This window comes from Castanea sativa, chromosome 1 (assembly GCF_040712315.1).
Source record: "Castanea sativa cultivar Marrone di Chiusa Pesio chromosome 1, ASM4071231v1".
In the NCBI taxonomy this organism is placed as follows: Eukaryota; Viridiplantae; Streptophyta; class Magnoliopsida; order Fagales; family Fagaceae; genus Castanea; species Castanea sativa.
This window is the reverse complement of record NC_134013.1, coordinates 30,920,016-30,992,104: the sequence shown is the minus strand read 5'-3', so window position 1 is coordinate 30,992,104 and position 72,089 is coordinate 30,920,016. Positions and strand designations below refer to the sequence as shown.

Genomic DNA, 72,089 nt, shown 5'->3' with positions numbered 1-72,089 from the left:
TCAGATGTACAATCGAGATGATTCAAGTTGGGCTGGAAATTTACCTTAAAGGGCTACAACTTTGTAGTTTACCAAAAGTCCAAATTCTGACGTTAAATGGGCCAAAATTGTCGGTTAAGTGAAGCCTAGAAATTTGGAATTTTCTCCAAACGGGAATTCAACTTGTAATAGGATTCCTTGACCTATTTAAAGGCTCTTTAGGGCAAAATTCAAGGGAGGCCAGTGCTAGGGCTAGGGGCTGAACATAGAGAGTGCGGCTACTTCTTTGGTTTTCTTCCATGACAGTTAGTTTTATTTTATTTATCTAGTTTAATGTTTAGTATTTTATTCTTGTGTTTTATTTTAATTACTTTGAGTAGCTAAATTTATAATTAGGGTTGAGGATGAAACCTTGTTAAGGATTATTAGTAATATTTATGTGATTTGATTTCTCCCACAATAGTTGTTCTTTAACGATTTAAATTGTTCTTGCTTCATATCAATTTACTAAGATGAGATTCTAGATATGAGTTCAATCATGTTTTTCTCATGATTTAGGATTTGTCTTAATTAATTGAATGTTTGGTTTGTTAATTCTTGATTATAAAATTGGATATCGCTTGTGATTTATCTGTCAATGGATACAATTTATGATTTGATTTTTAGAATTGGATATATCTTGTGATTTGTTTGGCTATAGATACAATTGATGATTTGATTTTATACTTAAGAAGCGAAGAAGAACATGCTTTTGAATTTTTAAAATAAGGATTTTAATGAGAATATTTTCCATGATAGCAAGATTGATTTCTAGATTATCATGTAGTAGTTGGGAAAAATTAATGATCATAAATATATGTTAATATGACTTACAACACGGATTCCAAAACCTTAATTCCTTTCCCTTGATTGTTTACATCTTTTTATTGTTTTATATCTTTTGCTTAGTTTAACTATTTGCTTAATTTTATTATTTGCTTAGTTTATTTACTTTCAAAACAACCAATTTTTATTAAACTAGATTAGAATTAATTTGGTTAAGATTTAATTAATTTTCCTACATTCATTCAAGTTTCTGTGGGTTCGACCTCGTTCTTGTCAAACTATACTTCGGTACGGTTCGTACACTTGCGAGTATTTTAAAATTTCACAACAAGTTTTTGGCGCCGTTGCCGAGAACTTGGTTAGGAAAATAAATTAGGTTAATTGAATTTTTTCTTCTACTAGTTGTAGTTATATTTTATTTAAAAAAAAAAAAAAAATTCTTTGTACATGGTGTATGAGAACTTGGATATGTGATAAAGAAAATCGTCTTGTTAGTTTTGATTATTCATCTACAATGGGAGAAACAGGAGATGATTCAAAAACTCTTAGGGAGTTGTTCTCACCCATAACCACCAACCCTCCATCTTGCATAGTATTGCCTGCAACCATTGCTGCACATTTTGAGTTAAAGCCACAAATAATCCATCTTCTTCCTACTTTTCATGGATTGGATAGAGAAGATCCTTATATGCATGTGAAGGATTTTCTTGAGATTTGTGCTACTTGTAAGTTCCAGAATTTCACTGATGAGTCTGTTCGCTTGCGTTTATTCCCTTTTTCCTTGAAGGATAAGGCAAAAGCATGGCTTAATTCTTTGTCACCTAGATCTATCACTTCATGGGAACTATTGGTCACAAAATTCCTCTCTAAATTTTTTCCAATGGCCAAGACCAATGCTTTGAGGAGAGAAATTGTAGATTTTTATCAAGATGAACAAGAGAAATTTTATGAGAGTTGGGAGAGATTTAAGGACTTGATCTTAAAGTGTCCCTATCATGGTTTTGAAACATGGAGACTAGTACAATATTTTTATAATGGTTTGACTCAGACTAATCGTAACATGATTGAGTCCATGAATGGTGGTGGATTTTTGAGTCTTGTAGATGATGAGGCATACAAATTTCTTGAGAAATTTTTTGAAAGTTCACAGCAATGGGATTTTTCCAACCATAAAGAGAGATCTGCCCCTGCAATTAAGAAAGGAGGATTGTATGAAGTCAGTGAAGATTTTTTGGACAATCTCACTCGTAAGGTTGAGGCTTTAGCTTTAGGTAGAGGGATGAATTCTGTCAATCAAGTTCAAAGTGAAACATGTTCTATTTGTGCAAGTCCTATGCATACAACACAAATGTGTCCTTCCACAGCTGGGTACCCTAATTTTTATACTGAGCAAGCAAATGCACTGAATAATTATGGAAAACCATTTGCTAGTCCATTTTCAGAGACATACAATCCAAATTGAAGGAACCATCCTAATTTCTCATGGAGGCAAAATCAGCCTCCCACAAATGTAGGTGGACAACAAGTGCATCAACAAAGTCAATTTCGTCCACCTACTCAAGCATATCCTCCCATTCCTCAATCAACACCTCAGTTTGTAGCACCACCAAGACAACAATCATCTTTGGAGGAGTCTCTCAAAACTTTCATGCAATCAACTAGTCAAGCCATTCAAGAGATGAAAAGTTCCACCCATTTGAATACTCAAACTATTTCAAAGTTGGAAAATCAAGTTGGCCAGTTAGCAACCCAAGTTGGAGAGAGGGAAAAAGGAAAGTTTCCTAGTCAACCTATACCTAACCTAAAAGGACAGTATGCCATCAATGGTTCTTCTAGTTCTTTTCATGGACAAGAACATGTTCAGTCTATTACTACCCTTAGGTCTGGTAAGCAAGTTGATAATCAAGTAAAAATGCCAGAAGTGGAGGATGATGAAAATATTGTGTTAAAGGAAAAAGGTACTCATAGTTCACATGATGATCATGGAGAAAAGAAGGACAACCCACCCTCCATTCCAATTCAGGATCTTAGTTCCCCCCTTGATAAAAGGTTTGTTCCTAAAGCTCCATTTCCTCAAAGGTTAATCAGTCCTCAGAAAAGTGCACAATTTGGAGACATTTTAGAGGTTTTTAAGCAAGTGCAAATAAACATTCCATTTCTTGATGCAATTCAGCAAGTTCCTGCTTATGCCAAGTTTCTAAAAGATCTTGTGACAATGAAGAGAAAGAAAAATGTCCCTAAAAAGGCATTTTTGACAGAGCAAGTCAGTTCAATTATTCAGAATAAATATCCAGTGAAATGTAAGGACCCAGGATCCCCTACAATTTCATGCAAGATTGGGGATAGCCTCATTGAGCGAGCTTTGCTAGATTTGGGGGCAAGTGTGAACTTAATGCCGTATTCAGTTTATCTACAGCTAGGTTTGGGGGAGTTAAAACCAACAACCATGACACTTCAATTAGTTGATAGGTCTGTGAAAATCCCTAGAGGTATTGTTGAGGATGTGCTGATTAAGGTGGATGCATTCTATTTTCCTGTTGATTTTGTTGTGTTAGAAACTGAGCCTGCTCTAAATGCCAATACACAAATCCATGTCAGTTTGGGTCGCCCTTTCTTAGCCACATCCAATGCTTTGATCAATTGTCGAAGTGGTGTGATGAAGATTTCTTTTGGAAATATGACTGTTGAGCTTAATATCTTTGACATAAGTAAGCAAGTACCAGATAATGAGAATATATGTGAGGTTAACATGATTGGGAACCTAGTCCATGATACTTTCATACAATCAAGTTGTGAGGATCCCCTAAAGGATTGCTTAACCCTTTTTTATTGCAATTTGGATATTGAAAAATCAATTGAGGAAGTCAATGCATTGTTGGATTCTGTTCCTCTCTTAAGTACTGATAGCTGGCAGCCAAAAGTGGTCCCTCTTCCACTTTCTTCATCTCCACTCCCATCTACTGTAGAACCACCAAAGTTGGATGACTTATGGGAACACCAATTGATAAGTATAATTCAAGAGCACAAGGAAGCTATAGGTTGGAAAATTGCTGATATTAAGGGTATTAGTTCCTATGTGGTTATGCAAAGAATTCACTTGGAAGACACTACAAAAGCTTCCCAACATGTTTTTGATCCAGGCAAGTTACGATCTCGATGGACTGGTCCATTCATAGTTCGCACTGTTTATCCCCATGGTGCTATTGAGATTGAGAATCCTAAAAATGGTGATATGTTTAAAGTTAATGGCCAACGTTTGAAACCATTTTTAGAACTTGAGCCTCCAGAAGTTGAAGAAGTCCTCTTGGATGATCCTGTTTATCAGGATTAATCCCAGTTGTGTTTATCAGGTTTGCAATTTTTTTTTCTTTCTTTCTTTTTCTTGTTCATTTTCTATTTTTAGATTAATATTTGTGTTTATTTTCTTTTTTAGTTTTATTCTCTTTTGTTCTAGCTGATATTTGACAGAAATTAAAATTTATAACAATCAGCTTGATCAAGGTACGTCTCCTCCTTCTCCTTACCTTACTTGTTTCTACTTGGTTCTCATGTTGCATATTAATTTTTTTTTTGTTCTCTTTTCATTCAAGACATAGATTTGAGAGTATTATTTTTAACATTGAGGACAATGTTTGGTTTAGGTTTGGGGGGATGTATATAGAAGGGCCATGGTGTGACCATGCTATGCAAGTTCTGTGGGTGAGTGTGAATTAAGTTGACTTGTACTTTACAACTGTGACACTTCTTCACAAATTTTGATGTGTCTCTTTTCATGGTGGGCCAGTAATAACCCATCTGCAGCAGACCTCTGTACAACTTTTTCTTTCCTTGGTGCTCCCTGCATTCTCTTGCATGTACCTCCTTTATCATTTCCTTTGCTTCTTCAGAACCCAAACATCGTAATTGGTCTCCATCATACCCTTTCTTGAAAGGGACCCCGTCATGCAAAAAGTAGTGCGTTGCCAACCTTTTAAGCTTATACCTTTCACCATGTTTGTGCAGTAGGACGCGCTCTGCCAGGTGTTACACAAACGGGTTCCTCCAATCCTTGCTGATGAAAATAGCATAGCTTTCCTCCTTGTCTGCTGCAAGCTGACAGGTCTCGCATTGGGTTTGGACTTGGTTAGCGTCACTACCCATACTTGGCCAATAGAAACCCGCCCTTTAGAGTGTGCGGTAAATGCTAACTTCTTCACAGACCCCGCAGGTTCTATCATGGACTTCCCTCAACTTTTTTTGGGCTTCCTCTTGCCCCACACATCTTGACGGGATTCCTCCCAGCATCCGGCGGTACAATTCTCCTTTCACCAGGGCGTAGTCTTTCAATGCCTTAAATTCTGCCATACATTCTTCTTTCATCAAGGCTTCCTTTATGGGAATCCTCCAATCCTTTTCACATGTTTCTTCTTGGAATCTCTCCTTCAGCATTTCAATAATGGACTCCTTCTGTTTGCTGACTTCTATCTTGGTGTTGCTTCCTTCAAATGCTATTTGTGACCTCAGTGCTACCAACGCGTTTGCGTACTAATTTTTAGTCCTTAGAGTGTGCTCTATTTTGAATGTTGAGAACTTTTCCTCCATCTTCTAGGCCATTGTCTTGTACGGGGCTAAGCTGGGCTCCTTCAAAGAGAAGCTTCCTTTGGTCTGGCAGACTACTAGGTTGGAGTCACCTATCACCTTTAAATGTTTAACCCCCATTTCAAGGGTTGTGGCTAGCCTAGTAAGATAAGCCTCATATTTTGTAGTATTTTTTGAGCAAGGAAATTCCAATTTGAATGGGAGCACTACAGCCTTGTCTTCTTCATGATATAGGACTATACCCGTGCCTCTTGAGTGGGCAGTCGAGGATCCATCAAAGTTCATTACCCATTACTCCTTGATTATTTCTGCTGTGGCTACCTCCCTTGGAACTTCATCATCCTGCGGGAATTCCTCTTCTCTTGGGAATTGTGCCAATAAGTCTGCTATGGCTTGACTTTTCACTGCTTTGGGCATTCCCGCCTTAAAATCATACTGTGACAACTATAACAACCACTGGGATATCCTTCCAAAGAGGATCGGCTGCTGCAGCAGAGTGTTGATTGCGTGAGACTTTGCCATCAGCCATACCTCGTAGCCTAGGAAGTAATGGCGTAGCCCCTACGAAGCATATACTATTGCCAAGCATGCTTTTTTTGCTCTAGGATAGTGAGTCTCCGCGTCTTTTAGAGCATGGCTAATATAGTAGACTGGTTGCTCAACACCGCTTCCATCCACTTGGGCGATCAACGCGCCTATGGCATACGAGCTAATGGCTAAGTAGAACAGTAGTGGCCTTTTGCGGATCGGGGCATGCACTGTAGAAAGGTTCATCATAATCTACTATAACCTTCTAAAGGTCGTCTGCTGCGCCTCTCCCCACTCGAAGCCTTGTCCCTTCTTGAGTAACTTGGCGAAGGCCACAATGATTGACGCCAAACCAGGGATACAGCTTCGAATGTATGAAACTTTCCCCAAGAAACTCTTCAGTTCTTTTACCATGGTAGGTGGCTTCATGGTTGCTATGGTTGTGGCTTTGGCTAGGTCCGCGTCTATTCCCTTGTTATGGACCAGGAAACCCAAAAATTTCCCAGAAGATACTCCAAAGGCACATTTGAGGGGATTCATTCTTAACTTGAAGGTTCGACACCTTTCAAACACCTTTCTCAAGATTCGGACATGATCTTCTCATCTTTTTAACTTCACAACTATGTCATTCACATAGTCTTCTAGCTCTCGGTGTATCATGTCGTGGAATATGGCCGTCATGGTGCGCTGGTAGGTTCTGCCCGCATTTTTCAACTTGAAAGGCATCACAGTATAGTAGAAATTGCGTATGGGTGTCCTAAAAATAGTTTTCTCCGCGTCCTTCAGCACCATTCGGATCTGATTATATTCGCTGAATCCATCCATGAATGAAAACATGGCTTTTCTTACTGCAAAGTCCATCAACAGGTCCATGTTTGGCAGCGAGAATTCATCTTTTGGGCAAGCTCTATTGAGATTTCTAAAATCTACACAACACCTTATTTGCCCATTCTTCTTCTTTATTGGCATAATGTTGGACAACCAGCATGGATGCTGGATGGGCCTAATGAAACCCGTCGTCAGCAACTTCTTCACCTCCTTTACTATTTGCTCCTCAATGTCAGTGTGGAACATTCTGGCAGGCTAAGCCATTAAATGAGATATACTTGCATTAATAGTAATATCTTTTCAAATTACTTACATTCCAAGGTCATAGTACAGTGTTTCCATCTAAATCCTCTAGTCTAAATGCACTTATGCCTACTATTGAGGTGACGCGATAAAGGCCTTCCCAATTTGGCCCCAATTTGCCCCAGGATGGGTTTTTCATATTTCCGACCACTTTCCTAAGGACAAGGTCCCCTGGCACGAGTGACCGTGACTTCACCTTTTTATTGTAACTTTGCCTCAGCTTGTGTTGGTAGTGGGCCAGTTTTATAGTTGCCATCTCTCTTTTCTCCTCGGCCCATCCAGACTTGCGCAAAGCTGACCATCATTGTTATGCTCTTTAAACTGATCAGTTCTCATTGTCAGGAATTCCATTTCCATGAGTATAACTGCCTCCACTCCATATGTCATGGAGAAGGGGGTTTCCCCAGTTGATCTTCTCGGGGTAGTGCGGTATGACCATAGTGATAGGCCAAGAATGTATTGACCCCTTGTGATAAATTAACCAATTAATTTAGAAAAGTTAATTAATTAATTCAATTAACATGCAAAACTCGTGATAGCACAAATAAATAACCAACTAAGTTAAATGCAGCGGAAAATAAAGTTGACACAGTGATTTGTTTACGAATGGAGAAAACCTCCAAGGCAAAAACCCCACAGGGTGAATTTAAGGTCACACTTCCGAGAATCCACTATTATCAAAACAAGCGGTTACAAGTAAAAGAATTCTTATACCAACCTATAGTTGACCCTTACCTCAATACACAATTGAACTTGTTCTGTAATGACAATCTCTCATTTTCAATGCACGACTTCCAGTACGTGACTAACCAATCGATGCGCGGATCCTAGTACGCGGCTTACTGACCAACTTGAGAAGGATGTTGGCTGCAAAGTTCTTCAGTTCATCAACACGATGAAGATCATGAATCTTCTTGATTACAAAACCTAACAGCGTACAAACGCAACAACTTTCTCAAGAGGAAGATGAACTAAGACAAATTCTATCTCTAGTCACAATTTGCATGAGCAAAACTTTGCCTCACACTTGCGCAACCTTTAACGGCCCTTAAAATATTCCTTATATATGTTTAGGGTTGTGAAAAAAGAAAGGCCAAACAAGTACACACGAATATGTTAATAGATAGGTTTCTATCGAGCAGCTATCGAGCATCGGGCTGAAGATCCATTTTAAAACTCGATAGATGCTATCTGTCGAGCTAGCTCTCAAGCTTTAAAATCCAGCACTTCTTCACTTGTTCCTTGGACAGATTTGCATGGCTTCAATACTAGAACTTGAATCTTGTTCTTTGAACTATTAAACACATCCTAGATCTACCCAATTACAAGTAAAGTGTGTTTTGTCAAAGGATTAGCCAATTCTAAATGACATATGTTCCTAATATGATTCAAATATGTCCTAACAATCTCCTCCTTTGGCAATCCGTGACAAAACCACAACAAACAAATGAACATATGAGAGAAATCATAAATCACTCAACTCATACTCATTTGTTGAATATAATAAAATCTATCCTAACACAAACTCTTGAAAAACTTTGCAAGAAGAGAGTTCATGGCAAGAAAGACTTTGACAACTTGTATTTTCGAAACACCTTAAACAAAACTCATCACGGCATCTTAATATGAAACAGAAATAAAAGATTGCATACAATTAATAAGAAGCTGTGCATAAAGAGAGAAAAGAAACAACACATGAAGAGATAGGTGAAAGAATGTAATAACAACCTTAATATATACATATACATATATATATATACATATACATATACATATATATATATACATATACATATACATATATATATATATATATATATATATATATATATAAGAATACAAGGTTTGCTATCATAAAGTAAGAATAATGTATATAAAAGAAAGAAAAGAAAAAGATACAAAAAAAAAAAATCATCACTACATCCCTCAAAAACAAAAACACTCCCCTTAACAAAAATATCTCCTATACTAACTCCCCTCTAAGTACATGACTACTCTCATACCCAAAACTACTTTCCCTTTTTGTCACAAATGACAAAGGGTAAGTCACTGAGAAGCAGTCATCTCCTTGTCACCGGAAGAGTTAGAAGCCTCATCCTCATCCGTATCACCACCATCAGAGTCATTAGCATCGTCCTCATCCTCAAAATCCTCTAGAGAAGGAGAGGGAGACTTTACGAAGCCACCAAGACGAGCCTGTTGTCATGCAATATGACTGACACGGGTGTTCACCTGACATAACTCATCAATAAGAGTTTCAAATAGAGCATCCTTGCCCTAAAGCTGCGCCATGATTGCCTCGACGATCACACCACCCACGAAAGAAGGAGCGGATGTGGATGGAACTGAAGAAGCCAAAGGAGTCATCGTCTCGTTCTGTGGCCGCTTCGGTCGAAGCTAGGCATCGCTCCGTCTAACGGTCGCTGCATCAATGGCACACATGATGAAGAAGTGGTCCGACTCGGGATAGGAGATAGAGAAGTGGCGAATGATCTGCGTGATAGCAGAAGGAAAGATAAGCTTATCATGGGTCATCGTATCCTTATAGACATCTATCAGGGAGAGTATGAAGTGAAAGGGAAAATCAATGGTAAGTCTCTCAAAGACGGACAACAAAAATCGAGCACAAGGCTCAGTTATCGAATTATAGTGAGACAAGGGATATATAAAAAAAATGTCATCACCATATTCAGGAACCTCGCACCTTTTGCAAAGGTCGAGCAAGGAGTGTTTTGACGACCACCCCAAGATGAAGGTGTCTCACAAAATAGAGACATGAGCTCGTCTTTAGACACAGTCTTAAGACGATCACAGCCGGGGTAATCAAGATGTGCTACCCTCGAAACATGTAGCATCTCGGATATAAGATCTGGAGCAACTACAATGCGTGTACCTCGAACGCAAGTGATGAAATGAGGTACAGAATAATCAAATTCATGTATATTGGAGTAGAACTCCTGTATGATCACGGAGGGACAAGTGGCTAGGATGTCACAATAGGACTCCCAACCCCTACTATAGATGACAGTGGGAAGGTCAATATCGAAAAAGTCCGAAAGGATGACTTGGTGTTCTGAATGAATGCCTCGTTGAGAAAAGTTTTCCAAACAGCCCTTATAAGCTTTATCATCATGAAACTGAACATGAGAGGGGGTAGAATCTAAAGAAGATGCCCCGGAATGAAGAGGGTTCCGGGACAGGGTGGACTTATGCTTGGGTGCCATGATGTAGTCTAACCGAAAGAACGAGAGAGAGAGAGAGAGAGAGAGAGAGAGAGAGAGAGAGAGACATAAAAGTACCAACACAGATCAATATAAAAAAGATAGAGAAAAGAAGGTACGTATGCATGAAAAATACATGAACATGTGACATGCAACAATAAAAACATCATGGGTTTAGCCCAATCCAAACCTACCAGCACACATCAGCTCAACATAGTAAACACACATCTAAAATGCATGAATCATTGTTAAAATTCAAGTGTGATGCAATGCATGAACATTTAAGATCATTTAAACAAAACTCATCCCAAAAATTTCACAAAAACTTCATCAATTTTGAAAAACCCCAAAAGTTTTCAAAACCCCGAAAAGTTAGGCCAGAATGCATGAAATGTATGATAAAAAGATAGAAAAGAGATCATACCAGAGTAAAAATGCAAGGATCAGATCGAAGAATGAGTGGGGAAGATGAAGAGTGTGATAGAGAAGTGTTTGGGAAGAGATGTGATTTTTTGTCAAGAGAGATCGGAGAGAAATGAGAGAAAATCGCACTGTAACTTATATATAGAAAACATAAAGCTCGATGGATCGAAAGGTGTAGAGCTTTAAATCCCGATGGATGGAGCTATCAAGAGGTATCTACAGCAAAGTGACCTAAATGGATCGAGAAACTATCGAGCATATAGAAACTTCCTCGATGGATCGAGAAGCTATTGAGAAGTTATCGAGACAAATTCTCAAAAACCTTGATGGATCGAAAATGCGATAACAACTATTAAGAAAGGAAGATCAAGAGGTTCGATAGATAGCCTAGCTATCGAGAGGTATCGAGAAGCTGTCGAGATTACTCAAAAACAGTTTTTCAAATAAGAGAAAATCACAGACATGAATGCAATCAAGCATGCTACTCAACCAAAGATCCAAACAACATTTTAAGCTCTTAAAAAAAATCTCAACAAAAAAAATGACAAGCATTTGGATCCAAAACACACACACACACACACACACACTAAACAAGTCTAATTAATTTTATATTTCAAAAGCAAGTCAATACAGTTTAGTGAGCATACATTAACACGTGTATTTCTTGTGATGGCCAAATCATATTGTACCTGCACATGTATCAAAAGTAGCAAAGAATATTGTGTGTTGTGTGTGAAAAACATCGCAAGATTGCATAAGTGTCTACATGTTATGACGATTTGAGATATGAGAAAATCACTTTAACTCACACACAATCATAACTACTTGATGGGGACTATCACCTTCGAGGTACATCCTATAACTCCCACATCTCCTAGAAGACACGCTTGCAATCATATATAAAGCATTTTTTATTCTTTTCACTTTTATTTTTCTTTGCATATTTTTCCTTTTAAGCATATCATGCATGGGCATATAAGAGAAAGAAGAAATACCCAATTATGTTAAGTTTTTGACATTGCACTTTTTCTATGTCAAAGCATACAAATGTCATATCATGACTAGCGGGCAACAGTGGTGAGATGGTTATTTATGCCTTTGTCTTAGGATTTTCTAGTCATTCCAGTAAAAAAGAGTGGTACGAGTGTTAAGTATAAGAGATTACTTAATCTTACTTATCACAAACACAAGCCACAAAGCTCACTTGCTTAGTTGTGCATAGAGATGCTTATCTAAGTTACAAAAGATACAAAGTTTAGAAAACTTTGTTTCATTGGCCATCTAAGGTACCCAAGTACCAATATATACAAACACACACTGTTTTTGTATTTTTCTGATTTTTATGAAAAATAAAATAAAGCAAAACTAAAAACAAACAAACAAAAACATGTTAAACAAAGCAAAGCATAAAACTAGATGCAAATACATGAGGAAGGAGGAGAAGAAAGGAGATCAATCCATAGAGATAACACCAATGTTTTGGCGAAGGAATTCAAACCGTTTGCTATCAAGAGGTTTGGTGAACAAATCAACCTTCTGATTATTAGTGTGAATGAACTCAAGAGTGAGAGTACCATTTTCGACAAGCTCCCGAATGAAGTGATGTCGAATCTTTATGTGTTTAGTTCGAGAATATTGAATAGGATTCTTAGAGATGTTGATGGCACTGATATTGTCACAATAGATAGTGAGATGTTCTTGACGAATACCATAATCAAGGAGGAGTTCTTGCATCCATAGAAGTTGGGTGCAATAGCTACCGGCAGTAATGTATTCAGCCTCTGTAGTGGATAATGAGATGGAATTCTGCTTTTTGCTCATCCAAGAGACAAGATTATTACCCACATAGAAATAGCCCCCTGAAGTACTCTTTCTATCATCAGCATTTCCAGCCCAGTCTACGTAAGAATACCCAGCTAAGACATCATTTGTGTCCTTGCTATACCACACACCAAAGTCGGTAGTGGTTTTGACATACTTTACGATTCTTTTTAAAGCAATCATATGAGACTCCTTAGGATTAACCTGATATTTAGCACACACTCTCATACTCTCACACTGTAACTAATGTGAGGTCTGCTAGCCATTAGGTAAAGAAGACTACCTATCATGCTTCTATAAAGAGAAGAATCGACATTTTTACCCAACAAATCAACAATGAGTTTAACATTCGAGCTCATAGGGGTTCTAATAGAACTAGCAGATTCCAGATCAAACTTTTTCATAAGATTTTTAGCATATTTAGATTAAGATATGAATATACCTAACTCTTGCTGACGAATCTGCAATCCAAGGAAGTGATTCAACTCTCCAATCATGCTCATCTCAAACTCGGCTTGCATGAGTTTGGAGAAACCATGAGCAAGTTCATCCTTTGTCGACCCGAAGATGATATCATCAAAATAGACTTGAGAAACTATCAACTCGTCGTCTTCCCCTTTGATGAATAGAGTTTGATCAGCTTTTCCTCCTGTGAACTCATGTGACACCAAGTATTGTGTGAGCCAATCATACCAAGCTCTAGAGGCTTGCTTTAAACCATAGAGTTCCTTCTTGAGATGCAACACATGGTCCAGAAAGTGTGGATCAATGAATCCTTTTGGTTGAGCCACATAGACATCTTCTTTAAGAAATCCATTCAAGAAAGCAGTCTTTACATTCTTTTGGTAAAGCTTGAACTTCAAGTAACATGTCAGGGCTAGGAGAATCCTGATGGACTCCATACGGGCTACTGGAGCAAATGTCTCATCATAGTCTACTCCTTCCATTTGAAAGTATCCTTGAGCCACAAGAAGAGCCTTGTTGCGGATCACATTACCCTCCTCATCAGTCTTATTGCGGAATATCCACTTTGTGTCAATGATGTGCTCACCTTCCGGTCTAGGTACTAGAGTCCCAACATCATTCCTTTGAAACTGAATAGTTAATCATGCATAGCCTCAACCGAGCTTTCATCTTAAAGAGCTTCCTTAACCTTGGTAGGTTCAACTTACGACAAATAATAAGAATATGACACAAAGTTAGCAACATATTTATCAACTGTACGCTTCCTTAGTGTAAGCTCATTCATGTTTCCCACATTAACTTCAAGAGGATGATTCAATTTAATCCTAGAGGAAGGTCTTTTCTCTTCATGGGATTCAGAATCAGATGAGGTAGGTATGTCTGTTGAACTTTTAACAACACTTGGAGTGTTGGGAGTACTTGGAGATGCAGGCTCTTGATCAACAAGTTCTTGAAAATCCTTAAGCTCTAGAGAGAGAATTTCTTTGGGGATTTCCTCACTAACTTTCTCAAAACCGGACTTTAAAGCTTCATTGATAACAACATTTACAGTTTCCAGCACCTTCTTGGTTCTCTTATTGTATACCCGATAAGCCTTGCTTGTAAATGAGTATCCCAAAAATATTTCTTCATCGTTTCGGAAGTCAAATTCTCCCACATTCTCTTTATCCTTGAGAATGAAACAAGTACTTCCAAAGATTTTGAAATACTTAACATTGGGCTTCCTCCCCTTCCATAACTCATAGGGAGTCTTTTTGGTACCGGGTCTGAAGTACACCTTGTTAATCGTATGACACACAGTGTTGACGGCTTCTCCCCACAAGTTTCTAGCAACATCCTTGTTGTGCAACATAGCTCTAGCCATCTCCTGAATAACCCTATTCTTTCTTTCTATTACACCGTTTTGCTGAGGAGTAATAGGAGTAGAGAATTCTTGAGATATACCTGATCTGGTGCAAAAGGACTCCATGTACGAGTTTTCGAATTCTGTACCATGATCACTTCGAATTCTATCAATCTTTAAGCTTTTCTCATTTTGTAATCTTGTGCACAAGGCTTCAATGTGCTTAGGAGCATCAGACTTGGATCTTTGAAGAATGACCCCAGTGTACCTAGTGAAGTCGTCTACCACAACCATGATGTATCTCTTTTCACCAAGAGACTCGGTTCTAGTTGGACCCATGAGATCCAAATGCGGTAGCTCCAATGGTCTAGATGTATCGGATGTCTAAGTACTCCAATGGTTAGCTCTTGTTTGTTTCCCAAGTTGACATGGTCCACACATAACATTGTTCACTCTACTGAGCTTTGGTATCTCCAAAACTGATTCATGCTTAGATACAATTGAGAGATGTTTGTAGCTAGCATGTCCCATCCTTTGGTGCTATAGATCTTCATTTGGCAAATGAATGTTATTGCACACAATATCAGCATTAGGGACCAACCCATAACAATTGTCTAGAGTGTAAACCTTGCTTATGAGTTTCCTTCTAGACTTATTCAAAACAAGGCATTTCCCTTTTGAAAACAACACCATGAAGTCTTGATCACATATTTGACTTATGCTCAACAGGTTCACTCTCAGACCTTTCATATATAGCACATTTGCAATGTTTAGCAATCCAGGTAGAGAGATGGTTCCCTTTCGTTTAATTTGTGATTTGCTCCCATCATCGAAAGTGACATTACCACATTTCTTAGACTCGAAAACCTTAAAAGAGATCAATCCCCAGTCATGTGTCTTGAGCAGCCGCTATCAAGATACCACAAACACGTTTCCATAACCTTAAATGCAGACTTCATCATGAAGCACACTTCATGCTTAGATGACAAATTAGTAGGAATGGTGTTTCCTCTCATCTGCCATTTATGAACAAAGCTTTTAACTTTCACTCTTCTCAAACGAACTCCTCTACACATTTTCATTCTGAGATAGTCTAGTTTCTTCTTTGTCATGCTAAGATCTTTTCCAATAGTCATCACGATAGATTTCAAATAACTTTTAGACTTGCATTTTCTAATACACTCAATCAAGCAAGGATTAGAAAAACAAGATGTATTTGAAACCAAAGATCTTTTCATAACAGTTACAGCCATGACAACAGCGGTCAATGGATCACACAGTAAAGATTAACCCTAATTAGAGTGTGCCTACTCTAATACCACTTGATAGGCCAAGAATGTATTGATCCATTGTGATAAATTAACCAATTAATTTATCCAAGTTAATTAATTAGTTCAATTAACATGCAAAACGCGGGGTAGCACAAACAAATCACCAACTAAGTTAAATGCAGCAGAAAATAAAGTTTACATGGTGATTTGTTTACGAATGGGGAAAACCTCCAAAGCAAAAACCCCACTGGGTGAATTTAAGGTCAACACTCCCGAAAATCCACTATTATCAAAACAAGCGGTTACAAGTAAAGGAATCCCAATACCTTATACCAACCTACAGTTAAACCCTTACTCCAATACACAATTGGACTTGTTCTGTAGTAATAATCTCTTATTTTCAATGCATGGCTCCTAGTACATGACTAACCAATCGATGCATGGATCCTAGTATGTAGCTTACTCACCAACTTGAGAAGGATGTTGGCTGTAAAGTTCTTCAGTTCATCAACACAATGAAGATCACGAAACTCCTTGGTTACAAAACTCATCGGAGTACAAACGCAGCAACTTCTTCACAAGAAAGATGAACTACGATAAATTCTATCTCCGATCACAATTTGCATGAGCAAAACTTTGCCTCACACTTGCGCAACCTTTGACGGCCCTTAAAATAATCCATATATATATGTTTAAGGTTGTGAGAAAAGAAAGCCTAAACAAGTATACACAAATATGTGTGAAATCAGATCTGAAAAACTGATTTTCGTAAATCTCGATAGATAGGTTATCTATAGAGCAACTATCGAGCATTGAGCTGAAGATCCCTTTGAAACCTCAATAGATGCTATCTGTCGAGCTAACTATTTAGCTTTAAAATTCAACACTTCTTCACTTGTTTCTTGGAAAGATTTGCATGGCTTCAATGCTTGAACTTGAATCTTGTTCTTTGAAGTATTAAATACATCTTAGATCTACCCAATTACAAGTAAAGTGTGTTTTGTCAAAAGATTAGTCAATTCTAGATGACATATGTTCCTAACATGATTCACATATGTCCTAACATAGCACATGGGGCAACTCATCTACCCATCTCCTTTTTGCCTCATCCAATCTTCTCTTCAACACATCAAGGATCACTTTATTGGTGGCCTCGCCCTGCCCGTTTCCTTGTAGATATGCAGGGGTAGAGTAGTTGTTCCTAATTCCAAGTTCACTACAATATCTCTTGAAAGCCTTGCTGTCAAACTATGTTTTGTTGTCAGATACGAGGGCGTAAGGTATGCCGAATCGCGTGAAAATGTTCCTCCACATGAATTTATTCACATCTTGGTCTGGGATATTAGCCAACGGCTCAGCTTCTACCCATTTCATGAAATAATTTTTCCCAATGAGCAACCATCTCTGGTTTGCAGTTGCCTGAGGGAATGGGCCCACGATTTCTAAACCCCACTGAGCGAAAGGCCACGGGCTAGAGAGTGGGTTCAGAACCCTTCCGGGTTGGTGGATATTTAGGGCGTACCTCTGGCATTGATCACATTTCCTCGCGTAATCCTAGACGGACTTCTGCATACTAGGCCACCAATACCCCTAGGTATGGGCTTTGTGAGCCAAGGATCTTCCCCCCTGTGTGGCTCCCACAAATCCCTTCATGTAGCTTTTCTAACGACGGCTCCACTGCTTCTGGGTGTACACATAACAGGATTGGCCTAGAAAAAGACCATCAATACAATATTTGCTTTTGAGATAGCCAGTACTGTGGGGCGTGCCTCTGGGTCTTCATGGCCTCTACCTTATCCTCTAGCAGGTTTCCACTCCTTAGAAATGCAACTATGGGGTCCATCCAGCTGGGTCTAGCTTAGATAGACTGCACCATGGTCGGGCTCTGGTCCTTCCACCTCGACCTGTCTAAATCTTCCGCTATGATTAACCGCGGTAGAGTTCCATCAGACATTGTTACCAGTGTAGCTAGTGAATCAGCGTGGGAATTTTTGCACTATGGTACTTGCTTCAAGGTGAACTCTTGAAAGTGTGCCTAGAGTCGCTTTATCTTGCCGAAATAGGCTTGCATCCTTAGCCTCATATTCTCCCTATACTTGCCCCACTATTAATTGGGAGTCACTGAAGACCTCTACGTTGTTTCCTCCCAAGCATTTTACTACCTCCAACCCTAACCATTATGTCTCATACTCAGCCTCGTTATTAGTGGCCAAGAATGACAGCCTCAGGGATTTTTCCAGAACTATCCCGTTCGGGGAGATGATGACAACTCCAACTCCCAAGCCCTTCTGGTTGGCAGCCTTATTAGCATACATAGTCCACGGAAGGGAAATTTCAGCGGTAAAAACTCCTATAGCTACCTGGCTTTGTATCCCCTCCTTGGTTTGATCCTTTGAGAACTCAACGATGAGGTCAGCCAGGACTTGGCCTTTAATCGATGTCCTCGGTTGGTACTTGATGTGAAAAGCCCCTAGCATAGTTCTCCACTACACCACCCTTCTAGAATAGTCTAATTTCCATAATACCGCTTGCAAGGGAAGCTAGGTTAGGACCACCACCGTATGTGCCTGAAAGTAGTGTGGCAACTTCCTGGTAGCATGGACAAGGGCTAAGATGGCTTTTTCCATGTGAGAGTACCTCGTCTCGGCATCTTGCAGAGATTTGCTAACGTAGTATACTGGTTTTTGAACCCTAGAACCAACCTGAATTAGGACAAGGTTGATCGTATGGTTTATGATAGCTAGGTAGGCATAAAGGACCTCCTCTTGCCCGGGACAAGACAACACCAGCATATTTGACAGATACTCCTTCAGTTCTTGGAAGGCCTGATCACACTCCTCGATCCAGGAGAAATCCTTCCACTTGTGTAGAAATTGGAAGAACAGTCTGCACCGGTCAGCCAACCGTGATATGAACCTATTCAAGGTAGCTGTCATGCCCGTCAACCGCTGCACCTCTTTGGGGTTCCAGGGTGGACGTAGGTCGTTTATGGCCTTGATTTGATCTAGGTTGACCTCAATGTCACGGTGTGTTATAATAAAGCCCAGGAATTTCCCCGAGCCTACTCCGAATGAACACTTTGAAGCGTTCAACCGCAGTTGGTGTTTCCTGAGCACAGAAAAAGCTTCCTCCAAGTCTTGTATGTGCTCGAACGCAACTTTACTTTTTATTACCATGTTGTCTATATAGGCTTCAATATTCCTACCAGCTGGGCCTCGAACATCATAGTCACCATTCTCTGGTAGGTGGATCCTCCGTTTTTCAACCCAAAAGGCATCACTCGGTAGTGGTAAAGGGATCTGGTGGTATCCTTGGAAAGCATCAAGAAAACTCATCTGAGAATGTATGAAGGTGGCGTTTACTAGTTGGTCTATCCTCAGAACAGGGAAGAGGTCTTTGGGACAAGCCTTATTGAGATCAGTGAAGTCCACGTAAACTCTCCACTTCCCATTCTTCTTTTTCACTACCACAGTGTTAGCCAGCCACTCTGGATAAAAAATTTCCTTTATTGCCCCAACTTGTTTCAACTTGTTGACTTCTTCTTTTACTGCATTAGAATGCTCATCAGAGGATCTCCGAAGTGGCTGTTTCTTTAGCCAAGCTTCGGGATTCACGTTCAGCTAATGGCATATGAAATTCGGATCAATCTCTAGTGCTTCGTATGGGTCCCAAGCAAATACATCGATATGCTATTCAAGGAAGCCACCAACTTCCTTTCGGCTAGTGATAGATATGCTCCTACCTGGAAGTATTTGTTAGGACTGCTCCCAATAGCCACCTTGGTAAGGCTCTCATAGGCCTCTGTCGCTCCAACCCTATTGTCTAAAGCCTCAGCTGCAACAAGCGTTAATTGCTATAACTTTGATGGCACCTCATTCATTCCCTCCGGAGGGGTTCGGTGGTTAATTGTTGCGATAAGGCATTGTCTCGCTGAGGCTTGGCACCCTTGCATCTCTCTAATCCGACCTTCAGTCAAGAATTTTACCTTTGGTGCAAAGTGGATGATATAGCTTCGAAAGCATGTAGCCATAGCCAAGCTAGAATGGCTGTGTATGGTGAATACGTGTCCACCACAATAAATTCCACCAGTACCTTCTCCTCCTCTACTTGGACCGGTTGATTCTTCCCTTCGGGATAACCATTTTCCTGTCGAATCCCATGAGTAGGGCTTTGTAACTCTCCAGGTCTTTCTCCTTTAGTCCCAATCCTCTAAACAAATCGGGGTACATGATCTTAGCCCCACTTCCACCGTCGACCATTACCCTATGCAAGTCAAAACCCCCAATATGCACCGTGACAACCAGAGTGTCAACATGGGGTTGGGCAGTGCCGACTAGGTCTTCGTTTGAAAAACCTATAACCAAACTAGGTTCCTTCCTGGCCCTTTTGTAGAGGTTTTCTCAGCTGAAGTTGGTATCGGGGGGAGACACTAACATCACCCTTGTTGACGGGGCCGACGCTTGTTCAAGTTCGGCGAGGATAACATGAATAGTTCCTAAGGGGGCCCACAGTTGGCCCTCCTTGATATCCCTGATATGGGGCTCCTCTTTGTTCCGAGGTCTCATTCGTGAACTCTCCCAACTTTCCTTTCTTAAGCAAACGGTTCAAGTACGACCATAGGGTTTTGCACTCCACAGTGGTGTGCCCTTTATCTTGATGATATTGGCAGTACACTGATTGATTTCTTCGAGTCGGGCCTCCACCCATCTTGTGCGGCCAAGTGAAGTAAGGCTTATTTCGAATCTTCTACAGTATTTGGTCGACTAGGACCCTAAACACTGAGTTGACCAGTTGGACCTCGCTCGGCTATCCCTGACTGCGAAAGTTTACCTGGGGCCAGTTTCCCCCTGTCTTATTGAAGTGGTTATCCTTCTAGTCGTGGAAACCCTTTGCCTTTCCCTTAATTTGTGCTCGGTCATCTTCCACCCTCTTGTGCTCATCTATCCGGTCCATCAACTGTCTCATGTTCCGAGCAGGTTTCATGGTAAGGAACTCCCATAGGTCGGACTCGATAGGTAGCCCGCTCTTGAAGGTGTGTACCGCCACGTCCTCAAAGTCCCCATCCAACTCGTTGTATAGTTCCCAGTACCTATCCGAGTAGGTCTTCAAGATCTCTCCCTCTTTCATCGACAGCGCTAGTAGGGAGTCTAATGTCCTCAGCACCCTACTGCACGTTACGAACCTTGCACCAAAAGCTCCTCATAGGAATCAATGGACCTTTTACGTAGTCCATCAAACCATCTCATTGCCACTGGGCCGAGGTTGGAAGGAAACACCTTGCACATCAAAGCCTCATTTCTTGCATATATGACCATCTTCTGATTGAAGTGGCTAACGTGTTCTATGGGGTCAGTCCTCCTGTTGTAAACGGCGAAGGTGGGTTGCGCAAAGCGTTTAGGCAACTTGGCCCTCTTGATCCGCCTTATGAAGGGCGACTTGGATATCTGGAAAAGGGCCTTGCTCATGGCATCCCTATCCCTATTTCCCCGGGGGATAGGTCTGTGCCGCCTATAATGCTGCCTTTCTCTATGCGAATCTTCGGAGGAATCAGTTTCCGTTTCGCTGGGAGGCGTCCTACTTCTCCTACAGCATCTCCATTATGGCTCTAAAATAGATCCTGAGCTCACAGTGAGACTCTTACTTCGTCGGTTTCTCTGGTTCTGCCTTATTCGCCTGCATAAATGGTTCACCTCCCGTCTTAGGCCAACGATCTCATTTAAGAGATGGCTGGGCTAACTGGGACGGGCTGGACTTGAGCTCCTGGATTCGGACCTGGCTATCTCACCATCCCGGTGGTTTTCAAGGTTTACGAACTAGTCTTGCCGCTCAAGATGAGAACTCATGAATCCTTCCCTGCTGGACATCCTTTGGCGTTCTCCTTGAAGGTGTGTAGGTTAAGTGAAGTTTCCCACAGACGGTGCCAATTGTAAGTGCCAAAAATGAGTTGACGTAATACAATGAATTTGTAGAGGCAGGAACTTGAATCAAATGACCTAGCATAGTTGAAAAAGAAGAAAAAGACAAGGAATAATGAAGAGTCTTAGTCCTCGACAAATATCCGAGGATAGATATTTATATTAGTTTGATCTCAAGAATGATTTTTTACAATATTTCTCTCTTTGGATCGTCCATGCCCCCCCACTTTCAAGAGGATCTTTTTCATTATATAGCCCCTTTCAGCTAATCTTGGCCTTCCACTTGTTGATCGTGCAAGACACTACTCAAGTGCTTGTCCCATCAGACGCCCTCCCAAATCTTTTGTGAGTTGCAACAACCAAGACAGCACTGTTCATGGGTCTTCTTCACATAAATGTGGCCAGGGGGTTTGGTGGGGTGCATTAAATGCGGTGGCAACTACCATCCCTCTAGTCACGTCAAAGCTAACCCCCTTTCTGAAGTTCTTCCTCTACAGTGTAGCCTCCTCTGGTGATGTGCCATTGACGTGGCCATGACTCACCTCTCTAGCCTCACCGTTCGAGGGTATGGTCTCCTCGGAACTGCACTAGCCTCCTTGACCCCGAGTATGACACGTGGTATTATTACCTTATTAAATTTATGTATCCCACAAATTCTATAACTCTAAACTTATATGATAATTTAAACTTAATATAACAAGTTACATGTATTCTATAGAATTAAGGAATACTTTTTATAAAAAAAAATTCTTAGATACATTCAAATTAATCATTATTATTTATTGTTATTAAATACAAGATATATTTTATTTTCAATTTCATAAAACTTATAAAAGTAGTGGATGAGAAAGAGGAGTACATAGCGTTTGTTGTCATAGTGGAGCAGAAAGAGTGAGTAAGACCGAGCTGTTGTGCATGTAAAGAAGCTTTGAGTTTGAGTAAAGGTGAGTTTAGCATCAACTTTAAGCTTTAGTTTTTAGCTTTTAGTGTTTATGTACAACTTTTTAAATCCTCATTTCCCCCCGCCCCCCCTTTTATCTCTTTTTAAATTTTTTTCAAGGTACAATATATTTTAGCACACTTTCATAAACAAAAATTTTAGCAATAAGTTAAATAAGTTGTTCTCAAACAGACACTAAATCAAGTGAGCTTAGCGGGGAACAAATGTAAAATTATGCATAGGCTGGCTCAAAGTTTTCGTGGAGGTCATTTGAAAACTAATAAAAGTAGAACTTATTTCGATAAGTATATATCTGTTTGGCCTCACTTTTCTTTTTTTGGAGAAATAATTACAATATGCCGCTAATCTCGTAACTCGAACCCTCCCCCTTAGACCCTCGAACACTTTATGCAGGAAGATGTGCTAATTCAGCTTCAAAGCCCTTGACCTCACTTGGACATTGCTTAAGATGGGTGAGTTGAACAGAGTGTTTATAGCACAAGAACGATTAGAGTCTAAAAATCTGAAGGTAAGGGGATCCAAGGCTTCTTTATTAGTGTTATAACTTTTAATTAGCCGATGTCCCATGCGAGGGGTGTATATGCTATAATTTTGTTTTAGAGGAAATTTATTTATTTTTACCAATTTATAATATTCATTAAGTAATTATGTATTATAATATTTGAGGAATACACTTCAATTATTAGTGTCATTAGAAAAAGGGAGAATGTAAAAATTTAGCTATTGTAATACACTTTGCTATGTCACAGTTGTGGCAAGAAGTTGTGAACTCTTAGCCATTTCCATTGAATATACTTACCGATCAAGTTTTTGCACAAGAAAGCACTTGAAGAGTCCTTGTAGGTCCAAAAGACCTCTCTCCTTTTCGTTTGTTGTTGGCTATTTAAACAACAGAGAGAGTTGTGTTCTTGATCTAGAGCCTTTGTTTTGCATGCCCATGAAATAGCCAACATCATAATAAGAGCCATGCCAAGTGCTCGATCAAATACCCAATGTATTTGTATGTATTAGCCCACTTATGTCAATCCCAGTTTGAATGTTTGTGAGATTGAAACCACTTAGCCAAATGAAATGAAATCACTATACAGCAAGACTACACATGTTCTACAACTATTGAAGGCAAGTGGGTCATTTGCAGAGGTTGCATGCCATAGAGTCAAGGCTAGCAAAGGTTTTGTAAGTTGCCGACGGTATATTTTTTTTTTGTGAATTTTCTATGAGACTATTTGCATCCTGTAATGATTTTTCCATTGGAAACGTTTTCATTTGTTTTCTACATCGTGACCAATCCTTGTGTCAGTATCTTTATTGCTTTGAGTCTTTTACTGTTGATTTGGTTTAATATAAATATATATCTGTTGGGTATATGATTTTTTATTTGTTGTGTTTAACTGATAAATTTATCATGGTTGCAAGGTTAAACATTGGCCTTAAACAATATTTCTCACTATAAGAAACGGATATATCAACAATTTCACTCATTCCAAATGATAAAACGACTCATTTTGAAAAATACAAGGACTAACTTGATGCTTAAGATTCATTGAAAATGAACATGACATTTGGGTGATGGGTTTTGGAACCAAAGGTATATTTCAACCCAATTACTAACAAGGCCTGAAGAAACTGCACATGGGCATTTCCTAGCAGCAGCTTAATTTTGAATTTCCAATCACATGATGCATAGTCTTGCTAGCAAATTGAGAAAACTATTATACCCAGTTGTTGCATCTAGTAGGCTTCGTTAGAAATTTTCCGAGTAAATGTTTCCACTTGCAGAATGAGACCAATATTCCTTGACAAGCTGACCAAAAAGTGACCCCTCCTTGTTCATCAGCTTTAATGGCTCATCATACTCTGCTATTTTCCCTATTAATGCAAAGTAATATATCAAATCCATTGTAATTGATAAGATGGTATAGTTCTTTTACAAGAACGCAGGGATACATCACTCACCATCGCTGATAGCAAGCACCTTAGTGCAGTCCATGACAGTTGGTATCCGATGGGCCACTGCTATTACAGTGCAGTCTGTGAATTCTGTTCGTATAGTTTTCTGAATTAGAGAGTCTGTTGCGTTGTCAATTGATGCGGTGGCTTCATCAAGCACTAGTATCTGACTTCTCTTAAGCAATGCACGTCCCAAACAAAATAATTGTCGCTGTCCAAGGCTCCAATTTGATCCATCTTGCATTACTGCAATCTAGATTATTCGTTGCAATTTTCTAACCGAAGGAAATGAAAACATACATACACAATTTCTTACCTAAGGAATCCAGGCCCTCCTCTTTTCCGTAAATAGCCTCTCGAAGCTGACATTTTCCTAGAACCTGTAACACAATAATAAATAAATACTCGAGTTAATTGGCAAGAGTAAGCAAAGTACAACTGTTATTAGCTCTTGGATGTTGGTATGATGGCAATTAGTTTCCTTTAACCACTTCAGAATATCAAAATTGATAACATTTTCTGGAACCTGCCATATGACTATAAATATTGAATCCAGCTATTATTAAAAGAGTGTAATAATACAAAAGAGCATCTTAAAAAGGTAGATTGCAATGCACATTTCTCAATCCATCCTAATAATCAAAACAGGTTATAAAAGCCTTACCTCCCATATCTCCTGATCAGTATGATTTGATAGGGGGTCTAGATTGTATGTCACTGACCCACTAAAGAGTGTTGGATCTTGTGGTATGATTCCTAGACGTGATCTTAGATCATGAAGCCCAATTGTAGAAATGTCAATTCCATCTATAGTGATCATTCCCTCAGTTGGCTCCACCAGACGAAACAAAGCACTAATAAGAGTTGTCTTTCCACTTCCAGTCCGGCCAACAATCCCAATTTTGTGCCCTCCTTCAGAAACGCAACTTATCCCCTGAAGAACCAGTGGAGCATTGGGCCGATACCTCACCTAATTGATGATATAATAATGATAATTACATTTCCATAATTCAAGAACTTGTTGATGTATAGAGTAATACTCTTTGCAATTTCTTTTACCTTCAAATCACATATTTTCACTTGTCCAACCAAAGGCCAATTGTGCATGGGTTGGTGACCTTCTATTTCTTCTGCAGCTTCACCAGGAATATACATGTATTGTTCTAGCCTTTCTACAGATGTAATTGATGTTTCTAGCAAGCTCCAGTTTAGGACAAAAAAAACAACATATACATTTAATGAAAGACCATATGTCAGTGCCATGCCAACATATCCTGCCATCACATAGTAAATGTTGGTCAGACATTACAATATAGATAGATTTATAAACTAGCCTCCAATATCAGTAATATAGCTTGCCCAATTATATTTTAGAATCAAAATAAATTGTATCTTGTATTACCCATCCATGATTTTATAAATCCCAAATTTTGTAGCAAGTCAGGGCATGTTGCTGATGCAAAACTAACAGATGCCTTTGGTTGACTAAGCTAAAGGATGTGAGGGTAGAACCATAAAGAAGTCAAATTTTGGAGTGACTAATTCATGCAAGGAATCCTAAGGAATGCCCAAATGATAAAATAAAATAGATGAAGGAGCTTCAGTTAAGATGGTTTGTACATACTCACCGAAGAAGCAGACCACTTCTATTACTGGGAGAGAGAAAATGGAATAATGGTATTTTTAGTGGTAGGCTGGGTTGTAATTGGTCCGAGTTTCGAGGCATGGGTTGCATTACTAGTTGGAGGGGTTGGATTTACATGTTGCTTATAAGAAATGCATATCTGAAGCTTAGAGAAATGATAATCATGAGATGTAGGGGCACCGCAAGAACTTAACTGAAACGTATAAGATTATTAGAATTCAATTGGGCTAAATTGATATTACTAACCAGAGGCAGAAGCTCCAAGATGAAGCAAAGTCATGGAAAGTGCTGAGAATGAGAGAACAATTGCACATAGAATTTCCACACGTTGGATCAGCCACTGGTTTGCTGAAAAATAATGAAAGCATGCACTTGCGTTTCTGTCAATAAGGTTCAAGTTCTTTACAAAGAACCGCTCCTCCTCTCCAAAAGCTCTAATTGTCATGGCTCCAGAAATGGATTCAGCAAGATGGCTGGTGATTAAAGACTTGGTTGTACCATCTTTTCGCACTTTTGCAGAAGCAAAGTAGTATCTCTATATTTCCAAACAAAAACAAGTTCAGTATTTATTTGTTGAGAAGGCTGCAGATAGTAGGAAAAGGAAGACACCTCTGGATGTGGATGGAGATTTCTACTTTGTAAGGATTTCATTATGACATCAAAGAATGTGGTAAACATTCAGAAACATAGAAAATCTAGAGTTTTAACTTATGTCAGTCGACAACCAGTGTATTAGAAAATACTAACATCTTAACTGTCTATTGGAAAACCAAGTACTAAACCACCAATTGGAGAATTGAGAATGCACTGATGACACACCCCAAGTAAATACATAGGTCATGCAATATGTCAAAATAATTACCAGAGGCATGGACAAGGGAATGTTCCCTTTCAATAAATATAAAATTGTTGTGAAAGAATCATTCTGTTAATTGTTAGTAGTGCATGTATTACCTGTAATAGTATAGTCAGATAAACCATGGGAATTATGAGAAACAAGATTGGCCAGGTTAGAAGAGCTAATATTCCATAGCTAGTGTACATAAGCATAGATGCCCCAAGAGTGAAACTTAATTTGAAAGCCACATCTAGGTCAATGACAGTCAAATCAGACGATACCTATAAAAGTAACCATTAGTGTAAGTCCAACTGTGTTTTTCTCAAGGACAGCATATAACTTCAGTTTTGAACTCTTACCCGGTTGAGAATCCTTCCCAGAGGTGTTGAGTCATAAAACGACATTGGTGCTCGGAAAAGAGAGGTCATCAGTTTAGAAAAGATCAAACGCGATGCCCCAAAACTTAAAGTAACTACGTAAAAGGATCTAAGAAACAAAAAAAAGTACTAGGATACATGCAATCACTGAGTAAACTATGATAAGCTCCGCTCTATTTACATGAGAATCCTGGATGTGAGCAGCTAACCAGTAGCTTTGAATAATTTGAACAAATATGAATATGATATGGCATATGGTTGTCAAGGAGAAGTACAAAAAGCCCTTGTTCTGATTCAGATACTGTATGTAAGGCTTAAAACCAGTGTCTCCTGTTTCTCTTTCTTCTTGTTTAATCAATTGATCACCTAGAGATGACATTAACTGCTTCTTGTTATAATTCTTCTTGATTTCACTTTTGGAGGGTTCAAGTTTTCTTAAAGAAGCATACTTGGCTTGTCTCTCAAAACCAACAGTGTCATGGTGTGCACTGACAAGATTTTGTAAGCTCTTAGTATATCCCCTTTAGTCATAAACTGCCAAACAAATGAAGTTTATTTAGTCCTAGAGTTTTCACAACACTTCCAGCAGATAATTGAAAATGTTTTGTAAAATTGGAAAATGAAATCTATCAGTTATTTTTAAGGTATCAGAACCATAGAGGTGAAAGTAACCCCAACCAAAACTATTAAATAAATGAAAGACACAGAAAAAAAAAATCACAATTTCACTGGTATACCAACCAAAATAGAATCAAATGTAGGAAGGAAGTCAACTTGGTGAGTCACCAGCAAGACTGTCTTCCTAGACAAAGCTCCCATCACATATTCCTGGACACAAGGCATATTAGATTTTTCTTTCCTTGAAAAAAAGAAAGAGTACTACTAGAAAAATCCTATTGGTTGGAAATAATAATTACATGGAATAGTGTGGTGGAAGTATGTGCATCAACAGGGCTGAATGGACCATCCAAGAGATATACATCTGCATCCTGATAGAGTGCACGTGCAAGTTGAACACGTTGCTTTTGTCCACCGCTCAGAGTAACTCCTCTTTCTCCTATTTCTGTGAGATCACCGTAGGGAAGCATCTCAAGGTCTTTTATTAAGGAGCATCTTCTAAGCACTTCTTGATATCTAAGCATATCCATGGGGGACCCAAACAGAATGTTTTCTTGTATAGATCCTGTCTGGATCCAGGATGTCTGAGAAACATATGCTATCTTTCCATAGGCAGTAACCTGAAAATATAGATCCAGAAGCTTTATTAACACTTTTATCATTTAAGAATTTTGAAATCTACATATAATTGATGCATAAATAATCAATCGGGAAAATACTGTATGCTCTAGAAATTTAGTAGGGGGGAAACCTAAGTCTCATGAAAATTTTAAAATATACAATTCTCTAGTTGAGGGCTTAAGTCTACTCCATGGATAAGGAATAAATGATTACTTACCATGCCCTTGATGTTTGGCACCTCTCCAAGAATTACAGCTAGAAGGGTAGATTTACCTGATCCAACCTCTCCACAAATTGCTACCTTTTCTCCTGGTTTCACAAACAAGTTAATGTTTCTTAGTAAGACATTTTCTGAATCAGTCTCCCAAGATATTTCACTGGCCCTCATAAATATGGAGTGCTCTTTCTCTTTCCCATTGCACTTTTGCCTTGAATTTTCGTTCTCCAACTCAGGTGCCTCAAGAAACTTGACAATTCGGGTTAATGAAACCTTTGCTTCGATGAAAACTCCTGCAACATCAGGGATCATCCTAATAGGCTCCTGAACAATGCGCAGACTCGATAGGAACATGAATACATTAGTAGTAGAGAGTGGACTTCCAAGGAAGTAGCATGACCAAAAGGTGGCAGTTGATACTAAAATCTGAGACAACCAAAATAAAGACACATAATGCCCCTTTTGTGATAAAACTGGTAGTATCCACTTGGATTCTTCTTCCCTTAGCACTTCTATGACATTCTTAAAATGTTTTTCCCAGGCATACAGCTTCAAGACCTTCATATTTGCAAGAGCTTCTGTAATGGCCTTTAGCCGCTTATCTTGTGCCACCATAAGCTTAGTCTGATACTTATGCTGCAATTTGGCTAATGGAGAAGTTGCAATCACAGTCAATATGATTACAATTAAAGCTCCAACAGTTGCCAGCCCCATAGCATAGTAAACAATAGATAAAGCAATACATAGCTGAATGATTGTTGACCATATCTGATGGAACCAGTATGGGAATTCACCTATTCTATATGCATCTACTGTGACATAATTCGTTATCTGGCCAGGAGAATGAGTAACCTTAGCAGCATTTGAGAGTTGCAGTTGCTTTTGATAAATAGCTGCAGACAAGGAGGATCTTACCTGGAGACCAATCAATCTGGTTCGGAAGAACCATTGCCTCTCAGAGAATGACTCTAAACACTTTGCCACAAAGAGTCCTCCAGCCAGTGCATAGCCCTCAAATTTAAAAGCCTCTTTGCCATCTGCGATCTCAATGAAGGCTTTAAGAAACAATGGACCAGTGGACACTGTGAGGACCTTGATCAATGCAAAAAATCCAGAAATTAAAATTTGTCTTTTGTGGCAGGAAAATATTACAGAGAACATTGAAGGAGATTCATATGTTGCTTTCTGTTTCTGCTTGCTTAGTTGCTCCTTAAACATTAAGTAGCATGTTTGAGCCTGGTCTTCTTGCCTTAACTGTGGAATATCATTTTCCTCAAGAATTTTCTCATTACCCTGCTTCATTAATGGATTCAACCGCCTAAATGTCATAGTACTAAGAAATCCAGCTTTTGCAAAAGGAGTAACATCTTCATTAGAATAATTTTCACCTTTGTCATTGTCGTCTTCACTTTGCAAAGGTGCATAGGAAGTATCATAACTAAAGTATGGATCAGTTTCCACAAGCTTGTGTCTCCAAAAAACACACAAGAGAAGCAGGACTGCTCCTGGAAGGGACAAAATATCCAATATCATCTCCATAGTTGCCATTTTGTCCACAATAATAACCCAAAGAGATGAAAAGTAGAGGAATCCAGCATACATGAAGGCTACAATCGAACAATGCTTTGCAGTTGTGGTGTGTTGAAGGTGTACGCTGTCAATAATTATTGTAAAATCCAGCATCAACCATGTGAACCCTTGGAATAGCATTACTAGCCATCCATGCAAAGGTAAGATGGTTCCTGTTGCATTGAGTTCCTTATAACATATCCAAAACCCAGATCCCAAGTAAGCCAAACCCAGACCACCATTAAAAATGGCTGAAAAAATTAGAATTGGAGAGAAGCGTTTAGACCGTAATGGCTCTATTCTCTTCCTTAAGAATGATCTAAACAGTACCAAATATACAAACATGAGCAGAAATAGGAAATTAACAGAAATGACCAAACAATTGTTGATGCATGTATTTGGATCGATTATGGATAGAAAACCATAACTGCATCTCTTTCCAACTTCACTTGAACACTCAGAATTCCCACAGAATACAGTCCAAAAATCCTTTGCTATTCAAATTCTTTCAGAGCAGAAACTTCTAAAAAGAAGCCTTACGTTGTTGAGACTTGAGGGGCAATCCAATTTATAGAGCCTAACAGGAAAGAACAATTAAACAGGTGAATAATTTCAACAAGTTAACAGCCATATCTTACAATATTACAAATAGGTTTTCATCATAAATTTCACTAACATTAATCGTACGTACAAAACTATTTTTCTTTCATATGAAATACAGCCTTTCTTTTTTTTATGCTAGCTAACACTCAAATATGGAGTTTGTATTTTAGTTAACCGTGTTCTGATATGGCACTTTCTAAATGTCCTCAAGAGTATAAAGCCAATTCTTGTATATAATCCTAGTTTCAGTGAAAGCCAATTCTTGTATATAATCCTAGTTTCAGTTTATTGTTCTAGAAATCCTACTCTTGTTTGTACTACAAATACTGTAATCCAAGGACTAATCCTCCTAAGATGGAAGAAAAAATGGGAAAGAAAATCTGCTTGAGATTCAGAAGACATTATTAACCATATACCTCATTATTTCAAACTACAATAATGGTATAATAGCAATTTACTTTAATATCTTTTCACTTTTCCATCCCTTCTATCAAACACACGTGATGAAAAACTAAAATATTTTCTATACTCATATTCTTCTATCTTTTCAACATTTTTCATCCTCTCACTTTTCCAATCTTCTAGCTTAGGATTAGCTTAGGGATAATCTACCATGTATGCTCTTCAACCGATTCATTGCAACACATAGAATTAAGGATTTGTTTGGTTGAGGAGATGAAAAAGTGGGAGGAGAGAAAATGGTAGGAAGATGAAAAAAATTTAGGATATGTTTGGTAATAGTTTTTGTTTTCTATTTTCAATAACTTGTTTTTGAGAATATAAAGAAAAAACAATTTTCTTATATTTTTTAAATCAAAAACATGTTTGGTTGGTTGAAATTAAAAAAATAGTTTTTTGAGAGAGAAAATAGGAAATATTAAAATATGTTGTTATTAGGATTTGAACTCTAATACTAACTCATTAAATGAGACAGGTTCATTAAATCAAATGCGTGTTTTCATTGAATTTTGAAAACTATAAACTGAAAACAACATTTTGCATGTTTCCAGTTTCCTTCATAAATCGAGTTTGAAAACAGCTTTTGTTTTCTATCCATTTTGGGTTGTCAAATAAGTTTTTTAGTTTCAAAAATAGAAAATTGTTTTTGAAAACAGAAAATAAGGGGAAAAAACAGTTACTAAACATACCGTTAGTTTTTTCTCATGTGTTTTGGTTAGAGAGGTAGAAAAGTTGAGAGAAGAAAAACTTTTTTGTTTTATTAAGAAGAAAAATGAGAAGATGAAAAATATAATTTTACAAATTTACTTTCATACCCTTACTGGATAAAAATAAAATAAAAGTAACAAATTAGAGGAAAAAAACGGATGAACCAAAAAAAAAAAAAAACCAAACAAATGAACAACAAAAACAAAACAAAAAACAAACTGAATGAGAAGTACCAGGGAAAAAAATAAAAATAAAAGAAGAAAAGTAGAAAACCAATGGAAATTTAAAATTTAAAAAAAAAAAAAAAAAAAAGGAAAGGAAACAAATAAGTAACAGAAAAGACAAAAAGCCAAGGGGTAAAAAACAAAAACGAAAAAAAAAAGGAAAAAAAGAAGAAGAAAAGGCCAAAGAAGAAAACACAAATAAAAAATACCCTTTGAACCATGTGTGGTCACGTGGGCTTTTTGGTTTTTTTTTTGTTCTGGTTTTCACTTTTTATTTTCTCCTTAATTTGGTGAGCTTGAGAGAAAATACCCAGATTCTATCAATTTTTCACATTTTAAAATCCACCCAACCAAATGCTTCAAAAAACATTTTCTCTCCCCCTGTTCTTTCCTTTTTTTTTTTTTCTATCATTTCTAAAGTTCACCTAACCAAATAACCTTACTAGTCACACGAAAATCTCCAACATTCGCTCTCACACATATCCTCCTCCTTACCTTTTCTTAATTTTTTTTTCAAATATGTTTGAACGTTTCCATCCACAGCGTCATTACCTGTCACACGAAAATCTATTGCATTTCCCTAACTATTTGACTTGCATTTTTTTTTTTTTTGCATTACAAAAATTACATTGCGACAGAGAAGGAGAGAGGAGGAGGGGAGAAGCAAATTTTCAGACGAAGACAAACAGAAACTTAGTACAGATAAAGCTTGCGCGCATTAAACAAATATACACCTAAAAATCCGAAACATAAAGCTGAAAATAGAAGTTGAAAGTATAGTTAAGAAGGAAAAAAGTTTTACCTCCTAACTAGTTTGGTGTAAAATTTCTCCAAACACTATGTTTACATATGCTTGCATTACAAACCAAGCAGGATAGGAAAAAAGAATAGACACACAAATTATATATTTGATTTGTAAGTACGGAACTCTAAGAAGACAATGATTAATACTTGAGTTACAAGAAAAGCAGAAAATCACTTCTTACCTCTAGGGACTCAACCTTCTTAACTGGCTTGCTCTTGAACTAACATGCAAGAAACTTACGTCCTGTTTTGCTCAAGCTGACACCTTTGTTTTGCAGTGCATAAGTGTTATGGCTAGCTCTTGTCATGTTATATATAAAACCACTAACCCAACAAAATTTTATAGATTTACAGTGTAAATTTTATGAACCACGAGGAAGACAGTGAGCAAAGTGGCTGTTATATATTGTTTATTTAGTTAAGCATAAAATATGATCCATGCGGAGGATGTTGATCATTACATACTTACATGTTAGCTGGCAATCTGAAAATTTTGGTGAATCCATGTGACTTCCATTCCCTGTTTGGCTTTTTCTTTTACCTTACTTTTGGATAAATTATGTCTTGTGGGATTTTTTTGTTGGTCTCGTGGAATACATTTCTCTGTAAAACTTTGAACTCCTAATTCGTCAATCTTTCTAGAAAATATAATGGACAAAAATTTCAGGATTTGGATTTCACAAATCACAATATTTGACTTCTCTTAAATATTCTCTACTAACATCTCAAAGGCTCTGACGAAAAAGAGCCATTTCCATTGTTTAGCAGGGTGGAAAACGAGACAGGAAATAAAAAGAATACATGCGGATGCCATTTTTCATCGTGCCCATAAAAAATTCAACTTCCCGAGATGAATGGAAAATTGAAGGAAAAATGAGGGTGGGAGTAAAGAATGTATGAAAATAGGGCTAATTATACCCTTTTTTTTCCCTTATAGGTCACGCACAATGTCCCTCAAAATCATAAAATCAACCACTGTCCTTCCTAAAACTATTGGAAATAAGCAAATTGTTCATGTTGTCCACTATGCTCTTATTCCATGCCAAATATACTCCCTCCTGTTCAGGGGAGAATTGCAAATGACCCCAAATTTAAAGTGAGGAAAAGTGTAATTAACCTTTTTTTTTCACTACTAATAGTTGAACGTATTACTCTTCCTCCATGGAAATATATTTCGGAATCATGCCATCCAAATTAAGAACCCATAAGATGCATTTGTTATTGTAGGAGCCCAAAAATGCAAAGCCCACTTAGAATAGTGGAATCAGAGTCTTTAGGCTGAATGCAATTTATTTGTTAGAGGATGGGGCTTGTTAGGTCAACTTTAATGCATTATAAACTTATTAAAATCCAGCTATAGGGTCAATGGAGTTGGGGCTTTAAAGATAACAAAAGAAACAATGAAAGAGAAGTCACACTTCCTCGGATCTGGCCAATGATGTAATACTCATTAAAAAGGTTCAAGTTCTTAATACGAAGACCTGTTCTTTAATTTCTGTCTTTTTTTTTTAGGTTTCATCCCCTTTCTTGGAGGAATTCATTTCCTTTATATAGTCCTTAGAATTGCATCCTAGTCCTCCACTTGTACAGGTAGGAGCCTTCCTTTGGATGCTTGTCCCATCAAAGCTGTGCTGGAGGTGGTAAACTATGCTGCAAGCTATGAGACCACTATTTAGTGGTCACTCTTTCATTAATGTGATCATCTGAGTTGGTACAGTGTATTAAATGCGGAGATGATGGTTACTTTATCTAGATATTTCATTTCTTCTTTGCTCACTTGTCTCTTCCTCCTCCCTTGGTTTCTTGTCTTGTAGCACCGTCGGCTTGCTTGAGAATTCTTGAGGAATGCTTGCTCCTCGGGGGATCGGCCTCTCTATCTTTCCTCTTTGGGCTTGGGCCCGCGGGTTGGACCAGGATCTAATGTCCTTCTGGCCCTTTTCTCATCCTCGGGGCTAGGCCCACAATTCCTACTCCATACTTGGTTCCTCCCCTCCCATAGTTTTGTATTTACCACAACTGAAAAATCTTCTTCCAAAATTCTCCTCTGCGAACGATCTTCTCAATGGAGCTCCAGTCGAAAAACAAAAACATTCTTTTTGTTGGTTTATATTGCTGTTACTTGAATATGACATTTTTATACCCACAAAACAAACCATTATGCATCAATCATCATTATACTTTCGCGACTAAACCATTTTTTTGACAAGGCATCATTATACTACTGTGACTTAGTCGGACATTTTTTTCAAATCACCAACTGTGATAACAATAAACTAGCCGTGAAAAATTTATACATGAAACCCCAATATTCCAAAACCCCAAAATTAATCAACCAAAAGAATTGGGTTACAATATCAAGCCAAAATTTAAAATAAAACCACCATAAGAGAAATAAAGTAAAACCTACAAACCCAATGAATATAGAATGTTTAATATAAAACTGACCAAGATACAATGATCAGCAATATGTAGAAGAAGCACTACAATCTTCAGGCACAACGATAGAATTGTGTGTGTCTCTCTCTCTAAAGATTCTTATGAATGAATGAAAATACTAACTTTTTAAAATGAAATGAGGGATGCCTCTTTATAAGCACACTGACACCGGTTCAGAATAAGTGTAATTGTGAATAGACATATTGAAAAGACACAATTGTTCGATGTTTTTAAATGTATACGTGACATAAATTTGTGTAGCCACATGGCGCAATAAGAAGAGGTCAATAAAAAGTCAAACATTTCGACTATTAGTTATTTTATACACACACACACACACAGAGTTAGGTTTATATTTTAAGAATCTCACGGTTGAATTACATGTTCTATATGTGCTCATGCATGCCAATTAGATATTATTTACCATGTAATCCATAAACTCATCTTTTATGAATTATTTTAAACTACAAAAACTTAAATTTAAACAATTGATTAATAATAAGACTATTGAATTTTTATCACCGTGAAATTTTGCAAGCATGGAGAGTATATGAATATAATGTAATCCAATAGTAGATTTGTCAAAATTCACATCTAATAATAAGTTATTAAGTAGTGTAATATCGTTTAGAGTTACACTAGGTGTAACTTGAACCCAACTCACACACACACACACTAGCCTCATCACACGAGCTTCGCAAGTGCGATGAGGCTTTTTTATTTATTAATTTTGAGTTTAATGTATTTTTTTTTTCAATTTGAATTTATCTATTATTAGTGAGATTACATAGGTAGGAACGTTTGAAAAACTAAAATTTAGGATTTGAAATTTAAGTAAACTGTTGAGTTTAGTATATGCGTGTGAAATTCTCTTTTGGATACTTGAACCACAACCCTTGCCCCCTACACCCTACAAGCACTTATACTTATGAAGTGATTATCACATCAAAGGTGCACAGTGATGTGTGTGAGATATATTTAAATAAAGAGTTTGCTAATTTTTAGGAAAAAAATTTCTATGATAGTTTTTTTTTTAATTTTGTTGAATTACAATTTTAACTCCATTTTTTTATGAATAAAGATTATCTAATTAGATTATGGGTATTTTGATATTTTTTTAGATCATAACTAACTTTCTGAATTCTCTTAATATATAAAAATAAAAATAAAAATTCGTTTTTTGGGGGCACAGTATAGCATTGAGATAGTTTAATTTCTTCCTTGCACCACCTTAGCCAAAACGAAAAAAACATAGTTGACAATACGATGATAGCAGAATACAGAGAACCCAAGTAGGTCAAAAACCCTTTCTCTCATTCTTTTGTTCTTGGCTCTTTGAACAACTGAGGGAGTTGTGTGCTTTAGCAATACAGAAAAATCTCATCTCTTCTTTCTAAGCCTTTGTTTCTTAACCAAGTGCCAAGTGCTCGATAATTTTGTCCCTCAAATTTGCTCTTGTTTGATCGTGTAGGCTATCCAAGCTACCAATGAACCCTAGAATTTTTATTAAAAGAACTTCTTTAGGCTACCAATATCTCAAGGTCAAGGTACTGGTCTTCCTTATGCTTTGAATTGTCACTACAAACTTGCAATGCATAAACCATGAGGTCCATGACATGTTCATAACTTGATCGTTATGCTTGATTGGTTTAATTTTTTGGTGGATGCTCTCAGGTAGGGTTGAGGTGGTCAGATTAGGTGGCTATGGCATTTTATTGGTGGTGGTCACCAAAAAAAAATGGTAATTGTACGAGTCACAATCAAGATGAGTTTGTTTATCACAACTTTTCGAAGACAATGTATGTGGTAGGTTTTCTATTACCTTATATCAAGACAACTTCAATTAATCACAAACCCATCTTGATCACAATATAAACATTGAAAATAACATCAACAAGAACCCATGAAAAATATTTCCAATACAATTGTATTCATTAAATTAAAGCTATCCCATTAATTTTTGCTTTGGAGCCCATTGAAAGGGTTCCCAAATTACATCAACCAAATAACTCATAATGAAAATTTCAATCAAATTCCAAAATAACCAAGTATCAAATCAACAACAATTTGGTCCAATGAAATTAAATCAGTACCAGTCTGGTGTTTCCACGACACTTGAGAAGACCTTAATTATCCACTTGTTGCATCCACAAAGTTTCACTAGCAATTTTCTGAGTAAATTCTTCCACTTGCAGAATGAGACCAATATTCCTTGACCAGTTTACGAAATAGTGACTCCTCCATATTCATCAGCTTTAATGGCTCATCGTACTCTACTATTTTCCCTATTCATACAAAATTACCAATCACTTCCCCATATCATGACAAGATGGTATACTTCTTTTACACTATGTTGGGAGTTATAAAAAGAAAGAAAGGTAATGGAATTGATGGATCACATGGGCGGCTCTAGGAACAATTCAGGGGTTCAAATGAATCCCCTGAGCTAGCCAAAAAAAAAAATTATATATAATTTTTTAATTTATTTTTTGACCCTCTTAAAATAAAATTTTGAACCCCCTAGACCTAACTTTTTTTGAAGCCTAGCTGAAATGAACTTGATTATGATTATCTTGACAATATCTTGGTCTTAAAAAATAAAAAATAAAAAACATCAACATCAAACCAATTTTACCTAAAATATGGGTGGAACAGTAAGCCTAATAACAAAAGTATAAATTTATTCTTCTTAAATTTAAAAAAAAAACATTTAGATGATCTTAAAAAATTTGAAATAAAATAACACATAAAAGTTTATTGTATTTAGATCTCGCTTGAAGTTTACTTAACAACAATAATTCATATTTTATTGTATTTAAAAACAATAGATGATTTCCAATGGAAAGGAAAGGAATCTAATATGATGTAATACTTCTTATAGTGTTTGGGAGCTTTTCTTTTCTTTTCTTTTTTTGGTTAAAGGAAGTTTATAAAAGAAGTGATAGAAAGGGAAGACATGCTTTAATAGTAGGGTCCGGTTAATGCATACATTAACAAATCCAGTTTTGGAAAAATTTTATTGGAAATTGAAAAAGCTGTAAAAAAAATTTCAATTTCCTTATAAATTTTTTCCAAAAATAGTATACTATTATGTGCCCTTAAGGCACACGTTAGTAAAACCCTTACTAGTATACCATTCGCCTTTCTTTATATCAAAATATGAATAAATCCGATATTTCAAATTTGTTTCATTAAAGGACTGAGCAATCCTTCTACTTTTGAGGGGAATGTTTAGTAGAGAATGTGATGAGTATTCTTTTCTAACCATTTCATTTATCCTATAAAACTACCAAATAGGAAAATTGATGAAATATTCTTTAAAAATACCTTTAATCCATTCCATTCATTCCTATAAAATTACCAATAGGGAAATTGATGAAATATTCTTTAAAAATACTTTTAATCCGTTCCATTCATTTCCTTTTTACCTTATCAAACATACTTAAGAATATATCACTCACCATTGCTAATAGCAAGCACCTTAGTGGATTCCATTACTGTCGGTATCCTACGGGAAACAGTTATTACAGTGCAGCTTTGGAATTCTGTTTGTATCGTTTTCTGGATAACAGAGTCTGTTGCATTATCAATTGATGCAGTGGCTTCATCAAGCACTAGTATCTGACTTCTCTTTAGTAATGCACGTCCCAAACAAAACAATTGCCGTTATCCCAGGCTCCAACTGGATCCATCTTGCATAACTGCAATTCAGATTATTAGTTGCGATTTTCCGAACCAGTGAAATTAAAAACCTACATGCACAATATCTTACCTAAGGAATTCAGTCCCTCCTTTTTTTCTTGAATAGACTCTCGAAGCTGACATTTTCCTAGAACCTGTTACACAATAAGACATGGTCTTAGGTAATTAGGGAAAATTAAGTATAATAGTTATTCATTCTTAGATGTTGATGTGATGACAATTATTTTTCTTTAACCACAATAAGTAGACCTAACATAAAAATTGAATAACATTTTGAGGGGTATGGCATATGACTAAGAATATTAAATCTAGTTATTATCATAAGAATGCTATAATACATATATAGAAGTTCTAAGAGTTCATGTATAAGCCCATGCAAGTTATTAGGTAGTCCCAAAGCAGTGCTTTGGGCTCTCATATGAAAGGCGCAGGTCCCAATAATCCATTCATCGGGCTAGTTAGTTTATGGGCACCCGTCAACCCATGCATTTTTTGTTCACCACTACATCAAGGGTACCTTGTTCCATGGTTAGTATTTATCGTCTTTGTCCTTCGAGCCTTCGCTTGGTGATTTACTTTTTCACTTGACATAGCGAAAATCAAACGGTGTCCACTCTTTCTAACACTGAGGCTGAGCACCATGCTCTCGCTAATGCCACCTCAAAGTTTCTCTGGTTATGCTAACTACAAGAGGATATAGGTGTTTATCTACCTTCTCTGGTCATGCAGCGTTGTTCAAATATTCTATAATGATGTTTTTCATGGCAAGACCAAGCACATTGAGATCGATTTTCATTTCATCCAACACCATCTCCTTCAAGGAATGCTACAACTTCATTTTGTCTCATTAGAAGATCAACTTGCCAACATCTTCACCAAATTTCATCCACCAAACCATTTCAATGATCTTGTATCCAATAATCCAAACTCAAGTAAGCTTCTCTAAACCCATCTTCACTTTAAGGGGGCTATCGGAGTTATATTGGCCTGAGCCCATATGTGAGCTCAAGCCAGTTATAATAATAATTATTATTATTATTATTATTATTGTTCTACTAGTAGCACAGGTCCTATTAGTTATATTAGTTCTAGGATTATTAGTACCAGTTCTATAACTTCTTTTAGTCCTAAGGTTTTGTACCTATAAAAATACTCCTTTTGTATAATTTAGATGCTGAATATATACAATACCTACTTTTCATACATACATATATATATATATATATATATATATATATATATATATATATATATATATCCAATGTTTGAGAAAATTCAATTAGATTTCAAATTGAATTTTAATATATATATCCAATATTTGAGAAAATTCAATTAGATTTCAAATTGAATTTTAATTGAGGTCTAATTTTGTGTCATATGTCAATTTAATTTCTTAATTTTACTGTAATATCTATCAAAAATTAAAATAACCAAGGAGTCCAATTTTTATTTCTAACTAGTTTCAAACCCATGCAATGCATAAAAACATATAATATAATTATTTTATAAGAATATAAAGTAAAATTTGTAAGTTAAATCGTGCATGTGTTATTTAAAAGTATTTTTTATTTTTATAACTTTTATGTAATAGAACATTAATATATTTTGCATTTAATAACAATATATTGTGATGACTAATTTGAACATATCCAAGAATATTAAAAAAAAATGTACACCCCTATTCCATTGAATACATGTAACGTATTACATTAAATTTAAATTATTATATAAATTCATAATTATAGTTTTTTTTTTCTTTTCAAATATAAGTACACTACTATATTATTAAAATTTGAATTTTAAAGTAATCTTTTGAATATTTATAAATTTTATTACTTTTTTTAGTGCCCATATATTTGATTTTTAATGCCTATTTCGTTTTTATTTTTTAGTCAAAAACTAAAGATTTTGTCCCAAATAGAATAAAACTTCATAATTTTCAACCCAAAAATTAAGGGAAAAGATTTTGATTTTTGAGCCCAAAACTAACTGAAAAAATAAATTTTTTTACCGAAATGAACTAATTGGACTGAAATGGACTGAATGGACTAATATGGATCAAAATGGACTGAGTTAGAGAAATGTGGAATGTAATGACCAAAGTGAAAGGAATGGACCAATATAGATCGAATTGAACTAAGTGACCAAAACGGACCGAAGTGAAGTAGTGAACCAAAGTGGACCAAATAGACTAAATAAACAGAAGTGGTTTGATTTTTTTTTTTTTAAGAAAAAAAAAAAACCGCATGTATACTACCACATCAGAGATCAAGAAATTGACCGAGGATAAATACTGGTTTTAGTGGCCTAGTAAAATTACTTCATGAACACCCCACCACAAAGACAATCTCTATTCTCACATCGATATAAAATCAACAATAACAAGATCATCGTCAAAATCTGGTCAAATCCAAATCCAAAGCCAAAATTGACCGGACCAAAAGAGCCCAGATTCACAATCACTAGCACTCATTGCCGCCATAATGACCAAGCTCGACATTTCCTCCATCCACTCTGCCGCCTCCACGTGTACAACTCTCTGCAACTTAACATGGTAGATTGCTATGCTAAATAATATTAAAATTGGTAAATAAAAACCTTACCTCCCATATTTCGTGATCAGTATGCTTTGACATGGGATCGAGATTGTATCTCACAGAGCCACTAAAGAGTGTTGGATCTTGTGGTATGATTCCCAAACGTGATCTTAGATCATGAACCCCAATTGAAGAAATGTCAATGCCATCTATAATAATCATTCCCTCAGTTGGCTCCACCAAACGAAACAAAGCACTAATAAGTGTTGTCTTTCCACTACCAGTCCTCCCAACAATCCCAATTTTGTGCCCTCCTTCAAATACACAACTTATCCCCTGAAGAACTAGGGGAGCATTGGGCCGATACCTCACCTGATTGATGCAATGTAATAATAAATAGTTAAGTACATTTCCACAATTCTAGAACTTGGTGATGAAAACCTTTTTTTTTTTTTTTTTTGCAATTTGTTACCTTTAAATCATCTATCTTCACTTCACCATCATCTATCTTCACTTCACCAATTGTGAATGGGTCGATGACCTTGTATTACTTCTGCAGCTTCACTAGGAATATGCATGTACTGTTCTAGCCTTTCTACAGAAGTAATTAAATTTCTACCGAGCACCAATTTTGGACAGAAAAGACAACGAATAGATTTAGAGGGCGTTTGGATCCGCGTTTGTGCGTCTACGTCGCGTTTTTGCTTTTCTTTTTTTTCTTTTTTTTTTACCCAGCAGCATATATTGACTTTTCAGCCATGAACAGTGCACAAATGCACTGTTCACGAGTCCCACAAATTTCACTTTTTAACAACTTTTTCATTAAAAATGGGTCCCACAAAACTATTTACACATTTAAAAATTATTTTGCTACAGTGTTTTCAGTTTTCAGTTTTCAGTTTCAGCAAAATAAGTTCTATCTAAACGGACCCTTAATGAAAGACCATATGATAGTGCCAATCCAATAAATCCTGCAAGCAAATTATTGGCAAAGGAAGTGTTGGTTAGAAAATACACTATATAAGCCTATGTTTTATAATCTAGTCTCCCACACACACACACGCACACACATATAGAGAGAGAGAGAGAGACTTAGGTACAGTATTAAGGTTTTTTTTAAAGATTCAATCATGTGGCTCCTTAATTAAAACATATACTTTCATCTCATAATAAAAAAACCCACATGGTAGAATCTTAAAAAATGAACCTTAGGAATAGCACCTAAGGTAATATACCTAAGTTTTATCCATATATATATATATATATATATATATATATATATATATATATATAGACACACACACACACATATATATATATATATATATATATATATATATATATATATATATAACTTAAGTTCAAAGAAAATCCAACTAAATTTTAATAGGATTCTCAATTGTGTGCCACGTGTTTCATTTGATTTTTAATTTTGTACCAAGTGAATTATTGAGTGTAAAAATCGAATAGTTCAAATACAATCAGATTCTAAATTGGATTTCAATTTGAGTCCAATTTTTCACTACGTGTTCATCTAAGTTTTTAATTTTTGTAGCCAGTAAATTATTGGGTGCAAAAACAAAATAATTACATATGAGAAACCATTACATATTTTAAAAATGTATGGTTTAAAAAAAGAGTAAGTTAATACCAAGTATAATTTGAATTTTTTCTAAAAAATTGTATAATTTGAACTATATATTTGTGATTATTTTTAATTGTATCCGTACATGTATATACATGAGCTACCCACTAATATACATTCTACAATTTCATACATTTTTATAATAAAATGGAGCCCGTTTTCAAGGGTAAAATATTTTAAAAATTGGGAACCTAACTTACCTAGACTTTGACACACCCTTGGTATCAACAATAATATGACAATTGTACTAAAATAATCACGTTTTAATCTAGTGCAATATCTAGTATTGCATGAAATACTCCTGTGAGAAATTATATATATTCACAACATATCTTAAATGACAAATTGCTACTTATTAAAATAAAAAGGTAGCAGATTATTAGGTGGGCAAAAAAGTAATATAATGTAATTGTACAGAAACCTTAATGGGGTAAATAGTAGTATAGTACACAAATATTGCACGCTTTGCGTTGATAATCCAGAAATCCAGGAAAAATGAAATCCATGACTTAAAGAGCAAAAATTGGGGGTGATTGAGAGGCGAGGAACTAATAGCCGCGAGACACCTGTCAGATGTAGGCAGCTATACCTACAAGCCTCTCATGGATTTAATCAACTTGGGAAGTTTTACACGTGGTGCATCGGCACTTCTTTTTTGAAACCGCACGGGGGAAGTGTTACCGGATAAAGCCCCGCATCAAGATCCCCGTGCTACGGCATTGGGAGAGGTTTAGGGTTTAAGTGAGCGCGTGGAATTCCCATCCCTCACCCCCGCGAGTTGTCGAAGATGTTCCTTGTTGTTGTATATAAGCAGTTAAACAACATCATACGAAATCCATGTGGGACTTGTTTTAAAATGCTTTCAAAACAATCCATGTTCTTCTCGACGTTTCTCTTCTTGGCAACCCTCTCTCCTTGCTCTGCAGTCAAGTTTTCCCTTACCTGTGCTGTCCGCCTTTTTGATAGCTCTAGGACCTTCCAAACACAACTTTGCACAGATCTAAACCCAAGTCTTTAACCTTTTCAATCCATCCATTCTTGAGACTCGTTAATATATATATATATATATATTTGATAAGTACCGGTTGATCTGGTCAGTACATATGTGGATGAACTAGTATGATTAACATAGCATGGTCAGTAGTGGACTAAGCTCTAAGAAGTGAGGCTAGAACATTAAAGAATCCAAATTTTGGTATAAAGCTTTCATGTGAGGAACCCTAGGGAATGCCCAAATGGTGACAAATGAAGGTGTGCACCACGAGAATGTAACTAAACCATGAATATTACAATACAATTGAGCTAATGAAGCTGATGTTACTAACCAGAAGAAGAAGCTTCAAGACGAAGCAAAGTCAAGACAAGTGCTGAGGATGAAAGAACAATTGTGCACAGAATTTCCAGACGTTGGATCAACCACTCATTTGCTGAAAAACTATGGAAGTATTGAGTCCCATTTCTGTCAATAAGGTTTAGGTTCTTTAAAAAGAACCGTTCTTCCTCTCCAAAAGCTCTAATTGTCATGGCTCCAGCAATGGAATTCAGCGAGGTGGTTTGCAATTAAGGACTTGGTGGTACCGTCTGTTCGCATTAACTCTTTTGCGGTAGCAAAGTAGTATCTCTATATTTCCAAATAAAAACACGTTCAGTATTTATTGTTGAGAAGTATGATGAGTTGCTGGCTTGAGGGTGAGTATCCTAAAATATTTTGGACACCCTGTGTTGTTCACACTCTCAATCTAGCTTTGAAGAATATTTGTGCAACAAAAAATACTGAAAAGAATGAAGTTACATATGAGGAATGTAGTTGGATTACTCGTATTGCTGATGATGCATCCTTCATACGTGTTTTTATCATGAACCATTCAATGAGGTTGGCAATGTTTAATGAATTTTGTCCATTAAAATTGCTCCAAGTTGCTGATACTAGATTTGCTTCGGTTGTTATAATGCTAAAAATGTTAAAGTTGATAAAAAGATGCCTTCAAGCCATGGCTATTAGTGAGCAATGGGCTTCTTATAGGGAGGATGATGTTGGAAAAGCTCAAAAGGTGAAAGAAATGATTCTAAGTGATCTTTGGTGGGATAAGGTTGATTATATCCTTGAATTCACAGCGCCTATTTATGATATGATATGAGTAGCTGACACAGATAAGCCTTGTCTTCATCTTGTGTATGAGATGTGGGATTCAATGATAGAGAAGGTAAAGGTAGCAATATATCGACATGAAGGCTTGGAAGATAATGAGTATAGCTCATTTTGGAGTGTGATGTATGATATACTTATTGATCATTGGACTAAAAATTGTACTCCACTACACTGCTTGGCTCATTCCTTAAATCCTAGGTAAGTACATTTATTTTCTATTTTTTATTTTCTTTAGTTCCCCTTTCTAGTAAAACACATGTTTCATTTATATTTTTTTTTTAATCTTTAACTCTAGGTATTACTCTACTGAATGGCTTTTAGAGAATTCAAAACGCATCCCTCCACATCGAGATCATGAAATTTCTATGGAAATGAGCAAGTGTTTGGATCGATTCTTTGAAGATGTGAATGAATTAAATGTGGTGAAGTCTGAGTTTGCTGTATTTTCAGGAGGGAGGTTTTCTTCACCAGCTGTCTTGACAGATAGGTGGGTCTTACAACCTTTGGTTTGGTGGCAATACCATGGCTCCACATTTCCAACTCTTCAAACCCTTGCCCTTAAACTTCTTGGACAACCTTGTTCATCTTCATGTGCTGAAAGGAATTGGAGCACATACAAATTTATTCATTCCTTAAAAAGAAACAAAATGGCTCCTGCACGTGCTGAGGATTTGGTATATGTGCATTCTAATCTTCGACTCTTGTCAAGGCGCAATACGGAGTATATAAATAGAGATACAAAGATGTGGGATATTGCAGGAGACTCTTGGAATGAGAGCGACATACATGGAGGAGCTGGAATTCTTGAGAATGCAGCTCTTACACTTGATGAGCCAGAGTTGGAGGCCATGGTTATTGGAAATGTTAGCACTAGTGTTACTACTAGTGAAAGTGAAGTTCGAAGTGAAGCTATTGATCTTGATGATGATGAAATTGGTGTTTGATTGTCTTGTTGATTGTCTTGTTGATGTATCTTTTATTTTGTTTTAGTTTCAAACTTGTGAGTTGTATTTTAATTTTCGAACATCATGGAATGTTTATATAATGAAGTTGTATTCTAGTTATTATTTACTATTGTTCTTAAATTTGGTATATGTTTATATAATGTGAAAAAAGTATGTTTAGCAATATATTAAAAATATAAATATAAATATTTTTAATAATTTTTTAATCGCCGCACCCCGCCGCACCCGCACCCTACTTTTTCAGAAATTGCCGAGTCCCGCACCCGCTCCCGCACCCGCACCCGCACCCGCACCCGAATCCCGAAACGCACCCATGCTTCATAGTGTAGAAGTTCTTAGTATTTTCCCTTCAGTCATAAACTGCCAACAAAATGGAGTCTATTAAGTCCAAGAGTTTCTACAACACTGATAATTGAAAATGTGTAGTAAAATTGAAAATGATATCTATCAACTATATTTTAGGTATCAAGACCAGTTAAGGAGTACAGGGGAGAAAGTGCCCCCAACCCAGAAAGTAAATGGATACATAAATGAAACACTAATGGCATGTTTGGATGTTTAAAAAAGGAGGGGGGGTAGAGTAGAGGGAAGGGGAGTAATTCAATTATCTTGTTTGGGGGTTTTTTAAGGAATGAGGGGGAAGGGTTTGGAGGGGTTTGAAGGAGTTTCAACTACTTCCAACCCCCTCATTTTTAATTCCCCCAAATTGGAGAGATTTGGAGGGAGAGTAGAGCACATAAAATTATTGATAAAATAAATTACCTAATTTATCCTTATTATATTTATAAAATTACAATGTTAAAAACAAGGGGAAGGGCTAATTACTCCCTTCCCCCTTACTAATTATAAAAACATCCAAACAAGGTAGAGGGTAATCATTCTCCTCTACTCTCCTCCCCACTACTCCCCTCCCCTCTACTCCCCTCTACTCTCCTCCTTCTCTAAACTCCCAAATAGGCCATAAGAAAACAGCATAGTTTCACTAGTATACCAACCGAAACAGAATCAAATGCAGGAAGGAAGTTGACTTGGTGAGCCACCAACAAGACCGTCTTCCTAAATAGAGCTCCCAACACATATTCCTGGCCACAAGGCATATTAGATTTTCTCTCCAAAAGCAAGAAAGAGTACTAGTAGCAAAACCCATTATATAAAATTTAAAAGAGAGAGAGAGAGAGAGAGAGAGAGAGAGAGAGAAAGAGAGAGAGAGAGAGAGAGAGAGAGAGAGAGAGAGAGAGAAACTATTACATCAAATAGTCTGGTTGCAGTTTGTGCATCAACAGCATTGAATGGATCATCCAAGAGGTATACATCTGCATCCTGATAGAGCGCACGTGCAAGTTGAATTCATTGCTTTTGTCCACCACTTAAAATAACACCTCTTTCTCCTATTTCTGTGAGATCACCATATGGAAGCATCTCAAGGTCTTTTATTAGGGAACATCTTCTAAGCACTTCTTGATATCTAAGCATATCCATGGGGGACCCAAACAGAATGTTTTCTTGTATAGACCCTGTCTAGATCCAGGATGTCTGAGCAACATATGCTATCTTTCCCTTAACATTAACCTAAAAACGGGCCCCAAAGCACTATTAAGAACTTATATATCTACACGGACGGATGCATATAGTTAGGTAGGCAAATACATAAATTTAGTGTCTGTTTGGAACAATCTATCTAGCTGAAACTAAAAAATTTTCGTTAAGAGTAGAAAAATGTTCAAAAAAATAAGTTGAATAGTACAGTGAGACTCATGAATAGTATCAAAAAGTGCAATAAGACCCTTAAATGTCTACATGGATGGATGCATATAGTTAGGCAGGCAAATACAGAAATTTAATGTCTGTTTAGAACAATTTATTTAGCTAAAACTAAAAACTTTTCGTTAAGGGTAGAAAAAAAAGTTAAACAATAAGTTGAATAGTATAGTGGGACTCATGAATAGTATCAAAAAGTGCAATAGGATCCATAAATATTAGCAAAAATAAGTTGAAAGTAGAGATAAGCTGAAAATTTCAGCTCATCCCAAACGCACACTTAGTAGAGGGTAACATGAGAAAATGAAGGAAAAATATCATACTCCTCCTGGGAAATTTGCTTAGTCTCATGAAAACCTTAAAATATATAATGCTATGATGAGGAATGAAATGATTACTTACTGTGCCCTTGATGTTTGGCACCTCTCCAAGAATTGCAGCTAAAAGGGTAGATTTTCCTGATCCAACCACTCCACAAATAGCAACCTTTTCTCCAGGTTTCACTACCAAATTTATGTCTCTTAGTGCGGCATTTGTAGAATTAGTCTCCCATGATATTTCAGTGGTCATGATAAATATGGACTGCCTAAGCTTTTTCCCGTCGCACATTTGGCTTGTACCTTTGTTCTCTAACTCTGGCGCCTCAAGAAACCTCACTATCCGAGTTAATGAAACCTTTGCTTCAATAAACACTGCAACAATATCAGGGATCATCCGAATGCTCTCCTGAACATTGCGCAGAGTTGCTAGGAACATGAATACATTACTAATAGAGAGTGGAATTCCAATTAAGTAGCACGCCCAAAAGGTGGCAATTGCTGCTAAAATGGGAGATGACCAAAAAAAAAATCAAATAGTACCCCTTTTGTGTTAAAACTGCAAGTATCTGCTCAGATTCTTCTTTCCTTAACCCTTCTATTGCATCCTTAAAATGTTTCTCCCATGCGTACAACTTCAAGACCTTCATATTTGCAAGAGCTTCCGTAATGGCCTTCAACCTCTTATCTTGTGCCACCATAAGTTTTGCCAGATACTTATGCTGCAATTTGGCTAATGGAGAACTTGCAACCACCGTCAATATAACTATAATTAAAGCTGCAATAGTTGCTAGCCCTATAGAATACCAGACAACAATTAATACAAGACATAGTTGGAGATTTGTTGACCATATCTGATGAAACCAATATGGGAATTCACCTATTCTATAGGAATCTACTGTGACATAGTTCATTATCTGGCCAGGAGAATGGGTCATTTTAGCAGCACTTGAGAGTCAGAGTTGCTTCTGATAGATTGCTGCAGACAGAAAGGATCTTACTTGGAGCCCAATCATTCTAGATCGAAAGAACCATTGTCTCTCAGAGAATGACTCCAAACACTTCACCAAGAAAAGCCCTCCGGCCAGTGCATAACCCTCATATTCAAAAGCTGCTTTGCCTTCTGCAACCTCAATGAAGGCTTTTAGAAGCAATGGACTGGCGGACATTATGAGCACCTTGATCAATGCAAAGAATCCAGAAATTAAAATTGCTTTTTTCTGGCAGGAAAAAATAGCTGAGAACATTGAAGGAGATTCATATTTTGCTTTTTGTCTCAGTTTGCTTAGTTGCTCTGTGAACATTAAGTAGCATGTTTGAGCTTGGTCTGCCTGTCGTAACTGTGGAATACCTACATCCTCAAGAATTTTCTCCTTCCCATGCTTCATTAATGGATTTAACCACCAAAATGTCATTGTACTAAGAAATCCAGCTTTGGCAAAAGGAGTAACATTTTCATTAGAATCATTTTCACCTTTGGCATTGGCTTCTTCACCTTGCAAAGGTGCATAGTAAGTATCAAGGTCCAAGTTTGGACCAGTACTGCATCTCTTTGCAATGTCACTTGAACAGTTAGATTTCCCACAGAAAACGGTCCAGAAACCATTCGTCACGCCTTGCCTATCAGCTGAAAGTTCAAACAAAACGCTTTATCTGGTTTAGCGGCAATCAGATAGAGCCCAGGAATTTTTTTCAGGGACCAAGTTGAATATACAATAAAAATTCATTACAAAAAATATATATATATATATACTTTACTTCGTAAATTAATTTTAATTGAACAAAATTTTATCATAAATTGAATAGGGATAGGTGCATGGGATCGTTTAGCTCAATTACAGTTTGTTACGTTCAAGATTTTCACATAAAAAATATGTAAATTGAAACCGTATTTTAAAATTTTTTTTTTAAAAAACAAAAACTCATTAGTTCAGAAAAAAAAATCTAAACAATTTAATTTGTATGAAAAGCTAACAAAGGCAAAATCTAATTTTTATTCTAATCAAATTTTCTCTAAGTTTTGGTTTTAAATATAACATATATATATATTTATTTATTTATTACCTATGTTTATTTATATTGGAATCCTCATTTTTAACACTGAATTAACTTACTTGGTACAAAAATTTAAAAATTTTAGATTAGATGGGACACGTGATGCAAAAATAAATTTTAATTGAAATCCAATTTTTACACAAAATTAACTCACTTGAAACAAAAAAATAAAAAGTTTAGATTAGATGAGACACATGGCGTAAAAGTAAATTCTAATTAAAGTCCAATTGGAAATCTAATTGAATTTTCTCTCATCTTTACCTATTAATATATATATATATATATATATTACTATTATTAAATATAAATATAACATAAATAAAAACAAATAACAATACATTGTTATTAAAACTAAAGTATAATATAAAATAGTAAAACATTAAAAGTGAAGCTGTAAGAGCATTACTATTCGTGGTGCTAAAAAGCTAAATTATTATTTTTAGCACCACAAACAATAAAATACATGCTACATTCATGGTGGCATAGTTAAAAATTTTAACAACCTTGCTACAGTAAACTGCCATCTTTAGCAATCTGAAGCAGTTTACTATAGCAAAAAAGACAAAAAAAAAATATTTGTTTATTTTTCTCTGTCTTCTCTCATTAAAAAATCATGTCTTATCTTTTTCTCTCTCCGGTCTTCTCTCCTTCTTTTTTTCCTTTGCTCTTTTTCTCTCTAGCACTCCCCCTATCTCCCTCTCGACTAAGCCTTTCTTCTTTTGGTGGTGTCACCTAGTTCGTTGAGATTGTCGGTGTGAGTTTGTGGTGGTGGGCCGGTGTGGGTTTGTGGTGTGGGTCAAGTTTGTCTAGGTTTATGTCATTGGGTGGTTTCGATCAGTGGTTTTAGTGGTGGTGTGGGTTGGTGTGATCCGGTTGTGTTAATTGTGTGGTGTGCGTTTTGCCTCTAGCAATGGTTGGATCGTTGATTGGCTTGTGGTGGTGGGTCACGTCGTGGGTTGCTATGGATGTGGTGGATCGTTGATCAGGCCATATTTGTTTGATTATTATTTGATGTTGTTAGGGACTGGAGATTTGGATTTGAGTTTGAAAGGTGGGATTTTGTGGTGGTGTGTGGTTTGATTTTAACTTGTGATCACGGTGGTGGTGGTGGTGGTGATGGTGGTGGTGGTGGTGGTGGTGGTTGTGACAGTTGTGGGTTGTGATTTGTGGGAGTGTGGGTATGGGTGGCAGTGGTGGTAGTGGTGGTGTGGGTTTGTTGTTTGTTCACAATCAGGTAGAGAGAGAGAGAGAGAGAGAGAGAGAGTAAATAATATTTAAACGAAGTGGTAAAAAAAATATAACCATTGATGATCAGTATACTATTAAATGTTAAAATTGGTAAAGTAGTTTTTTAAGTTACTAAAAACTATAAAAAAAAATATAAAAAAATAGCATCTAAATCACAGCTTTGTCAAGGGATAAATAGGTATCCGGTAGCACGATTACCAAACTAAATATAAAATAAAATATATTCACAAAATAATAAAATAATACTACATGCAACCTGTAAAACACAAAGTATTTTCTCAGTGGAAAAGTCTTGTGCCACATAAGGTGGCACAAAAAAAGCCACAACCCGCCACATGGGCGAGTTGTGGCTTTTTCTGTGCCATTTTTTGTGGCACTAGGACTCTTTCTCAGCTGTCAAAAAGTCTATTGATAGATATACACTATTTTCTTCTTATACGGTTGAAGTCTCAGTATAGACTCAGTAATAATTTTTTGCCCAAAGGTAGATATCATTGTGGCAAACCCAAGATTTTAGTTTAGGGGGGCAAGGTCATGATTGAAAACAAAATTAATCTAAAAAATATTAGTCTATATTAATAAAAATAAATAAATAGATAAATAAAGATAATCAATTCATATTAAATAAAAATTAATTGAAGAGATTAATCAATGTATTTATCTACAATTCAAGAAATTAATCAATGTACTCAAAATAAACAGTGAGATTAACTCAATATAAGTGTCAAAACTATAACAATATAGTTAAAATGTTTGTATAATGACTCATTGGGGCATCGGCTATAGACCTGCTGCTTTAAGCTGAAGTGGTGAGAAATTTTAAACTTGGTTTAGTAGAAGATTATTTTAATTAAAAAATGACTTAATTAAAAAATGAAGTGATATGAGAAAAGAAAATGTTTTGACTGGCTTAAAAAGCACTCTGTTTCTGGACCAAGAAACAGAGCATTGCTCCTAACATGAAAGGCAATTTACCCATCCCTTTAAAATAGTAGGTAGATGATAAATTAATTGACATTTTTAACATGTAGGTCAATTTAAAAGCCAAGGTACTAAACGAAAAAGGTTGATTGACTATTTTGTGAGTTTACCTGATCAAGTCCAATGATCGAAATAAATAGTTAAAACGCTTAACAGTAATAAACGTCAGGTAAACTCACAAAATATAACTGGAAAGTAATTAATATAACCAAAAAATATTTGGAAAATAACAAAATAACTAAAGGTTTTTTTTTGGGCAAGCCAGGGGGGGCGCAACTGCCCCCCTCGACTCCCACCCGGCTCCGGCCCTGATTGAAACCAACAACAAAGCAATTAATAACAGCCAAAACAACCAACAACTAGACACAAAAACTAAACAACCAAAAACTAGACACAGAAACTAGCCAGCTCTCTAGAACAAAAGCCAAGAAACCTTGCTAGCAGCTAAAACATTCAAAAGTTAACCACATTTAAGATAAAGGGAGGAAGCTCCCCAGGTGCAAGCAAACCTAGTCTAGAGCTGGACTTTCCCCACTTTGCTAACAAATGAGCCGCTTTGTTACATTGTATTGGCATTCAAAAGTAATATGAACACAGCTTACTCAGTTATTCACATCTCAAACTTAAACACACACTGGGATATACCACTGCACGTAGCACACTGATGAACATATCTGGACGGATCCAACACCGGTCTTCAAGTGAAGGCTGGAGTGATATCCGGCTAGCTATGGCTTAGGCAGCGACTAAATTAAAGTTGGGTTTTTTTACTAATCAGAGATTTTTGGTATTTGCTTACTATGTCGTGGCTATATATTTATATTAAAACTTTTTTGTTGTTTGTTTCTATTTGGAGGGGTTACCAGTTATATGGGTCAATGAGTGGGCTGAATGCTATTCTTTTTTTTGGGTTTCTAATGCTGAGCTTTCCATCTACACGACAATAACAGCTGCATGACAATCTAATGCCGAGCTAGCATTTCCTAGAGCATTTGACTTGCATTACAAAATTTACATTGCTAACAGTACTTTCAGTTCCAAAGGTACAAACTGTGAATAAACTCTTATACACGGGACAGTGAAAGAGGGGAGGGGGAGAAGTAAAATTTTCAGATGCAGATAAATTGAAACTTATTGCATTTACAAATGAAACTCTTGTAATAAACAAATATATTCCCAGGAACTCAAAAACAGAAACCTCATAGATTTCAAGAAAGATGCTCTATATATATATGGTTATATACTAATACTCCAACTGACCGGAATCATGAATATAAGTTGAAAGTATAATGGAACACTATCATTACAATCCAAGCAGGAAAAAAAATGGGGGAGTGTAAGTATAAGTGAATTTCTATTTGATTTGTCAGAACAATATCAAGAAGGCAGATTAATAAAGTTTCAAGGAACGACTCACTCTACCGTCTAGCAAATCAAATTTCTTGACTGGTTTGCTCTTGGACCAACACCCCTTGGTTCAGTGGCGACTCCAGGATTATTTCTCAGGGTGTTGCTTAGTGAGCTTGCTCTGTTACAATTTTTTTTTTCTTCAGATTCTCTGTTACAATTTTTTCTTTTTTAGATTTAAGTTCGAATTTTTTTTAGCTTTTTCTTTTTACTTGAAAGCAATGTTATGAATACCGTTTTGGACCATGTTTCGGTTTGTTTAGTGGAACGGAATATTTCGGTACAGATCTATTTCGACGTACCATTTCAAGGTGTTTCGGGATTTCTAAAAAAAATTAAAAATAATATATATTTATATTTTCTTATACAACATAAAATTATTGATCAAAATAAGTAAACCTCAAATAAAACAAATCATTTAGTTTTTCTTTTTTTGATACTCAAATCATTTAGTTATTACATAACAATTACTGTTTTAGAATATTAAAACATAAATATGTAATTAAATAATGAAAAACAACAACAAAAAATATAGTGTATATATGTATATCATATTGGGAAGAGGCAAGACTCAATAAATAAGTTTGAAATCAAAATATTTTGTTAGCTTTTTGAGTTTTGTCACGTGGGTGGGATTAGCAAGCTAAAAGTCTAAAAAAAAAACTAAAGAAAAAACTTGACAAAGCAAAAACTAGAGTAAAAAAAGAAAGAAGAGGTAAACTAGCAGAATGTCTGAGATGAAACAAAGAAGACGAAAAGGAAGAAGAAGAAAGGGCGACCTTTGCGATAGTTGGATTTGTTTTTTAGGCATTCGACGCAAGTAATGACATGATGTGTTAACGAGTTTGTTAGTTTAAAAGTTTTTCTTTTTTTTCTTCTAAAACCTGGTACCAGCCAAAATGTAACAAATAATCTACCAAAATTTAATTTTATTGGCATAAAAAATTTTTGAGGGTGTTCCTAATTTTTTTTTAAAGGTAGATAAATAAAAAAAATTTATTATATATATATATAAATTAAAAAAAAAAAAAAAGAATTCAGGTCAGGGTGGTCTTGGGACCACCCTGACCTATATGTGGCGCCGCCACCGCCTTGGTTTGTCATGCAAAGAAACTTATCCTCTTTTTATCATGGGTTGTGGTAACGGGCACCGTAAAGTGCTCGTTAACAACACAATTTTAGGTAACTTTTTGGGTAACTTTTTCAACGTTTGACAGTTATTCAGTTTTTGGCAATTTTTTTTATTTCTTTTGGCAATTTTTTTTATTTCTTTTGACAATTTTTTTGACAATTTTTTTCCTTTTTTTAAGTGAAACACAAAAAATGAAACTTTAACAAGCACCATCCGGTGCTTGTTAACATTTCCCTTTTATAATATAGGCAAATAACTCGTGCTGCACACGGTAAGGGAATATTCTTTGATACAAATAAAAATTTATAATAAAAAATATATATATCCAAGTGTCTTTTGGAAATAGTTTCTTTAACTTTTTGCTAAAAGTATGCTAAAATATATTTGTACTTTAAACAATTTTGAAAAAGTGAGAAAATGAGAGAAAAAAGTGAGGTTTTTAAAAGCTATACATACATACATACATACATACATACATACATATATATATATATATATAAAAACTGAAGTATAACATTTAGATTCTAGTTAGTTCAACTGATAAAAATTTTTATGGTTGTATAAAGACCTAGGGTTCAATCCCCGTCTACACCAAAAACTGATTGGTATCTTGGTCTGATGATAAAGAGCTATTATCAGGAGCGGACACCATAGATTGAAACTCTCTCAAAAAAAACTCTCTTAAAAAAAAATTGAAGCATAACATTCATTGTTGTTATACTCATGTTGAACCACATCAACAACCTCACTAACACTTTTTTTTCCTTCCTTTTGCAATTAACATTTTCCCAATTATTACTCCATCACATCAATCAATCAACATATATATAAGCAAAGACCTCGTGCGGGAGTGCAAGAGGTCCTACCAAGTGGTGCTCTAAACTTGCATTTAGTCTTTTTTTTAGCTCTTTTATTAAGTTTTTTTTACAGTTACCCAAAAGTTCACGTTAACTTATTTTAGTGTTATCTCATTAATGCCTCATTAATTGACTAAGCTTACGCCACACATCTCTCTATTCTTCATATCTTTTAGCATACTCACCGTTTTAATAATTAAAAAATAAATAAATAAATAATAATAATAATAATAATAATAATAATAATAATAATAATAATAATAATAATAATAATTAAGAACGAATAATAATAATTATCCAGATAAGACCCTGAAGAGAGATAAAAAGATACAAAAATGTTGTGGCTTGTTAAAATAAAACGCATTGTTTCACTATATATTACCAAAATAAAATACCTGAGATTGACAAAACATTTGAAAGAGAGAGAGAGAGAGAGGGGAATCTAAGAAGTCACCACATCTGTTATACAAGCCTCCCACTACTATCAAAACGCCAAAACCCCTACAAGTAATTTTTTTTCTTTTTTTCTTTTTAAAATTAGGGGCTTAATACTATTTAAGTTTGAATAATTTTGTTGGATAATTTTTGTTTTTAGTATATAAGTAGAGAGAATATTTGGTGCGTAATGTAAAGCTATATTCTACCATGATTTAATTTTAAATCATCCATAAGATATATGCATACACACTTGCCCACATCATGTCTTAATGTCACATTATTAATGAGTAGAAGATAGTGAGAGATTTGGGCATACTTTCATTTCATGGTATGAAATATGTGAACACAATACAAATTAGTTGATTTTTATGGTCTCATTACTCTTTTGCATTTATCTTTGGTTTCATGATTTTTAAAAAAATTAATCTTATCTTGAGAAGACTACAAATATGCAATGAAACTACGAAACTAATTTTTAATATCTCAAAATTTATATTTTTCTTTAGTCTAATTTAGATTACTTTTTCTTTATAATATATGTACAACATTATCCAAAACTGTTTTGCAAAAAATATCAAAAAATTATATGCGCATCGCACGAGCAACTTACTAGTATATATATAAAAGCAGAGACTTCATGTAGGAGTGTATAAACTCCTACCATATGGCACTCTAATATTGCGTTTAGCCTTTTTAACATCTTCTCATTAAGTTGTTTTTAAAGTTACCTAAAAAATCATGTTAACTTCTTTTTATTGTTATCTAAAAAATGGGTTGTTATTGAAAATTAAACCAAACCTTACGAAAAATCCAAGCCCACTTATTCCTTTACTATTATGACCTAAGTATGATCATTTCCCATGTGTAGATGAAAGCTCAAGCCCTAACCTACTTACAAACTCTCTTTCTCCTCCCACATGCGTAGATGAAACTCAAAAACCAAGATCCTGACTCACTTAGAAGCTCTTTTCCCAGTGGCGGCGCCACATATAGGTCAGGGTGGTCCCAGGACCACCCTGACCTGAATTCTTTTTTTTTAATATATATATATATAATAAAAAAATTTATTTATCTACCTATAAAAAAAAATTAGGAACACTCTCAAAAAAATTTTATGCTAATAAAATTAAATTTTGGTAGATTATTTGTTACATTTTGGCTGGTACCAGTTTTTAGAAGAAAAAAAAGAAAAACTCTTAAATGATAAACTCGTTAGCACAGTATGTCATTACTTGCATCGAACGCCTAAAAAACAAATCCAACTATCGCAAAGGTCGACTTCTTCTTCTTCTTTGCTTCGTCTCAGACGTTCTGCTAGTCTACCTCTTCTTTTTTTTTTTACTCTAGTTTTTGCTTTGTCAAGTTTTTTCTTTAGTTTGTTTTTTAGACTTTTAGCTTGCTCACCCCACCCACATGACAAAACTTTGGAAATGACAAAACTCAAAAAGCTAACAAAAGATTTTGATTTCAAATTTATTTATTGAGTCTTGCCTCTTCCCAATATGATATACATATATACACTCTTATTGTACTATTTTTTGTTGTTGGTTTTCATTATTCAATTACATATTTATGTTTTAATATTCTAAAACAAAAATTGTTATGTAATAACTAAATGATTTGAGTGTCAAAAAAGAAAAACTAATAATTTGTTTATTTGAGTTTTACTTATTTGAATCAATAATTTTATGTTGTATAAGAAAATATAAATATTTTTTATTTTTATTTTTTTTTAGAAATCCCGAAATACCCTGAAACGGTACGTCGAAATAGATCGGTACCAAAATATTTCGTTCCACTAAACAAACCGAAACAAGGTCCAAAACGGTATTCATAACATTGCTTTCAAGCAAAAAGAAAAAGCTAAAAAAAAAATTTGAACTAAAATCTAAAAAATTGTAATAGAAAATCTGAAGAAAAAAAATTGTAACAGAGCAAGCCCACCAAGGAATACCCTGAGAAACAATCCTGGAGCCGCCACTGTCTTTTCCTCCATAGAAACTTCTCTTCAGACTACACACACTCTTCAACTTCTTTACAAACAACAAAACCACGTTAACTTCTTTTTGTTATTATCTAAAAGAAGAGCTATTGTTGAAAATTAAACCAATCCTTATGAAAAGCCCAAACCCACTTATTCCCTTCCATATTATGACCTAAGCATGATCATTTCCCATCTGTAGATGAAAGCCTAGACCATAACCCACTTACAAACTCCCTTTCTCCTCCCCATGCGTAGATGAAACTTGAAAGCCAAGACCCTGACTCACTTAGAAGCTCTCTTCTTCCATACAAGCTTCCCTTTAGACTACACACACTCTTCAATTTCTTTACAAACAATGGTTTGTAATTCATATTCACTAATCCATTCACTGATCCTATCTGACAAAACCAACATTCCTTCTCGTTTTTCAAGTCTTAATTCAACCCTTCTATGTAAACGAATGGAGATGTATGGTTAAGGAAGATATACAGTCACTCTAAAAAATAAAAAATAAAAAATAAAAAGAAATGTACAGTCTAACCTTAGTAGTCCCACCACTATTTTCTCTCTCTCTCTCTCTCTGCTATATTAGAATTTCCCAAATTAAAGATAATATCCAATCTTACCAATGGGCTACACATTGGAAGGATTGTCTACAAAGATAACGAGTGCTTCTTTTACTATGTTACAATAGTAATTCTCAGGTACTCTCGGAGCACAGTGAATAGTGCTCCCTTATCTCACATTTATGGTAGAATCTACTCATTAAATTCATGGTGGAGTCCATTATGAATATGAGAGAATAGAACACTATTTTACTATACTTCGAAAGTACTTAAGAATTTTTCGTATAAAAGAAAAAGTCAAATGCTATGTGATATGGCATCGTCACCAATAGTCATATTGCATTCAACTATATTCATATTAAACTTTGAGTCGTCTGTGATGCTATGGTACTAGGTATGAAAACCAATTTGTTAACGACTTTCGATATGCTCCTTCAACCCATTAAGAAATTCACAACAAGTTGGATTAAACTATTTGTGTGCCTTCAAATTGCAGGTTTTTCTTTTTTTACACAAATGCATGAAAGTGGTAGGTCCATCATAAGCATAAAGATGATCATAAGTTCAGATATTAACAAACAATTGAGATACTGCGGTAAGAGATTCTAATAGCATTTGTCATTTCTGAAAATCTAAAAAATTATAGGATTCTAGATACAAATATTTTGCATAAAATCTATGATGCAAAAATAATTTTGGTATCCCATAGTAGAAACTAGAGAAGACTACAAAAACTTTTAGTTAGATACACACCAAAAGTTTTTTTTTTTTCATGTAGCATTTATTGTTTCAGTTTGAGACCAATATAATTTAATTATACTTATTATGCAAAGCTTGAGACCAACATACTTTTAGACAAGTTTTCCTATGCATCAGACGAATTTCCGACTAGTTAAAAAAAAAATTTACTCCTTCAAACCTAATTCAAAGACATTTCAAATTACTCTCTCTCTCTCTCTCTCTCACAATTAACGTTACCATTTTTCAACTTCCCATTTATTACTCCATCAAGCCAAATTTACTACCATATTCTATTCAAGCTACCGTGTGTGTGTCCCTCTCTCTCTCTGAATTAGCATTTCCTAACTTTTCAACTTTCCATTTATTATTCCATTAAACCCAATCTGAAAATATTTCACTCTCCATCAAACCCAATTTGGTAACATTTTCCTAATTTTTCTCATTCCCATAAATTCAATTTCAATTGATATTTAATTCAAACTTCCTTCTACTCTATTACTCTCCATCTCCCCAATCAAGCAGTTATGAAAACCGTTCAATTGCCACACTATCTATATATAATCTATATCTATTATTATATCTAAAAGTTGAAGCATAGCATTTATTATTAATGTGTTTTTGTTGAGCCCCATCAGCAACCACATCATCCACTTATTTTCTACATTTCTTTTTTCTTTTTAAACTTTTCTTCTCCCTATTCTCAAAAAAAAAAAAAAAAAAAAAAACTCTTCTTCTCCCTATTAGTCCACACCTACTGTTACATTTCTTCTAACATTTCTCCTTCTCTTTGCCTCTTTATCTTCCCACTACTTTTTACTTTTCCGTTACACTTCATCAATTTCTCTTTCTAATATTTTGACTCTTCTTCTTCCCATTTTATTTTATATAAATTTAATATCATTTCTACCATTCAATCCATATTTTCCTCACACAAAACTGTGAGTACTCTCTCTCTCTCTCTCTCTCTCTCTCTCTCTCTCTCTTTACTTTCTTTTGGTTTATTTTTGTTCATTTTTATAACTCTTTTTTTTATGGGGTTCTTTTTATAACTCTAATTAAGGTTGATGGTTTTTTTTAATTATGTATTTTGGTGTTTTTTTTTTTTAATTTCACATCACAAAGTCTTCTCTCTCCCTTTTATAGTTTTGGTTGAATTTTAGCTTTTAGGTTAATACTTAGTTTTTTTTTTTTTTTTGGAAATAAGAATTTGAGTTTATATCAAAACACAATCTACATGGTTATGAATTTGAATATGCTTACCTATTGTTTGAATAATAATTAATTATAAGGTATATCTTTTATTCCTTTGGTTCTATTTTAATTTTGGTTAAGATTTGAAACTTATAAATTTTAGTTTTATATTAGGCAAATATAACACACTGTACCAGAAGTTAGAAGAATATGATTCAGCTTAAAAAATATATATTAATCAAACACAAAAAAAAAAATGATATATATGTAGAGCTAAAACAATAAAAATAAAATAGTTGTAGAAATAGTTTTTTAAAAATACTTGAAATAATTGTTATTTTTTATATATTACACGCCCCATTACATAATATTTATTTGGGGCTAGTAAAAAATAAAAGTTAAATTCTGAACTTATAAGTTGATGTCAAACAGAGACTAAATATATTTGAACAACTTTTAATTTTATTTTTACAATTTTTATAAAGTTAACAGATAATAATAAAGCACAAACATGCATAACAAATATTGCATTTATCAATGCTTAAGTAGAAAGCACTTTAATTTAAAGTAAGACCATTTTTTAAAATTCATAAATAGAATGGTCACATGAAAAAGCAAAACTCATAAATAAAAAAATGAATTTAGCAAAGAACATAAAGTCATCGATATTAATAGATTGAAAGTGAGGTGATATAACAAAATAAGAAGTCGGTTTTTGAAATATGCTATACTATCCTTAGCAAGTATTTAGAACCCTTAAGACAAAGTTTTATGGCTTAATCACTTTTAATACTAAACTAACAACTTAGTCTGATATATGTGTTTAGCCAAGTTTCATATTGCAAGCAAGAATAAGAGCAATCTAAAGCAAGTAAAAAAGCAATATGAAAATGTGGAAAATAAAACAAATCACACAAAAACACCAAGACGTGTTTTTGAAGAGGAAAACCGGATTACCTAGGTGAAAAAACCTATCCACCAACCACCTGTCAAAAAACTCCACTAGTAAGAATAATTGTTGTACATGGATGACTATAAACCCTCCAAGCCTATATCTCCCTGTGTACTTTAGCCTTCCAAGCTCTAGCTAACAACCAACTTCCTTGAGTCTTTTCTTCATCTAGCTTACCAAAGTCACCACCGTTGAGCCACCAACAAAAAGCCACCAAAGGATTTGGATTTGAATATGGTTTCTCAAGTTTCCATAGTCATTCACTCACTCACAGGGTTTATGTATATGGGTGAGGATGGTGTTTACAAAATCTCAATCAACACAATGAAGGACATGGAAAAGAGAAGTAGGATTTTTGGTTTTATCAAGGCTAAAAGCTCTCTCTTCTCATACACTTTATAGGCATCACTTTTCTATCACTCTTCTAGTCTCTAGGGTTTGTTCAACCCTTATCTGAAGCCCTTTGCCACACTTCACAACTATGTGTGTATGTGTGCTGGTAGATAAACAGTAGATAGGTGTAGTGCAAAGTGCAGAGATCATGCAACTCGCAACTTGGTCATGCCCTAAGGTCGCGAGGTGCATGACTGTACTCTCATTCAAAACACCTACCACGTGGATCTCACAGCCACCTAGGTCACCTCCTGGTCGCCTCTTGGTCGCGATATCTCTAGTTGATACATCTTCCAAACTTGAAGGAGAGGCTTAAGTACTCTACCCCAAATTACATATAAGCTCAGGAAAAATACGTCAAACATAAAAAGCATTACAAACAACTTTTTGTCACTGGATAAAGCCAACAATAAAAATGGACTTCTTGTTAGGTTATAGATTGACCTCGGTTAATTAATTCAATTATCCAAGTTGATTAATTAGGTCAAATTACATGCAAAGAATGTGAGGCACACACAAATCACTAAATAAACTAAAGTGATAAGTACCAAAAATTAAATTGATATGGTGATTTGTTGACTAATGGGAAAAATCTCTCACAAGGCAAAAACTCCACCGGGTGATTTTCAGGTTACCACTCTCAAAATCACTAATCAATAATCAAGTAGTTACGAAATACAAGGAATCTTACCACTACCCTAAACTATCCCAAAGTACCAACCTACAATTGAACCTTCACTCCAATCCCCAATCAAACTTGATCTTGTAGAGACTTCTTCCCTTTGCTCGGATCCTAGTATGTGACTAACTTCTTTGCACGAATCTAAGTACGTGACTAACTCCACAGCAACCCTTTGATTGTTGTAGTTGATTTTCAACGGCTTCACATAAAAACACCAATAAGATCTTCAATGGTTGGTGCTAGAGACTTTACCTAGTTACAAAACCCAAAGGCACACAAGAAACATAACAAGATCTCTTTCTTCTATAAGAGGAGGCTAGGGTTTAAAAAAGAAAACCCTATGATGCTTTCTAGGGTTAGCTCTCTAGGATTAGGGTTTTCTTTCTCCCTACCTCCTTATTTATATAGGAGCTTTCATATTCCTATTAGGTCTACATAAGCTCTCCTATTCCAATTAGGACTATACAAACCCATAAACAATAGCAAATTAGAATCCAAATGTTGTAGGCTATATTTTGAAATTTTGTAGCTTGATAGATCAAGAGGTATCGAGCCAAGTATATATCGACCTTCATTAAATCTCAATAGATCAACAGGTATCAAGAAGGTATTGAGACCTATAGATTCAACTTTTTTTGAGTAGTTCTTAAGAAATCCTCATGTCTTTAATGAAAGCATTTGTCGTGATAATCTTGAACTCACTTAGATCTACTCAATTACAAGTAAAGTGCATTTTATCATAGGATATGCCAATACATAAAAAATATATTCCTAATATTTCTCAATATTCATTCTTAAACTTTTATTCTACTTCATGTCATTCTGTCTATACCTGTTAGTTTTTATCCTAAGTGACCTAACGGAATATTGGCATGGTATTTTCTTTTTAAGCGCTGTCTAATCTGACTTAGACAGAATCATTTATTACAAAAAGACCAAATTACATATATGGTCTCCCTATATAACCAAAGTCTTCGACTTGACTGAGTTAAGGATGAGAACAAAAAACTCCCAACTCAAATAGTAAGCGTCAATGTACATCATCTACCTTAATGAGTTTTCTCATGTGTCTACCAATCTACCCCACATTGAAAGCAAACCATTGTTTTCTTACATCTATAGAGAAACCCAATTTTTATAACTTAACTCATGTTTGTATTAGTGGGTTCTAGTTAGCTTAACTGGTAAAATCTTTTATACTTGAATAAGAAATTTGGAGTTTGAATCCTACCTACATAAAAAATTAATTGGCGTCCTAGTCTAATGATAAAAACTAATTATTATGGAGAAATGAAAACAAATTCTATCAAAAACAAAATGTGTTTAATGGGACCAGGCAGAGTATGATGATTGTAGAAAGCCAGTTGTTCTTTATATGAACCACATCGATGATTGTAATCATGTGTGCTTTACCTGGCAATTTGAAAACATGGGTGAATCCACCTGACTTGGATATTTGTTTTTATCATCTTTTTCTTATGCTCTGTTTGTTTTGAAGTAAAAACAATATCGAAATTTTTTTTTCCCATTTTCAAGTGTTTATTTGCATGTAATATGTGGTAAAAACTTGTAAAACATTTTTCATTGACCGTTAAATCCTTTATAAAAAGTTTTACCTTTAAAATTTTGGTAAAACATTCTACAAAAACACATAGTGACTTCCCCTCACCCCATCTGGTGGCTAAGTCATCAATCCGGTGAGCTAGGCTATTGAAGCTAGGGGTTTGTGGTTGGAGTCGCCACTTCAACAATAGGTGCCGAGGTTGATCACCAAAGTCATCGTTCAAGCCACTGGTTCTGATAGTATGGTGGCCAGAGACACCATTTTGACAACTGATATTGGCGGCCCGATTACCAGAGTCATCGCTTCAGCGGTGGTCTCTAATAGTCTGATCACTGAAACCACTATTCCTGCTGCCAGTTTCGTAGGCCCGGTTATTAGACCTCTGGCACCAGCGACTCAAGTGGTTGAGCCACAAATTTTAGTGATTTACTTGAAAAATTTTACTGGTCATACCAAAATCCTGAAAATATTTTACCAAATAGGTTTTACATGTAAAAATTTTTACATGTCTAATAGTTTTCTCTATGTTATAACATCATTTTCTCTCCTTTGTGTGTGTGTGTATTTGTTTTTAAAAAAAACACTCATGTGCTATAAAATTAAAAGGAAAATTTTATGTTTACATTGTACTTGCAATGTAAAGTACAATGTAAACTTACATTGTAAATACACAAGTGATAAATGTTGTACACATTTGCAAAAAGTGTACAATACTTACTACTTTTCACAAATGTGTACGTACCATTTTTGTGTGTCTACCATATAAGTTTATATTGCAAGTACAATGTAAACGCATAAATGTCCAAATTAAAATTTTAAACCATTATGATATTTAAAAAGGTCTATGAAGACTATATATATATATATATATATATATATGATAGTTGATATTGCTCCAATCATCATAGATCATATCAATAATGTCAATAATTATAAAAAAATATTGCATCCTTAACATTTAACATAATGCAAAATATTAACATAATGCAATTGATTCTTCTGATGAACTTTTGTAATTTTTATAGGAAATAAATGACCATGTGAACATGTCTTTGGCAGGAATTAATTATTATACACGTGTTTTGGCTCCCATGACACTTGTTTGGTCATGTTCTGCCCCCATGAAAATGATGGTAGTCTAATCAAAAAAAGTCATTTACATCAATTTAAATATCACAGGTATTCAAAAATTTAATTTATAATAAAAAGTGTGATTGATAATACTCATGGCCATACCACAAAGGCTTCCTTTTTTTTTTTTAACTCCTTTTAAAGTTTGGAACAGAGCCAACTTGATACGATATGAGGACTAAGACAATAAATTTCAATATAGTTTTTTTTTATTTAATTAGTAATTTTACTTCTCAATATAATATCTAAATTATAATTAGTGAGGTGGGTTTTTTTATTGGGAATAATTTTTTTTTTAAACAACTATTCGCCATACCACAAAGGCTTCTTCTTCTTTTTTTTAACTGCTTTTAAAGTTTGGAACAGAGCTCTCTCAAAAAAAAAAAAGTTTGGAACAGAGCCAACTTGATACGATAAGAGGACTAAGACAATAATTTTCAATATAGTTCTTTTTATTTAGTTAGTAATTTTACATCTCAATATAATATTTAAATTATAATTATTGAGGTGGGTTTTTTTAATTGGGAATTAACTTTTTTTTAATAAAAAAAACACCTATTGGCTCACAAGATTGGGGCTTCTTTTTCTTTTCTTTTTTGGGTATGGATTCTTTCTTATTGGTGGTCCTTAGACTTAGACCCAAGTGGCTCAAGCCTTAAGACGCCTTGGCTTGGAGCATTGATGCTATCATTTAAGTTTGGGTTTGATTAATAGATGCTCTTAGAATATTTATTAATAAACTATTTTAAAAAATTTATAATACAACTTTTACGAAAAATATAAAAAAATTTCAAATCAATTATTATTTTATTTCTCATAAAAATATTTTCTAAAAGTATTCCTAAAGGAATGTATGTTAATAAAATCTTTTTAGTTTTTAGCATACCATTATTATACTTTTACGGGAAAAGTTAATGGACATCCTATAGGCATTAATTTAAAAAATATTTTTAAAAACTTTTATAAAAGAAGAAAAAAATTAACTCACTTTTTAAATAATTTTTTATATTTTCATAAAAATTATATCAAATTTTTTTTTAAATGGTCCATAAAAAAAGTGTCCTAAAAACAACTGCAGTTACTGCATGTATACACGTTATACACGTTTGTCTCGAGAGATTCATTTCTCTTTTTAACTTTGAACGCTGTACACATCAATGAGTGCTTTTTATTGGAAGAGACTTTTATTTGGAAGGGACATTTTAATGAATGCTGTGGACACGGAAGGCTTTATCCCGGGGAACAGTTCCATTGCATCTCACCGACACCGCCAAAAGCATCTCACCTTTATAATTGAAAGATAAAATTTAGATAAAGTAATTTAACTATTGAAATTTTTAAGTGGTTAAATTTAATTATCCTTAAAAGAATCTTCTCAATTTTTTTTTATTTAAGAAATGTCAATCAAATTATAAAGCTCTTAACTCAAAAAATTGTTCTTGAAAAAAATAAAATTATTTTCATTATATTAATTAATACAAATATATCACTAAAAAAATCAATATGGCTGATTTCAATAAGGAAACCTAAGCTACTAAACCTATGTTTTGTCTTAGCTAATATATCATCAATCATAGAAAAAAATTAAATTAAATTAAAAATCTATTCATTATATTATATTTTATATATATATATATATATATATTATAGAAAATGGTAAATACATCTTATAAATAACTAAGGGTCTATTTAGTACTGTTATTTTAGCAAAATTGTTTAAATATTTTGAAAATATGTGTGAGTGAAAAAAATATTATTGATAGTGACGTTTTTAAGAAGGCTGACGGGAATATACAACCCGTCAGCCAGTCTCATTAGGATGCCTCCTTTATGACGTTTGGGGCCATGCCCCTTACGTAGCGACGTTAAGCTGACGAGTCAAAGCTGACGACCTTGGTTGTAAAGGTCCTTGGCTGACGTTCTTTGTGGAGACATACATAGGCTGACGGCAATGTAGGAGGTACGCGTGGGCTGACGACCTTGGCAGGGGTAAAAGCTAAAGGAGTAATCCAACCTTCATTCTTAGCTTATTTTGACTTCTACACACGTGAATATAAGGAAAGTTCTTGTGCTACACGTTTGACTTTAGTCAAGAAGATTCCTATAAGGAAAGGGCTCTGTACAATAGGCAAAGATCCACGAATTACTCTTCTAAAAGGAAAGTACTTATTCACCAAGGCGTTTATTTCGGCCCCATACCACTATATATACCCCAAAAACCCTCATGACCAAAAGGTACGCACAATTATCTCAACTCTGGCACTTTAGGGTTGTTTAAAAGACTCTAACTTGATCGTCGGAGGGTTTTTGGCCGGCACCACACCGGTGCTCTCTGTCGATCACCTATTTTCTCTTCGCAGGTGTTGTTTCAATCGGGGGAGTACTCGCAGCTTATTGGTGATTTCTTCGGCATCATCAGTTGGCGCCGTCTGTGGGAAGACATTTCCGAGTATCTCAGCCTTGCTCTATTCTTGAGACAAAAAGTTGTATGGTACTCACTCGATCGATGGCAACAAACAACCAAGGCGACGAACCGCATGCTACAGCGCTAGAAAGGCAAGTTCAGACGCTTGCTACTGCCGTCGAGCACCTTACTAAACAGAATCACGACTTAGAAGAGCAACTACGGCAGATGACTGCGCACCAAAGTGCACCAGGGGAGGACCAGGAAGTAGCGAGCCCGGAGGGGAGGAATGCCGTCAGGCCTGAAGGTTGCACCGCACCGACAAGGCTGGAGAGGCCGGAGACAAACCCGCCATCCGCCTCGGACTCCCTGCCACCTCATATCACAGCCGAGATGCAGGAGATGAGGGAACGCATGGATGTGATGATGAACGCCCTTAGAGGATGGGTGTCCAGCAACCTGGACGACCTAGTCCATAGAACGGATTCGCCTTTCACAGCGTTGGTGAATTCATGCCCCGTTCCTCCAAAGTTTCGCATGCCCCATGTGGAAAACTACGACGGATCCAAAGACCCGTTGGACCACCTGGAGTCTTTTAGAACCCTAATGCATCTTCAGGGTGTACCAGATGAAATCATGTGCAGGACTTTTCTCACCACCTTGAAGGGGCCTGCGAGGGATTGGTACACCAGGCTGACGCCTAATTCTATCGGCACTTTTAAGGAACTGGGCGCACAGTTCGTATCACACTTTATTGGAAGTCATCGACCCAAGAGGTCTATTGCGTGTATACTGGGCATTAAGCAACGAGAAGACGAGACGTTAAGGTCCTATATAGCCCGCTTTAACAAGGAATCCCTCTCGATAGACGAAGCAGATGACAAGATACTTGTGGCAGCATTCACGAATGGGCTACGAGAGGGTAAGTTTTTGTTCTCTCTATGCAAGAATGACCCAAAGACTATGTCCGATGTGTATTACAGGGCGACGAAGTATATGAACGCGGAGGATGCCTTGCTGGCCAGAGACGACTATAAACCAAGAAAAAGTGAGAGACAGGAAGATACGAAACCCGATAATGGACGAAAAAGGGGGAGAACCAGAGAGGGACGAGATGATCGACGACCCAAACCGCCTATAGGAAGGTACACGAACTTCACTCCCCTGAATGCGCCCATCGACCAGGTGTTTATGCAGATTAAAGACGAGGAAACTTTGGCCTTTCCTGGCAAACTGAAGGGAGATCCCAACAGGAGACCAAGGGATAAATACTGCCGATTTCATCAAGACCACGGCCATGACACCGCCGATTGCTACGACCTGAAATAGCAAATAGAAGCTCTCATTAGGCGAGGGAGGTTACAGAGGTTCGTCAACAAAGAGAGGGCGGACCCGCCACAAAATCAAGCCCCTCGGCGAGACAATGATCGCCCCAGGCAACCCGTAAGAGACATAAGGATGATTGTAGGAGGCACCACGAGGGCCGGATCTTCCAAGAAAGCCCGAAAGGCATACATCAGAACAGTCCAGAACGTCCAGTCGGCAAGTCCTGCGCTTGGAAGGTCACGGATTGGAAATCCCCCCATTGAATTCTCGGAAGTAGACGCCCAGCGCCTTCATCATCCCCACGACGACGTTTTGGTCGTCACCATACGGGCAGGAGACTACAACATACACCGAGTTCTCGTAGACAACGGTAGTTCAGCAGACATCCTTTACTATCCCGCTTTCCAACAGATGGGAATTGAAAGGGAGTGACTAATTCCGGTTAATGCCCCACTCATTGGCTTTGGAGGGGCGAGGGTACATCCACTTGGCACTATCACTTTAGCGGTAACCGTTGGAGACTACCCACAGCAGGTCACCCGGAACATAACATTCCTGGTAGTCGATTGCTCGTCGGCTTACAATGCCATCATAGGACGTCCAACCCTCAACTCATGGAAATCCGTAACCTCGACATACCATTTGATGATAAAATTCCCTACTGATCATGGAGTTGGTGAATTGAGAGGAAATCAGGTATCCGCACGAGAATGCTACGTGGCCATGATGGAGATAGACAGTCACATTCAAGCCATGAACATAGAGGAACGTCGGGTGGCGACAGAGCCCGTCGAGAGGCTCGAAGACGTACATCTCGACGGAGCCTACCTGGAGCGAACGACAAAAGTCGGAACCCTGGCCGACCCGGCGATACATCAAAAACTCGCAACTTTCTTGAAAGAAAACAAAGACGTATTCGCATGGAGCCACAAAGACATGTCGAGAATTGACCCGTCGGTCATGGTGCACAGATTGAACGTGTCGCCATCTTTCCCACCCGTCCGACAGAAGAAAAGAACCTTTGCCCAAGAAAGAGACCAAGCAATAGCAGAAGAAGTCCGCAAACTGCAAGAAGCGGGATTTATCAGGGAAGTGTATTACCCCGATTGGTTGGCGAACGTCGTGATGGTCAAAAAGAACAGCGGGAAATGGAGGATGTGCGTCGACTTCACGGACTTAAATAAAGCATGCCCCAAAGATAGCTACCCTCTCCCGCGAGTCGACGCCCTGGTGGATTCTGCGGCCAAACATCAGTTGCTAAGCTTCATTGATGCATTCTCCGGGTATAACCAGATCTGGATGGATGAAGCTGATCAAGAGAAGACTTCGTTCGTAACAAGCCAAGGCCTCTTTTGCTACAAGGTCATGCCCTTCGGCCTGAATAACGCTGGCGCAACCTATCAGAGGCTCATGAACAAGATGTTTGCACGACAGATTGGAAGGAACGTCCAGGTGTATGTCGACGACATGCTGGTCAAAAGCCAAAGGGAAGAAGCTCATCTGGAGGATCTTAAGGAAACATTTGATACTCTTCGCTCCTACAACATGAAGCTCAACCTAAGCAAGTGTGCCTTTGGAGTGACGACAGGAAAGTTCTTGGGGTACATGGTATCCCAAAGAGGGATCGAGGCCAACCCGGACAAGATTCAGGCCATTATGGGGATGGCCCCTCCTAAAAATATTAAGGAAGTACAAAGCCTCAATGGTAGGGTCGTCGCGCTTAACAAATTTGTGTCGAAGGCTGCAAATAGATGTCTACCTTTTTTCCGAACATTGAAAAAATCCTTTGAATGGACTGCCGAGTGTCAACAAGCGTTCGAAGATTTAAAGGTCTACCTCTCTTCACCGCCGTTGCTAAGCCCTTCGCAACCAGGAGAAGAACTGTTCCTCTATCTGGCCGTTTCCCCAGCAGCTGTCAACGCGGCCTTAATTAGAGAAGACGATAAGGTCCAACGACTCGTGTACTATGCAAGCAAGGCATTGCACGGCGCAGAAGAGAGATATCCCCCCATGGAGAAACTTGCCTTCGCTTTGGTTACAGCGGCCCGTAAGCTCAAGCCATATTTTCAAGCCCATACAATAGTCGTCCTAACTGACAAACCTTTGCGGCGAGCAATGGGCAGCCCTGCGGCTGCCGGACGAATGGCGTTATGGTCGGTAGAACTAAGCGAATTTGATATACAATATCGCCCCCGCGTTGCCATCAAGGGGCAAGCGGTGGCCGACTTCATTGTTGAGTTCAACAGCGCGGAAGGCGAAGAGGAAAAGAATCCCCAATGGAGCATTTTCACTGACGGGTCATCCAACAAGAAGGCTGGCGGGGTAGGGGTCGTACTTAACTCCCCGGAAGGCGACGAGCTCAAATGTATGATTCGCCTCGATTTCCCTACAACTAACAATGAAGCTGAGTACGAAGCCCTGATAGCAGGTTTGGA

General features: G+C 36.3%; 1 protein-coding gene and 2 pseudogenes across 1 annotated transcript; 1 reads left to right on the top strand and 2 right to left on the bottom strand.

Annotated features, from left to right (window-relative positions):
• Positions 1-2,452: 2,452 nt before the first annotated feature.
• On the top strand, positions 2,453-4,135 carry LOC142624861 (uncharacterized). Its single transcript, XM_075798595.1, has one exon. The coding sequence runs from the start codon at positions 2,453-2,455 to the stop codon at positions 4,133-4,135; it is 1,683 nt and encodes a 560-aa protein (XP_075654710.1).
• A 20,069-nt stretch (positions 4,136-24,204) lies between these two features.
• On the bottom strand, positions 24,205-30,265 carry LOC142622896 (ABC transporter C family member 10-like; annotated as a pseudogene).
• Positions 30,266-37,689: 7,424 nt separating this feature from the next.
• Positions 37,690-71,885, bottom strand: LOC142624832 (ABC transporter C family member 10-like; annotated as a pseudogene).
• Between the last annotated feature and the right edge of the window lie 204 nt (positions 71,886-72,089).

Excerpts from the sequence above, each read along its gene's own strand:
- LOC142624861 (XM_075798595.1), top strand. The coding sequence starts at position 2,453 with ATGCAATCAACTAGTCAAGCCATTCAAGAGATGAAAAGTTCCACCCAT.